Source organism: Polypterus senegalus, chromosome 8 (assembly GCF_016835505.1).
Source record: "Polypterus senegalus isolate Bchr_013 chromosome 8, ASM1683550v1, whole genome shotgun sequence".
Lineage (NCBI taxonomy): Eukaryota > Metazoa > Chordata > Cladistia > Polypteriformes > Polypteridae > Polypterus > Polypterus senegalus.
This window is the reverse complement of record NC_053161.1, coordinates 77,902,935-77,975,023: the sequence shown is the minus strand read 5'-3', so window position 1 is coordinate 77,975,023 and position 72,089 is coordinate 77,902,935.

Below are 72,089 nucleotides of genomic sequence, written 5' to 3'. Positions count from 1 at the left end.
GGGGTAATTTGCCCACATGGGCAACCTTCAAATTATCATCCTTTCAAGTGCTGTTCCTTTGCATTACAACCATTCCAATAAATATTTGCTTCAGTGCTTCCACTTGACCCCTGCCTCAGTTAGCTCTCAGCAGAGGCAGTCACTTACACTTCTGGAGTCACAGGTAAGAGTCATCTAAAAACACTGAACACTGAAGCTGGTTAGTCTGCACCCTAATTTCTACTTATGAAGATCTTTACTGTCATTTACTTTGCAGTGTGCAGTACCCTGACACAAGACGAGAGAAAGAAAGCCCCCAAATCTTTACACCAAAAATAAATAATCTGTGCCTTAACAGAGACGTAGCTAAGGTTTTCAGCGCCCCAGGACAACTGAAGATTTTGCGCCCGGTCCTGTTTGCCAAAATGCAATGAGGAAGGGAAAGAAAATTTTTTAAAATGTATTTAAAATAATAGTATTTTAAGAAAAAAAATTCATGTAAATCTCCGAAAATGATAATGCCGCCTCATGTTCTTTAAAATCTAAATCTGTCATTAGTTTTTGTAAAAAAAAATTGTTTTCCGCATTTAAAAATGATTTTAAAGAAAGTATACAGTAATCCCTCCTCGATCGCCGGGGTTGTGTTTCAGAACCCCCCGCGATAGGTGAAAATCCGCAAAGTAGAAACCATATGTTTGTATGGTTATTTTTATATATTTTAAGCCCTTATAAACTCTCCCACACTGTTAACATTATTAGAGCCCTCTAGACATGATATAACACCCTTTAGTCAAAAGTTTAAACTGTGCTCCATGACAAGACAGAGATGACAGTTCTTTCTCACAATTAAAAGAATGCAAACATATCTTCTCTTCAAAGGAGCGCCGTCAGGAGCAGAGAATGTCAGAGAGAGAGAGAGCGAGAGCGTGACAGAAAAGCAAACAATCAAAAAATCAATACGTGCTGTTGGGCTTTTAAGTATGCGCACCGCGATAAAGCAGCCGAAAAGAAGGGAGCAATGTGAAGGTAGTCTTTCAGCATTTTTTACAGGAGTGTCCATATCTTCTAGGAAAACAGCCTCTGTGCAAACAGCCCCTCTGCTCACATCCCCTCTGTCAGGCGCAGAGAATGTCAGAGAGCGTGAGAAAGACAGAGAAAAGCAAACAATCAAGTACTTCACCACAGCCCAATCAATTTTCTATCAAACACATAAACACAAATCAATTGGCACACAGAAATGGCGTTTGCAACAGCTTAGACAATGATACACTAATGTCAGTCGCGCGACCTGTTTAATAACATCAAAAATGTTTCTGGGTGGGAGTCAAGCATGTTAGAGTAGTGGAGGGGATAAATTATTGTCTGTTGGGTATGTAGAACTAATACGTGCTTCGAAATCAGAAAGAGACAAAAAACATAAGAAAAAGATATCCTCATACTGATGGAGTGATGGACTATGTTTTTATTTACTTTTTAGTGCATTTAAGAATGGAAAACATTTCATTCTAAAATTTCATAACATCAATTTGGAGCTGCCTGGATGCTGTGCTATATGCTATATGTATATATATATTTATATATATATGTATATATATATATATATATATATATATATATATATATATATATATATATATGTATGTATGTATAGCGGACGCAAGAGGCGCTGTTGCCCTGTGAAACCCCACAGGCAGACTTCCAGGACATACGTTTAAAGGCACCAAGAAGAATTCTTTAATATTTTTTTTCAATACAGTGCACAAAGCACCACACACTCCACAATTCCACAATACTTATATAAAAAACAATAATCAATCCTCCACTCTCAGCAGCTTTGTCACCCAAACTCTGACTCTCCCATAGTCCTTCTTCCTGTTCTGGGACGACCCGGCCATCCATCACAAAATATATATATATATATATATATATATATATATATATATATATATATATATATATATATATATATATATATATATATTGTCACGCATGCACTAGTAGGAGGCCGCGGACGGATCTTAAACCGCTTCAAAAGACATTCGCCAGCAGGGAGCTGACGTCAGCAGTCCCATCCTCCCTCACGATTCCTTCCCAGAGGCGTCGTGCATATGAACTGTTTTGTTTATATTTTGACCTGCTTTCTTTTTGAATTATTGTGGATTGTCTACAATATACGGGGCCGGAAAACCCCAAACCTTTACGTTGTTTGCTTCTACTCTTTTACAGTGGCATAGTCGGCAGGATTCCAGCCCGAGAGAGATGACTGAAGGGCAGGACCTTAATACAGTGCTGCAGGGAATGAATGCCCAGATCCTGGCAGAGTTGGAGGACACGAAGGCCAGGTTGGCAGAAGCCCGAAGGGTAAGACCCGATCCGCCTCATCCAACGCCTCCGCCTCTGGTACCCATGACAGAGGCAGATGACATTGAGTCATACCTGGGCATCTTCGAACGGACGGCCACACGGAACGATTGGCAGCGGTCCGAGTGGGCGTCCATTCTGGCGCCCTACTTGAAGGGACGTACGCAGCGGGCTTATTACGACCTCCCTGAGGAGGAGGCCGCGAGTTACGACCTCCTAAAGCTGGAGATCCTGGCACGCTACGGCATCACGCCGGGCCAGCAGGTGACTGAGTGGCGGAACTGGCAGTTTGACCCGGAGAAACCGGCCCGTGCACAGGCCTTCGACTTCTGGGGGAAGATGGGACGCTGGTTACGGCCTAAAGGTCCCCAAGCCCGGAAGGTCGTAGTACAGGTGGCCTGTGAGGGCCTGGTAAATGCCTTGCCAAGCTCCCTCACGCAGCAGGTCCGGCGCCATCCATATAAGGACATGCCAGGCCTCCTGGAAGTCCTGGAGCATCAGCTCGCGGTCTACCAAGCGGGGGGTCGGAAAAGCATGCTCGTGGGAACCGACAGAGACGGGCGGCCACCCCCGAGCCCTCTCGATGCGCTGCGGAAGCACCGCAGAGGCCTAAAGAAAAGCGGGCCTCCCTGCACTGTTACAAGTGCGGCGAGACCGTCCATCTACTGCCAACCTGTCCCCTCTACACCCCATCGGAGCCGATGGACTGCACCTGGGCCACCGCCGAAAGGTACTGTAATCCGTCGCACCCGCTGGCAAGTCCAAACACGGGAGTGGTGTTATTAAACGGGCACTCGGTGGTAGCTTTATTTGACTCCGGCAGCAACATTACTATTGTCGCTCGCCGTTACGTATTACTTCGACAGTGGCTTATGCAGCACTTGCAAGTCACTTGTGTGCATGGTGAGACCAAGTCTTACCGTTCCGCCCGCTGTTACATCACATGGAAGGGGCAAGTTTCCAACTTGACGGTTGCAGTGTTGCCCGATCCCTCCATCCAGTAATTTTGGGACAAGACTGGTCGCACAGGAAAAGCGGTAAGACGAACACCACTCCCGGGGCATCACTAGGTCTGGTTATGAGGGGGCGAGGCACCCTTCCCGCGGTCTCCATGCCATGCTCTGAGGCAAGCCATAATGGTGCAGGCACTTTGGGGGAAGTTTCTCAGGCGACGGACTCTGACCCGGAAGCATCCACCGGAGAAGGGACGAGCCAGGGAACACTTTCGCCAACCCGCTCACAAGACCCCCTGAGCAATTTGGACCACCAATTTCGGTCCACGCCTGCCTCGTTTAAAAGGGAGCAGTGGAATGACGATTCCCTGCAGTTTGCCCGGAATGCGATTGTTTTGTTCTTCCAGGCAGCTCACAAGCTGATGGTTCCATGCCACGCGAGCCCTTCTTTGTGCTGGAGAATAATCTGTTGTATCGGGTGGCAACCCACGAGGGTGAGGTGCGGAAATTGTTGCTAGTGCCGCACCTTCCAGCGGAGGTATGTGAACTGGCTCACGCCACCTCCTAGGCCCACCTCGGGCCGAAAACATTGGAGAGAATCAAGCTCCGCTTTTACTGGCCCGGGATAAACGAGGAGGTCCGGCACTTCTGTCAATCCTGTCCGGAATGTCAGATTCGCCAGATTCCTAGGAGGGACCGCGCTCCTCTCGTCCCAATACCCCTGATAGACATTCCGTTTGACCGAATAGGGGTGGACTTAGTGGGACCCCTGGAACCCTCAAACCGTGGCCACAAGTACATATTGGTCATGGTAGATTATGCAACCCGATACCCAGAGGCGGTTCCCCTGAGCTCTGCTAACACCAAGAATATCGCACGGGAATTAGTCAAGTGTTTTCAAGTGTGGGTATCCCCAAAGAAGTCCTCACGGACCAGGGTACTCCCTTCACCTCAGATACGTTCAGGGAGGTTCCCAAATTACTGCGAATAAAGCACCTGAAGACGTCTGTCTACCACCCCCAAACAGACGGGCTGGTAGAACGTTTTAACCAGACGCTTAAACAGATGCTCCGCAAGGTAGTCAGCGCCGATGGCAGGAATTGGGACCAGCTCCTACCTCTCGTGTTTTTTGCCTACCGGGAGGTGCCCCAAGCCTCTACGGGCTTCTCCCCTTTTGAATTATTGTACGGGCGACAACCCGGGACTTTTAGACATACTAAAAGAGGGCTGGGAGGCTGAGGCCCTTCCCTCCTCCAATATATTGGATTATGTGGCGCAACTGCGCGACAGGCTCGCTAAAATCAGGCCACTCCAAAAGGACCACGTGACTCGTGCGCAGGCCCGGTGTTACAACCGCAACTCTGTCCTCCGGGAGTTTCGCCCGGGGGATCGAGTGATGGTGCTCGTTCCTACCTCCCCCTCCAAGTTGCTAGCTCACTGGCAGGGGCCATACGAGGTTAAGGAAAGAAAGGGGTTCGTCGACTATTTAGTTAAGCAACCTAATCGTCGACCGAGCGAGAGGATCTACCATGTCAATTTGTTGAAACCTTGTAAGGACAGGGAGGAGTCTCCTGACACTCGTAGATCCCTCTCCCTATTCACTAGCATGTCTGCCCTTAACCTCGGTGACGAGCTGACACCCTTACAGCGGCGAGAGATAACCCAGGCTATCCATGCCATCCCCGAAGTAGTGAGCAAGTCACCGGGCCGGACCTCGCTGATTGCGCATGATATAGTCACGGACCCCGGAGTAATCGTCCGGGAGAGGCCCTATAGACTCCCGGAGGCAAAACGCGCCGAAGTGGAACTGGAGGTGCAACGAATGTTGGATATGGACATTATCGAGGAAAGCCAAAGCCGGACGCCTCCTGGAGGTTCTGCAATGACTTTAGACGTCTAAACCAGGCCTCCAAGTTCGACGCCTACCCGATGCCCCGCATTGACGACCTACTCGAGCGGCTGGGTGTGGCTCGATACTTGACTACGCTTGATATGACAAAAGGGTATTGGCAAATTCCCTTAACGGCATCTGCAAAAGAAAAACCAGCCTTTAGCACCCCTAGTGGACATTGGCAATACAAGGTCCTCCCATTTGGGCTGCACGGGGCCCCAGCGACCTTTCAACGTCTGGTGGATAGAGTGCTGAAGCCCCACCAGTCTTATAGTGCCGTCTACCTGGATGACGTCGTCATCTATTCCGGCACCTGGGAGGAGCATCTATTGCAGGTCTCTGCTGGCCTCGCGACACTGGCTAAGGCCGGCCTCCGCATTAACCCCCGTAAGTGTTTTTTTGGCTTAAAGGAGGCCAAGTATTTAGGCTACCTTGTGGGACGAGGACAGGTGAGACCCCAATGTTCCAAAGTCAAAGACATCCTGGAATGGCCCTGTCAGAATACCAGAGACAGGTGCAGGCTTTCTTGGGGCTGGCGGGGTACTACTGCCGTTCGTACCCCGTTTCTCCGAAAGGGCAGCACCCTTGACTAATTTAACAAAGAAGGGCGCTCCCCTGCATGTGGTATGGAACGACAAGGCAGAACACACATTCAAAGACCTAAAAAAGGCCCTAATGTCGGCACCTGTATTAAGGACCCCTGATTTTGGGCTGCCTTTTATCCTCCAGACCAACGCTTCGGACACAGGCCTGGGCGCCGTGTTGAGCCAAATCGTCGATGGTGTCGAACACCCCGTGATGTACCTAAGCCGGAAACTGCTGGACTGAGAGGCCAGGTACGCGGCAGTGGAGAGGGAAGCCCTGGCCATTAAGTGGGCCGTGACTTATCTCCGGTACTACCTGTTGGGTCACGAATTCACTCTGGTGACTGATCACGCTGCGCTTCAGTGGATGTCCCTCCACAAAGAGTCGAATCCGCGGGTCACCAGGTGGTTTCTGGACTTACAGCCCTATAAGTTCACGGTCACTTATCGCCGCGCCGGCCTTCAGGCCAATGCCAATGCCATCTCTCGCATCCACGACCTCTCGGTTAGGTCCGCCCGACCTGACGGTCTTGGCCTGAGGGGGGGGGTCGTGTCACGCATGCACGAGTAGGAGGCCGCGGACGGACCTTAAACCGCTTCGAAAGACGTTCGCTGGCAGGGAGTGGCGGGGTACTAACCTTTCTCTTTTGTCTTTCAGGAAAAGAGACGCTCCGCCATCATAGCCTTGCCGCAGTATGTCCACTTCCGCCCTTCCTCCGCCATCTTTCCTGACGTCAGCAGTCCCATCCTCGCTCACGGTTCCTTCCCAGCATTCCTCCACTTCCGGCTCCTCCCCTATAAAATGGCCGCCGACACATATGAACTGTTTTGTTTATATTTTGACCTGCTTTCTTTTTGAATTATTGTGGATTGTCTACAATATACGGGGCCGGAAAAACCCCAAACCTTTACACTGTTTGTTTCTACTCTTTTACTATATATATATATATATATATATATATATACTAATAAAAGGCAAAGCCCTCACTGACTCACTCACTCATCACTAATTCTCCAACTTCCTGTGTAGGTAGAAGGCTGAAATTTGGCAGGCTCATTCCTTACAGCTTACTTACAAAAGTTGGGCAGGTTTCATTTCGAAATTCTACACGTAATGGTCATAACTGGAACCTATTTTCCTCCATATACTGTAATGGACGTTAGCGAAGACCTATCTCTACACTATATTAAAGAAAAAGGCAAGTTTCCTTTCTTTACACCTTTTTTCCTTTTATCCCCAACCAAAGCCTTTCTCTCTTAACACTGCAGAGCACACAAAAATTATTTTCTCTTAATTGTTGATAACGCCGGTGAGGCACATTATCACACGTAGAAATTTGGACGTTCACATAGAAAATGTAATTTCTATACCACAGCCGTCGTGTAGCGCCTTTCAAAAGGGATCAACTACCAAAAGATGATCCATATACATTTTAACTGTTGTTAGTACTACTTACCGTTATGTTATACCGGCTTTAAAATGTAACTTACCCAAAACCACTCCACTGGTGCTCAGTGTATCTTTACTTCTTAAAACGTTAATGTTTTACTGTTTAATAGCTTATAGACTACATTTTTTTTTTCTCTTGCACTCAGTGAGCGAGGCCAATGGCTGATCAGTTATATATATATATATATATATATATATGAATGACCTGCAAAGAGCGCGGAGACTTTTGATCATGTGAACGTGTCTGCAAAAAGAGGCGTCTCCTGGCCTGCAAAACTGTATTCCCCATCAATAATTATTTTGGTAAAGCCATACTCCGTGTGATCCTCCTTCCATGCTCTAATTTTTTCACGACTAGCCATGATTAAATGAACGGTAAAAAAGTAAGAGCGAAGCGAGACTGACATATCCAGGCAGGCAGGCAACACCTCAATAGCTCGAATTTGGATATATGTAGGTTCTATTTATTCGACAGAAATAACTTTGGTAGGAATGTAAGTTAAATTTACTCTTTAAATTTCTATGGTGAAGAAAAATTTATGCAATGCTGACTAAATTTACCTTTCATTCCTACCAAACATATTTATGTCGGCTAAATAAAAATTACTTATATTTAAAATTTAAATAGAACTTGAACAGTTACAATACTTCATAATACCCATGCAGCACTACAGTAAGTGCACGTAAGAGCAGGAGTCATCTGTTTTGACAAGCAGCATATTTCACTGATACGAAATAGCCTGCCCATTTCATTTTTTAGGAATGGATAGATAAATTAAGATTTATAAGCACCCCAGGAACAGCTACTTGCACCCCAAAGGAGATATATATATATATATATATATATATATATATAGTGGGATGCAAAAGTTTGGGCAACCTTGTTAATAGTCACTATTTTCCTGTATAAATCGTTGGTTGTTACGATAAAAAAATGTCAGTTAAATATATCATATAGGAGACACACACAGTGATATTTGAGAAGTGGAATGAAGTTTATTGGATTTAAAGAAAGTGTGCAATAATTATTCAAACAAAATGAGGCAGGTGCATAAATTTGGGCACCACAAAAAAGAAATGAAATCAATATTTAGTAAATCCGCCTTTTGCAGAAATTACAGCCTCTAAACGCTTCCTGTAGGTTCCAATGGACTGGATTGTGGTTGAAGGTATTTTGGACCATTCCTCTTTACAAAACATCTCTAGTTCATTCAGGTTTGATGGCTTTCAAGCATGGACAGCTCTCTTTAACTCACACCACAGATTTTCAATTATATTCAGGTCTGGGGTCTGAGATGGCCATTCCAGAACGTTGTACTTGTTCCTCTGCATGAATGCCTTAGTGGATTTTGAGCAGTGTTTCGGGTCGTTGTCTTGTTGAAAGATCCAGCCCCGGCACAGCTTCAGCTTTGTCACTGATTCCTGGACATTGGTCTCCAGAATCTGCTGATACTGAGTGGAATCCATGCGTCCCACCACCATATTTTACTGTAGGTAGCAGGTGTTGTTCTTGGAATGCTGTGTTCTTTTTCCTCCATTCACAACGCCCCTTGTTATGCCCAAATAACTCAATTTTAGTTTCACCAGTCCACAGCACCTTATTCCAAAATGAAGCTGGCTTGTCCAAATGTGCTTGAGCATACCTCAAGCGGCTCTGTTTGTGCTGTGGGCGGAGAAAAGGCTTCCTCTGCATCACTCTCGCATACAGCATCTCCGTGTTTAAAGTTCGCCGAATGGTTGAACGATGCACAGTGACTCCATCTGCTGCAAGATGATGTTGTAGGTCTTTGGTGCTGGTCTGTGGGTTGACTCTGACTGTTCTCATCATTCGTCGCTTCTGTCTATCCGAAATCTTTCTTGGTCTGCCACTTCAAGCCTTAACTTGAACTGAGCCTGTGGTCTTCCATTTCCTCAATATGTTCCTAACTGTGGAAACAGACAGCTTAAATCTCTGGGACAGCTTTCTGTATCCTTCCCATAAACCATGATGGTGAACAATCTTTGTCTTTAGGTCATTTGAAAGTTGTTTTGTGACCCCCATGTTGCTACTCTTCAGAGAAAATTAAAGGAGGAGGGAAACTTACAATTGACCGCCTTAAATACTCTTTCTCATTATAGGATTCACCTGTGTAAGTAGGTCAGGGGTCACTGAGCTTACCAAGCCAATTTCAGTTCCAATAATTAGTTCTAAAAGTTTTGGAATCAATAAAATGACAATGGTGCCCAAATTTATGCACCTGCCTGATTTTGTTTGAGCAATTATTGCACACTTTCTGTAAATCCAAAAAACTTCATTTCACTTCTCAAATATCACTGTGTGTGTCTCCTATATCATATATTTAACTGACATTTTTTATCGTAACAACCAACGATTTATACAGGAAAATAATGACTATTAACAAGGTTGCCCAAACTTTTGCATCCCACTATATATATATATATATATATATATATATATATAGAGAGAGAGAGAGAGAGATATAGATACAGTATATATATATATATATTGATATATATAAATATATATATTTGCATATATAGAGATATATATAATTAACAGTGACAAAACAATTGCATTCATTAAATTGACAATCATGTTAAGTTATTTTCAAAAATGTATCCTTTTTTTTTTCATTACTTCTTTAACACACTACTTCTCCACCTCAAAACAAGGGTATTTTGCTATATATATATATATATATATATATATATATTTATATTTATATATAAAATATAATGTGTGTGAGTGTATGTATGTATGTGTATATATATATATATATACAGTATATATATATATATGTGTGTGTGTGTGTGTGTGTGTATATATGTACAGTTTATTTATCTGTATGTATGTTGTGACAGATTACAGGTTTTTCTCACACCCTTGTACCCTCGGACCACACGTCAGACACCAGATAAAAGTCCAATCATAGGATTTATTATAATAATAAAGTGCACAAAGCACGCTTCTCTCCACAATTCTCAATAAACAATCAAATACCAATAACAAATCCTCCACTCCCAGACGCTTAGCCACCCTGCCTCCCAACTCAGCTCATTGTCTGGGAGCTCCCACAGTCCTTTTATACTCCCTGACCCGGAGGTGTTCCTGCCCAACAGTCCACATGTCCTTATTCCTTCCGGGTCAGGGTAAACAATGCTTTTTCTCACCCCGGAAGCCCGTTGCTCTTCCTATGATGAACTTCCGGGTCATAGGGCACGAAGAACTCTTCGGTCCTCCCTGCAGCTCCCTCTCGTGGCCCCCATGGCATCCAGCAGGGCGGTGCATAAAAACTCCATTGTCCATGATGCCCTGCTGTTTTTCTGGGGACCTCCATGCTGCAAGGAGGGCTCCACCTGGCGGCTTGGGGGTATTGGCCGGGATAAACAGCCGGCAATCCTCCACAATGTATATATGTATATGTGTCTGTATATATATTTATATATATGTAGATGTGTATATGTATATATCTATAGATATGTGTATGTGTGGATATGTGTATATGTAGATATGTATATATGTCTTTGTATAAATGTTTATATGTGTGTGTGTCTGTGTGTGTATATATATATATGACAGCAACACTCATATCAATGACAAAACAATTACATTAACAATCATGTTACGTTATTTTTAAATTTTTCCTTTTCTTTTTCATACCTTCTTTAACACACTACTTCTCCGCTGCAAAGCTCGGGTATTCTGCTAGTATATATATATATATATATATATATATATATGTATATATATATATTGTGGAATACGACCCGGACACAGACTGGTAGACATTGTTATCACGTTTATTTACAACTATATACAGTGAAACACAGCACACAACCCACTTTCACCCCCAAAGTCCAGGCCTCACAATGCCTTTCTCTGTGTAGGTCTGCCTCCACTCCTCTCCTCCGAGGTATGTCTTTCTTCACTCCCAACTCCAGCCTTCGAATGGAGGGAGGCGGCCCCTTTTAAGCTCACCCGGACGTGCGCCAAGTGCCTCCCGATTCGCTTCCACCGGCCCTTCCTGATGTGGTGAAAGTACCGGCTGTGCACCCGGAAGCACTCTTGGTGTCCCTTCTGGGTGTGGCGGAAGTGCTGAGGGGCCAGGTTCCACAGACATTGGGGCGCCCCCTGGCGGTGACCATGGGCCCCTATAGTGTTGAGCTTCAAACCTCTGTCCCTGTGGCCCCCAAAGCCACCAGGGCGGTTGCCCCCTCATGGTCTGGAGGAGGCATAAGCCCTCCTCTGGTCCTCCTGGGTGTCCTGGCTGGGTACCACCCCCAGCTGCTTGCCACTTAATATATATATATATATATATATATATATATATATATATATATATATATATATATATATATATATAAAATAGCAATGGCCCCAGCACTGACCTCTGTGGAACACCACTTTGAACATCAGCCAGTTTTGATGAGGTTCCTCGTACCATCACCCTCTGCTTCCTGTGTATGAGCAGATTCTGTACACATCTAAAAACATCACCCTGAACTCCAACTTTTTAGTTTGATGCCCAGCCTCTCATGTGCCACCTTATCAAATGCTTTCTGAAAGTCAAGATAAATAATATCATAAGCTCCACTTTGATCGTATCCTTTTGTTGCTTCCTCATAGAATTCCAGCATGTTAGTAAAACATGATCTCCCTCTTGTAAACCCATGCTGACTGTTCAGAAAAACTCCTGTACTTGCCATGTGCTGCTCAATCCTATCCTTAATCATTCCTTCCATTAATTTTCCTGTGATGCATGTTAAGCTTACTGGCCTATAGTTGCATGGATCTGCCCGGTCACCCTTTTTATATAACGGGATAAGATTTGCCATTTTCTAGTCCTTCGGAATCTCCCCAGTGCGTAGTGATTTCCTAAAAATGTGTTCAGGGTTTATATACTGTATGTACTCTCTAGCTTCATTTAGAACTTAAGGGTAAATATTATCTGGTCCTGGTGATTTGTTTGATTTCAGCCTATTTAATCTGAACAGTACTTCTCCCTCTATAGTTTCCAAATCCTTCAGTACCTCCTCAGTAGTTCCATTTAACGCTGGGAGGTTATCCACTTGCTCACTTGTGAAAACCTCAGAAAAATGTAAGTTTAGAGAGTCTGCTATTTCACCGATGATCTTTTAATTCTGCTTTACTATTTCTGATACACTTCACCTCCTCCTTGACTGTTACTTTACTACTAAAATACTGAAAGAATCTTTCAGTGTCATCTTTCGCCTCATCTGCTAAATTACTCTCCTTCTTTTAGTCTCCCTGATATCATTCTTAATGGTTGCCCTCATGTTCTCATATGCCCTACGAATCACTTTGCAATCATTATTCTTGTATGCCTTACACAGCTGTTTTTATCCTTTGCAGCTTCTTTTTTAACTCTTTATTAACCCACTGTGGAGTTTTTTTTAAATTACCTATTAATTCCAAATTTAGCTATGTACCTGTCCTGCATTACATGTAAAGCATTTATAAACCTGTTCCACTGCTCCTCGACTGTCTCCACACTTAAAAGATTTTCCCAGTCTATCCTCCTTAGACTTTGTCGCATCTGCTCAAAATTTGCCCAAGCAAAGTTAAACTTAGCAGTTTTAGTCTTTGCATCTGCACTCTTACAAAACATTGAGAACTGTATTATAATATGGTCACTTGACCTTAGTGGTTCAATCACCTCTACCCCCTCAATTCTATCCTGATTATTACAAAATACTAAATTCAGACAGGCTTCACTCCTTGTTGGTGCTTTAACATGCTATGTTAAAAAACATTCACTGATTACTTCTAAAAACTCTTGTGCTCCTCCATTTGCAAAGTTATCCCAGTTAATATTCATATTTCATGACTATAATGTACATCAGTAAATACCTCTCAAAATTGGTTTCAGATATTTATTTAAACTATATAGATGCTTTATTCTGTAGCTTCTGAAATACAAGATGATAAAAATAAAGAAAAGCATGCTTGAAAGAAAAAAAGAAAGTAGTCTTAAATACCAGTGACATAAATCTAAATGTAACATTGCTTTTGTTATGAAATAAAAAAAAAATTGTTCAAATATGCTTGGGAAATAAGATGATATTTATTAACTAAGGAAAAGAAGAAAATTGTAATTATGGAAGTGTTATCTCAAGATATATTGTAATCTTCTAATGTAGTTTAATGTGTATGTATACTGTAAATTAGGAACGGCTGAGTTCATTTTTAAAAAGTTGAAGCTTTATCTGATAACCTCATCAAACGGTGTGTGTGACCTACTTCACACCTTATACCAAAAGTGCAGTTGGCTAACTTGTATTGGTTAGGGACAGTATGAGGCTGTAAACCCATTATTGCTAATTTTTTGTTAGATTTTATCCAGAAAAAACAAAAAGGTAAGATCTTATCTGATTCTAGTTGCTCATTTTTTCAGCTTAATACACATCTATGAAGACAAGCAAAACATAACAAATGTAGTGACTTTATTCCCTAAAACTTTTAATTTACATTCAGTTGTAAATTAGGCTGAATTTGAAATGGATTCAATTAGAATTTTTCATTAGTGATTAACATAGCTAATGTGTAAAATATAAAAATTTTAAATTAAAAGTAAAATTAAAAAAATGTTAAAAATGTACACAAATGAATAAGCAAAATAAATTGACATATTTATGCTGTTATTTTAATCTTAAATTTGCTCAGATACAATATATTACCTCAACATGCAACACAATTTTTCAATGAAATCCTGTATGAAATTAATAAATCAAATTTTTAAATGAATTTCATTAAAATAACTTAAATGCTCCAATTAGGGGGTAGCCAAAGGACCCAAAAGGGCATGACAGAACAATGGACTGGGGGTTGGAAGGGAGTACTAACGCCTCTTCTCTGTTTTCAACAAAACGGAAGAAGAAGAAACGTCTTACTCACCACGATTCCGTTACACAAAAACACTTCTCACAGCACAGAAACTGCACTCGTTAAAGTAGTAAATGATTTGTGGGTGAATGCAGACAGAGGCCATTTATCTGTTCTCATCCTCTTAGATCTGAGTGCTGCATTTGACACCATTGATCATAATATTCTTAGAAATCGCCTTAGTCAATGGGTGGGCCTCTCTGGCACGGTCTTAAATTGGTTTGAATCCTACCTGACAGGGAGAAAATTCTTTGTTAGTTGTGGGAATTACAACTCAAAGACACATGATATCCAATATGGTGTTCCACAAGGCTCTATCCTGGGTCCGCTGCTATTCTCAATCTATATGCTTCCATTATGTCAGATTATCTCAGGGCACAACGTGAGCTACCACAGCTATGCTGATGACACACAGCTGTACTTATCAATAGCACCTGATGACACCGATTCTCTTAATTTACTAGCACAATGTCTGACTTATATCTCAGAATAAATGAATAGTAACTTTCTCAAGCTAAATAAAGAGAAAACTGAAATCTTAGTGATTGACAATAATGGATACAATGAGGCAATTAGAAATAAACTGGATACATTAGGATTAAAAGTCAAGACGGAGGTAAAAAGCTTAGGGGTAATTGTTGACTGTAATCTGAATTTTAAATCGCATATTCATCAGATCACTAGGACAGCATTTTTTCACTTAAGAAACATAGCTAAAGTTAGACCTCTTATATCAGTGAAAGATGCTGAGAAATTAGTTCACGCATTTGTTTTCAGACGAATAGATTACTGTAACGCACTCCTCTTAGGACCACCCAAAAAAGACATAAATCGTTTGCAACTAGTGCAGAATGCAGCTGCTAGAATCCTAACTAGGAAAAGAAGCACTTTAAAACACTGCTGAAAACATATTACTTTAACATGGCCTTTTTATAACTTCACTTTAACTTAATCCTGATACTCTGTATGTTCAGTTCATCATAATAACTATTCATGGGTGCTCTTTTTCCAGTTTCTTTGTGGTGGCGGCCTGCGCCACCACCACCTACTCAAAGCATCATGATGCTCCAACAATGATGGATGGATTAAAAGCCAGAAGTCTATGTGACCATCATCATCAAGTCCTTCCGTGAGAACCCTAAATACAAAGAGGACTGTTTCATTTATGTGAGCTAGAATGTCCAGAAGGGACTGGGCAGTCTAATGGTCTGGAATCCCTACAGATTTTATTTTTTCTCCAGTCGTCTGGAGTTTTTTTTGGTTTTTCTGTCCACCCTGGCCATCGGACCTTACTCTTATTCTATGTTAATTAATGTTGACTCATTTTATTTTCTTACTGTGTCTTTTATTTTTCTATTCTTCATTATGTAAAGCACTTTGAGCTACTTTTTGTATGAAAATGTGCTATATAAATAAATGTTGTTCTTGTTGTTCCGGCTTCCCCGTGATGATTCCACCTCCAAGTCCTCCCCCAGAAGACGTCATTTCAGGTCCCATTCCAATGACTTCACTTCCATCCTCCACTGATGAGGTATTGCATGTCATGTCGATTCTACATAAATGTCCCGCTGTTAAGATCCCAGTTGTTCAATCTGTATGTTTATGCACTGTAGAATTTCCTAAAGAAGTTCTGTGATAATCTTTTCCAAGCTTTTTATAGATCTCACACAATTTCAATAAGTTTTTATAAAATACAAGAAAGTTTTGTTGATATTAATTACATTAATGCTATACTGTGTAGTATTTTCACAAGAATATAAACACTTGCTAGATAACTACCTTTAAAATTCATTTTCTAGATTGTCCTAAGGCCAAATGTGGATAGAACAAAAATCTTATAACCACTGTAGCCATTGAGATACTAAGATGGATATCTAAATCTTCACATACCCATTAAAATAATGTATGTAAAGAAATGATCGAATTCATAGTTACAAAATCCAAAAGATGCAACACAAATGGTGCCAGTGTCTGTTAAGCCTTCTTTGAAACAATAAATTGTCAACACACAAAAATGGATAAAGCTTAGGTGCAATACAGAGAATAATATTCATTGCTAAGACCCTAAAAAATATATTAGCTACATGCACTCTATTTATCCAGATTTGCTTGTTTTTAATTATTCAAATCAAAATACCAATACACATTCATTGAATTTGATTGTAAAATAAAAGCTTGTGGAAAATATTCAGATCATCAGAGGGAAAATTTAACATCTTTTTTGTACAGTATTTTTGGAATATATACCATATAAAGAGAAAACATTGCCATGCATTAAAAGAGATCAGTTCATTATTTCAAACATATTTCTTCCCAAGATAAACAGTGAACAAATGCATCAGACTACCTTAAAATAAATGTAAGCGTCAAAAACAGTTTGAAAAAGTAAACAGCACTGTGATGCGTGTTTTTTTTATTATTATTATTAAAGTCCACAGAAATTCATCATTCTTCTGTTACAAAAATTCATTCATCTTTTTGACTGCTGAATATGAATAAGATAACAATCAGTCATGAAGATGGGTTTTCAGGAATAAGTAGCCGCATGAAATTTATCAGGTATACTTTTTTAGAAAAAGAAAAAAGCCTGATGAATAAAAAGGGTTGGCTGTAAACCTGAAATATAGTACTTCCCAGTAATGGATATTTTGAAATGAAAATGTCATTTATTAGTCATTTTGATCAAAATGTACCGATTCAGCAAGATATTTTTGCATAGCATATTTTAAACAGGGTCATTTCAAAGAATCAAGAAGTTATTTGATATGATTAAGACTGTAGATGTATATTTTATTTTTCAATCTAATTTTAACTTAGCTATTACTATAATTCAGCTATTGGTGTTATTAAAGTAGAGCATCCACATCCAATTTGAAAATTTAATTGAAAACATAAAAGAATCTCAATTTTATTTTTTTCTTAATATGGAATTAGTCCGAGCAGGGCAATGGTTAAGCCTACTGTCTCATAAACCCAGCATCCTGGGTATGAGTCCTACACCCATTGATTGTCCATGTGGAGTTTTCATGTTGTTCCCTAGTCCGTAAAGACTTGTTCCCATATACCAAAAATACACTATATATATATATATATATATATATATATATATATATATATATATATATATATATAGTCACATACATGTGTTTAGGAGGCAACTAAAGGGTTCGAATACATGTAATTCCACGCCAGACCAGGGGGTGGCAAAGTGCACTAATTCTCCCACTCGATCTCTTACAGACCATTCTAGGGAAATCCCGCCCGGCTCTGGGGCAGCCAATGACGTCACTTCTGGTTCCGGTCCTGATGACATCACTTCCTGTAATGGTCTTTAAAGCCGACATCTTGTTAATATTGGGTTAGTTCTGTTTTGGACTGAATAGTGTGAACATGGATCTGATTATTAAGAAGTTTTGCAGCCAGGAACAATTACACGGGTGGCTGCCCCAGACCTTTGCAATGTCTTGTGATCTTAATTGATGATCCTAAACTTGACACCGTGTGTGCTTAGATGTGACTAGGGCTGTGATAGGTGCTCAGTATCTCCAGTAGTCCTCAGTTATATTAAGGATGCCTAATAGCTTAAGAATCTTCAAATTTTGGCCCAGGCATTGTCCATGTCAAGTTCTCACATCCCACAGATATATATCTTAGGTTGACTAAGGACTAAATTGGCCTGATGCACATGAATATGGGTGACTGAGGTTATATGGAAAGGTTAGATTTCATCCCAAAAGATGCACAGGAATATAGGGACTGGATGATAAAGATCTGAGGGCTAACATCAGCAAAACAGGCTTCCAAGAGGGGAAGTGCTCTTCCGTCACTCCCCACAGCAGCACAGTACAATACCGGTACACAGCACAAATGCACCAATAAACACGGTTCTTTCTTTAATTGCAAATCACATACTGGCTTGACAAACCCTGTTTTGCCTTACATTCACCTTCTTCAGAAATTTCAATCCTGTAATGCAACAGGAATTCTTAATTTAAATTTCTAGATCCAGAGGTAAACTCAGCTCCCTTCTACATCGGAGCAAGAATGCACATACCATTGCTTGCATACTAAAGTGTCAGCAGGCACTTTGCGTGGCATTACACACATTTTTGAGCATGCCCTCTGCACACTACTTGTGACTTTAGGAAGTAAGTAAATAAATAAAGGTAAATCGTGTCATAAAATGTTTTCTTTAAAACGTCACATATATTTGTCTCTTTTTTTAAAATGTGCGTTGATCACCGTCAGCATGTTGTAGCACACACTATCATTACAAAAATGTGTGTAATGCCATGAAAAGTGCCTGCTGACACTTTAGTATGCAAGCAATAGTATGTGCAATCTTGCTCCGATGTAGAAGGGAGCTGAGTTTACCTCTGTTACAGCGCGTCTATGTTAAAACAGCAGTGTCAGATGCGGGGGTGGGGTGTGTTTGGGCTCGTGAACGTGGCTGAGATAATAAAACTGACTAAAAAAAAAACCAAAGCTAACCTTTACAAGTATCATAAATTACACTGGCTGTTACAGACTGAAATCAAATGTATGTTTTTATTCTAAAATAGTAAGACTAAGAGCAGTTTACTTCTCAAAGCGGAGTGGTGCAGGATCAAACTCACGACCTTTTGATTCCCAGTCGGCAGCTGATTCTATTGCGCCACGGAGGCAGTCACAATAAACAGGTGTCAATGTTGCATGTTAAGGCGGCTTTTTGTTTCTGCAGTTATATTTTTGAATAAAAGCGCAATTGTTGTGTTAGATTTGTACCTTCCGTGAAAGTATTTCTTTGATATTTGGACTTCAGGCTTCATACATTATATAGTTTATGCCTACATTTTGTCATCTACTACTAGAATATAAAAAACATTTCTGTTTTAACAATGTGTTTACACAGATTACTGTAGAAATGGAACAGACATGAAATGCGTGTGTTCCAAACAACAATCTATTATTTCCACTCTAAAACTCCACTTCACTCCCAGAAAATCAATTAAGACATGAGCTGGGAGAAGTTTGTGCACGTTTTAAGTTGGTGGGGGGATGGAATAGCCGGCTACTTGCATCTTTTCTTTTATCAGCACATTTAGATTAACAAAAGATGCTGACGGAGAGGTGAGAACGGTTTTAAGAAGCGATTTAAGGTGTGACGGATTTACAAGTTTTTTCATAGGCACTGGTAATTCTACTGTTAAGGCGTTTTCTAATTATGCGGGATACTGAGACATTCATTCATGCATTTATTTCTAGTAGGATTGACTACTGCAATGTTCAAATTGTTCTTTATACAGCTTTCAGTTAATCCAAAATGCTGCTGCAAGAATTATTACAAGAACAAGAAAATATTAACACATAATTCCAGTTCTTAAATCCTTACACTAGCTCCCTGTTAAGTTTAGGGCAGATTTCAAAATCCTCCTTTTAACATATAAAGCCTTAAATGGCCAAAGCCCAGCTTACTTATCTTATCATTACTTACAAACCATAACACACATTAAGATCTCAAGATTCTGGTCTGCTTATGAGTCCAAAGATTTATCAAATAACAGTGTGAAGTCGAGCTTTTAGTTACAAGGTCCCAAAGCAGTGAAATGGTCTGCCTGCTACTATAAGAGCTGCCCATTCAGTCCCAGCTTCTAAATCCCAGCTGAAGACTCACTACTTCAGTTTAGCATACCCAGACTAGAGCTGCCGATTAACTATGCAGACTGCATCTCTGTTGTTAGTCATTAGCACTAAAACATAAACAATATGATATTTAAATTTGTTACTAATCCTCACCTATTCAGTTTCTTTTCTTGGTATTCAAATCTAGCACTCGGTGCCACTGCAATGCTGCCAAGTTGCTTGCCTGCCTATGGAAACGTCATCTCTGATAAAGGAGTACTGGAATCATCAGGTAGAAGGGTCCTTTCATCAGACTGGCCAGCCCAGCACTGATTCAGCTATGGAATGGACAGTAGCAGAGAGGCAGCTTGTTGGCCAAGGTTTCCAGGACTCTGAACAAATCTGAATCCTCATGTGTTATATAATCTACTACTGCATTTTGCTTTGTACTTGTACCATTACTATTGTACTATTATATTGCATTTCTGAGGTGTCAATAATAGATTGGCCATCTAGATCTGCAAAGAGGATTACTTGTGTTCTGTTCTGAGTATTGTATTGTATTTACACCGTTTTTTGACACCCATTGCACCCCCAACCTTCCTGGAAGGAAGGGGTCTATCTCTGAATTGCCTTTCCTAAAATGTCTTCCTTTTTTTTCCTACATTTTTTTTTTTTTTGTGGAGCTTTTTATTGTCTTCTTAGGGAATCAAGATTGGGGGGCTGTAATAAAACAGCGCCTGTTAAAGCCCCTTGCGACACTCTGTGTAATTTTGGGCTATACAAAACTAAATTGTTGTTGTTGATTGCAAGTGTTTCTTTTTTCAGTATTATTGTCTAGTTACCTCCAGAATAGACACAGCAATTCGCATCTGGACAATAACATTCAAAATGTCAATAACTGCACATGGCGATGGCTTTCGAAGGTGAATCAATGCCCCCATGGCTGAAAGGGTACCGAAGGGAAAGATAACATAGGAAAAGTGAGGTGCACAGCCGGTTTTTAAAATGGCACAATTTCACAACAATGGTTTGCTTTTTTATCTTTGTGATGCAATATGTTTCTCAATATTTGTTCAGTCACAAGACACAGATCAATACTTCATAACATTTTTGGTTTAAAAAACTGGACTTTCAACTTCTAGTTTTGCGAGTTTCAGGTACAGTTTTTCCTTGAAATTCCTAAGACAGCATCCCAGAACCATCTTTTCACTGTGGCACTGTTATGTGATTCAAATTAGTGTACTGTATATCCAGTAAAATAAGTTAAAAAAATATCATGAAAATAAGGAGAAAATTAGTGTATAAATCAATAGATATCACACTACCAGTCCACTAGGATTCATCTTCTGTCATTCTTATTTGTTTTTTCATGTCTGCCTTAAATTTATTTCTATTCAGAAATCTTAATATAACTAATTATTATTCTGAAAATTGTTGGTAAAACTGTTAAGACTAAAGAATCCACAGTAAATGTTGACGTGTTAAGCTTGGCTCCTGCCTTATATGCCATGATGCCAAGATAGGGTCCTCACAGTCCTAAAATTTGATTAAACAAGTGCATTAATGTGATACCAAGTGTCTAATGTGAGAATATTAAATGTAGCAATGCAACATGTCAAATTTAAAAATAATATAATTAAGTCATTCAGTAAAGCAGTAATGCTTTTTAAATTTGTCTTTTAATCAAACCTGTTTTTGCAGCTGTCATTACATAACTATGATTATCTGAGAATAAAAAAATATATATTTAAAAATGTTATATGTATTAACAAATATTTATGATAAACTGTCGGACATTTCTGTATGGCAGGAAGATGCGTCATGTTCCTTTTTAATTGTAATACTTTCAAAGGTACAATAAGAAAACATAATTCTCTGTTAACTAAAATACTTCATGCTGAATGACATTGTATATTTTTATAAAGAAAAAGATGATCTACCACATTTGATTTCACTATTAACAATGGCTCCCTTTTGAACAGGGCATTTATTAATTTCGAAACAATAACCAATTCATTGAAAGCAATTTTGGCAAAATAAAAAGAATACTGAATCCTATAATGAAACAAAACCTGAAAAGAATATAGTAGGTTGTTCCACATTTCAAACTCATGTAAACGAATGTTTTATAAATTTGATTTTCTAGATCACTAGCGATTCCACAGTACTGCAGCTCTATCATCATTTTAGGAGTATAAGAATATGTTGTCAGCTGCATTGGAATGAAATAGATTAAGAGAATTAATAGGCACAAAGACTGATTTACAAATCATTTTTTAAGGCAATGGAGTGACTGCTTAAATTCTAAATGGAATTTTTCTTTAAAACTGATTAGTTATGCAGATGACATCTGCTTTCTTTGTCCCTTTTGACAATTTTTGAGCAAACCAAAAACGTGATTAAGGTAAAAAATCTTATTTGCTAAAACTAATCGACATGACAAACTGCTTTATCTACAAAGGTCAAGAAATGGCTGCATCATGACCATAAGAAACTACATTTGCCTTTTATATGCATAATGATTAATGGCACATTTAAATTCAGGATCAGTAGGTCTTTCAGATGCATTTATACTAGCCCTTGCACTTCACATACATTATGGACAGTTTTTTCTGTTTCCATACACCCCCACACCTTAAGTAAATTAGTTAGCAGGAAAAGTTTCAGTGCTCTGTTCCTTTGTAAACTAACTCATCAACTTTCTTTGATACGGCTGTCGCCAAACAGTTGCAAGCTGTCCAGACTGATGATGCCGCAGCATATCTGGGATTGTTCTTGCCATTCTTTTTAAATAGATTGCTTTATACAAGGTGACTTACAAAAACAAACAATAATACTTGCAATTTGAGTAATCAAAAAAATGTGTTTTTCAGTGTGGCATCTGGGAGTCAATTGAGAGAAAAATCATATTACAAGAAAACATAGCAGCACTAGAGAATGTCCAAAGAAAGGCATCTAGCGTGATTTCAGGACTGTGAGGTTTTAATTAAGAAGAAATATTGAAAGAGATATTGAAAGGGATATTCATCCCTTTTTCAGTTTAAGTAAATAGAGATTACAAATTAACATGATTAAAGTTTTTGAAATTATGAAAGAAAATGGTATTGTGGACACTTGAAGCATCATTCCCTTGTAGCACAACCGGTGAAAGGAGGAAAAATTAGTAGACAGGCCAAAGCAGACAAATCTTGTAGGGACATACAGAGAAACACCAGAGACTGTGGATACCGAGGTAGACAACGGTATTGAGTCTTGCAGGGGATGATATGGTGGACACAAACTCTGTTCTCCATTAACTGGGTAACCACGCAAGATACTATATACACCAAATAGTATGGTGGAGAAGATTTTAGTAGATATGAGTAAAGGCAGAATAAAGGCAGACCCAGCTGACTGACTAATCTATAGAATCCACAAGGTAGTTTTCATGTAATACGTATTTATTATTACAATTATTAAAAATGGTAATGACACCTCTTTAAACATATAAAACATAGTTCTCACTCTGCAAATAATTAAGTGGTGTGTGGGAGAGTGTGTGTGTGTGCGCCCTGCCCAGGGTTTGTTTCCTGCCTTGCACCCTGTGTTGGCTGAGATTGGCTCCAGCAGACCCCCGTGACCCTGTAGTTAGGGTATAGCATGTTGGATAATGGATGGATGGATGAATGGAAACTGAAAGCTGAGCAAAGTAAAAAGAAATGTGAATGCAGAGAACCTGAGTATTCAAATTTCATTACAGAATGGTGTCTAGGGGACATTAACATTAGAGTATGCAGCACTTGAAAGCCATCTTTCCTTCAGATCCTTCTGGTACAGACAGTAACTTTGATTCTCTAAATTAATTCCCATATATGTGAACCATGGGAAATGTCATCTCTTACTGGTCATATTCCTAATTTGATTTTAATCTTTGCTCGCCAGCCCCGCTGAGCTGCTTGAAGGACATTAGGGCGCTCCTTCATTAGAGAAAGCAATTGTATTTAAAGAAATGGTACATAGAAGAATATGTGGGGCGTGGGAGGAAGACTGTTTGCTCCTGTTATTATAGATAAAAAATCAGTTACTTGAATGTTTCAATAAACTGTATATTTTAAATATCAATGAATAATAATACATAGTAAAAAATAAATAAAAAACGTAATTACATTAACGCCTCGTCAAAAACAATAATTTGAATTACTTTATCCTCTAACTTGCATTCTATAAAAGTTGCTTTTTTTGCATTTCTATTCTCATATTGTGAAGCATATTTTTCTCTGTTTAGTTTAATGGACAATTCTCTTTATTCTGGACTTTTATTATATGTAGCTTTTTTGTTGATTTTCTTGTTTTCAATGTTCATTATCAGCTCTTGTTGCTCTTTTTCTATCGTGATGTAAACTTCAACGTTCCTATATAGATCATTTGCTTTTCCACCTTGCCATTATAACTGACTGCATTGAAGGGTGTACTACCACTGAAAGTATCATGGGGTAGTACGGAGAGAGGATGTATGCAATGGGAGTAATGACTAGGCGAGTGGTGTGGAGGGATGTGGTCAAGGCTGAAAAAAGCAGACACACTGGAAAAACCTTTTTAATATAATACAGAGAAAAGGTTAAGGTTTATCACAATTCAACTTACAATTCCAAAACACCTAAAGTCTCTGATAACTATTGTTAACTATGAATGTGAGATTGTATACATTGTATTTGAAATAATTTGATAAAATGGCTTTCTGGTTTAAAAAAAAAATGTTAAACCACATGATGACGCTGACAAGCCACTGGCCTTTGGTTGCTTTGCATATAAACAATTGTCAGCAGAAAATGGTGCTATAGGACAAAGATAGGGCCCCGTGAGAATTTATGAAAGGGATGAAACCTGGCGATTAACCTAGTCATGACCATAAAAAAGGGAACCATAACAGTGCAGCAGATCCTTTAAGTGAGTTGAATGCCCAGGAAGGACAGTAGGCAGGAGTACCAAATCAGGAAGCACAAACACATTTGACAGGGGATCAAACCATTTCTTGGACAACAGGGGGCAGAACAGTACCCTATAGGCTCTTTAAAGAATAAGTTTGGTATATTTTAAGTCTGTAATTTCTTCACAATCATGGTATATATTCTAAATGATGTTCTAAAATGAAGTGTTTTTTGCAAATTTTACTGTTCTCTTACCTTACAATGGGGATGGAGGGTACAGTTCAATATATAGAAAAATATAATCCTTTAAAGTAAGGTAGCTCAGATGTTAGTGAAAGGGAGTGGAAGGCTGTGGAGTGCAGTGGTTATTGGGCCTGACAAAGAGAACTTTGACTTGGTGTCCCCGAGAGTTTACAAACCGACTCCTGGTGCAGATCAGCAAGAGGAAATCCTGGGAGGGGATTTATGAGAATTTCAAGCTAGTGTCCCTTTAGAGCTTAGAGCTCAAGATTTGAGGAAAAAGATCTCTAGTACAATACAGAGAAGGTAGTGGTGAATTGATGGTGCTTTGCACTAAATTTGTGTTTAAGCGATCAAGTCACCTCACCTCGAAGACAGGGATCATGGAAATGGGGTGTGGTCCCCGGCCGGGACGCCCAGGAGGACGAGAGGAGGGCTTGTGCCTCCTCCAGACCGCATGGGGTGTCCATCCTGGTTATGTTGGGGGCCTCAGGTAAAGGGCTTGGAAGCCCAGCCCTTTAGGGACCCGTGGCCGCGCCCCAGTGCCTTATTATCCCGGGAGCCTGGCACTTCTGCCACACCAGGAAGTGCCGGGGGGAAGATGACAGGGGACACCCGGACGGCTTCCGGGTGCGCAGCCGGCACTTCCGCCACACTGTGTCCGCGGGAGATTGCCGGGAAGCAGCTGGAGCCCATCCAGGTTCCTATAAAAGGGGTCACCTCCCTCCAGTCAGCAGTGGAAGTTGAGTGGAAGAGGACGGAGCTGGAGTGAGGACTGGAGGCAGCCAGGAGGAAAAGAGGCACCGGACTGTGTGGCCTGGACATTGGGGGAATCGGTGCAAGAGGCACTGGGGTTTGTGAGCACGTTAAATTTGTAAATATTGTAAATAAATGGTGTGTTTGGTGAAACTATGTTGTCCGTCTGTGTGTGTCCGGGTCAAAGTTCACAGGGGTCAAAGGTTTTTTGTTTTAGTTATTTTTTGTGTTTAATTTTCAATATGTTTTGTTTATACTTCTGGGCTCTTTGGCTCTACTTTAATTTGGCAATAAAACTGTACTCCTTTTAGAACTAAACAACTTTCAAGAATTAGGATACTTTAACAATTTTTATTTTGCAGCCTCAAACTATTCAGGTTTGCAGTACACTGAAAAGCTCTATTGAAAAATCACATTATTTAATTTATTCAACAAATTCAAGAATTTCTCACTAGTCTGACAGTATTAAATAAGTAAATACTGTCCTGCAGTGGCTCTAATGCTGTTATCTATGTCTCTGTGTCTATTTTAAGCACAATAATTACATGTGATAGAGAAGCCTTGGCAAAGTCCACCCCCAATATTGTCCTGTTTGTTATTTAAGGGCAATTTTTCAAAAAGGACTACTTTGCTTTATTTGAGTAGATGTAGGAAATATATTTAGTAAACAGATAAGATAAGAATTCTTCCTTTTTTAAAACCAAATCTTAATATCTACTGTATATTGACGGATTAAGACACGATAATAAATGCGTGCGGTTTTGTTATTGCCTTTGTCTAAACTTTTCTTTGTTCTATGAGTTGTCTAAAGAGCAACAAGGGATGCTGCTATGTGGTTAGTGCTGGTGATAGTCTCCATTTCGCAGTGTCTGACCAATTTTACACTAGGGCCCCTTAGTTTAAAAACTATAACTAGGATAAAAAGCGTGATATAGTATGTGGCCTACTTTTGTGTTACAGTATGCATTACACAGAAAAAAAATCTCTAAAATGTTTTAATGTATACAATGTTACATATGTAAGGCTATTTTGTTTAAAATTATAGATTAAAAGCCTCATTGTATGTGTGTGTTTATCTTCCCAGTAGTTCAGTAAAGTCTATTTTGGCAACTTTTTAATAAAGTAGGAGCCAGCTACGATTAGCTGCCAGTCAATACCAGGACACAACTATACACACAAACACAATCAAATTGACTACAAGTTTGTCAGACTGGGAAATGCTTGAGCCCCAAGAAAATATCTACCAAACCAAAAGAGAGATTTAATAAGTTTACCCAAAGATATTTATAATTCAGTACTAGGAATCTAATACACTGTATTGAACTTAACATATCTCATCCATGGCATTTAAAATGGAACAAAAAAGAAGAGAGTAGAGCACATACTGAACAAACAGCAGTTTCATTAAATTATTTCTTAATTAAACATGAAAGGTTGTCAATGGAAGAACACTGACATATTATTTTAAATAATGTTATATAATTTTTTACACTTAAGTCATAAAGGATAATATATGATTCAAAATCAAATGTACTGGATGCTCTTAACAGCTTGGCAAAATATGTGTTATGTTTGTAATAAAAAGTGGTTTAATGGTATTGTTGATTTTTACCTTTAGTTGGTCCTCATGCAATTTTTTATGGCTTAAAAGACTTGACTAGGTAGATTAATAATGATAAAAACAAATCTGATTGTTCTATGAGCAGTTATGTATTTTTATGTATTAATAAATATTAACAACAACAAAAATGGGTAAGCTGAGATGTCATGTCAATATTTTTGTGTCCCCTTTAAATAGGTCCTTGTAAAGTTTATGCCACAGTACACTGACACACTGACATAAAGTACATATATATTTGTATTGGCTGCTTAACATTTTAATTTCTCCTTTGGATTAATTCATTATTTATCCATCTACCCATAGGATTTATATAATTAACTATTATAACTTATTTACTCAACTTTGCAGCAAGGCCAGACACAAGCTGTGATCAGAAATTCTGGCTTTGGAGCCACGCTACCTTGATTAGATCTATACACTACTTTGTAGCTTACTTGTTGTGTCATGTTATTGTTGTAATGCCTTGACCTGGAAAATGCAGGTTTATACGTGAATCTATCGATAAATGTTTAGCAATCTGGAGTAATGCATTAATTACGCCACAGTACACTCACACATTAAGCTCTTCAGAAATACAGTATCAACACTTACAAATGAAAAGAAGGCATGTAATTTATGAATGAAGCTGAAAATAAAAAGAAATATGTCTTAACTGTCTTATCAATAACCCAGTGCGTGACTCAGTCTTGGAATTCCATGTAATTACGGTTAAGGTTGAGTAGGAAATAGGGTGATTTAATTAGCCCCCTTAGAGTGTTAATCCAGAATAAATCTTGGAACAGTACTCAGCTACCATCTCGTGGATGAAATATTATTGCTGCAAAAATCATGAATATTACTAAGCATTTTCCCACTCTAAAGTAATTTGTCAATATTCAATAGTGGGAAGCCTTCAACCAAATCACAATGGCTGTGAAGCCAGTTTTAGAACAAACTGAAACTGAACCATCAGTTGACTCAAACAATAGTGATAACAATGTGAATATGTCATCAGACATTGACATGGATAGTGAAGCTGAAGCATATGGTACTATTCCACCAAACCGTTATATGTCTGGTGAATCTGTTCACCTGAAGGTTCACTGTAGCACAAACTAGTGCATGCCAAAAAAGGCAAAATGTTTGTGATCGAGTAGAAAAACAACTAAGCCGTTAGCCCCTTGAGCACTCTTTACAATGGTGTAACTATCATTCGTCTCAGGAGAAATGTGGAAGTCACATTGTGCTGTGGTAGCACACAATGCAATTTATTTTTTTTATAGCCCAAAATCACACAAGACATGTCACAATGGGCTTGAACAGGCCCTGCCTCTTGACAGCCCCCCAGCCTTGACTCTCTAAGAAGACAAGAAAAAACTCCCAAAAAACCCTTGTAGTGAAAAAATGGAAGAAACTTTGGGAAAGGCAGTTCAAAAAGAGACCCCTTTCCAGGTAGGTGGGGCGTGCAGTGGGTGTCAAAAGGAAGGGGGTCAATACAATACAGTACAATACCAGAACAGAACAAATCCTCAGTACAGTATAAATATAAACATTTTAGGAGTCCGGAGTAGAATTTAACAGCAGATGATATCACATAATATGATTTAGATTTGTTTAGAGTCCTAGAGACCTCATCCATCAAGCTACCTCCTACATTTGGCCATTCCATAGCTGAAATAGCACTAATCCGATGAAAGGACCCCTCTTTCCTATGATTCCTGCAATCCTCCATCAGGGACAACTTTACCTTAGGCAGGCAAACAAAGTGGCAGGTGGGCCATGGCACCAAGTGCCACATTTAAGTACCGAGAAAGAAACAGAATAGGTGAGGGTTAGTATCAAATTATAACTATCATGTTACTTATGTTTTAGTGCTAATGACTAACAACAGAGATGCAGTCTGTACAGTTAATCAGCAGCTCTAGTCAGGATATGCTAAACTGAAGTAGTGAGTCTTCAGCCGGGATTTAAAGGCTGAGACCGAAGGGGCATCTCTTATAGTAGCAGGCAGACCATTCCACAGTTTAGGGGCCCTGTAACTAAAAGCTCGACCTCCCACTGTTATTTTATTAATCCTTGGAATCATAAGCAGACCGGCATCTTGAGATCTTAATGTGCTCAGGTTTGTAAGTCATGATAAGTTCAGACAAGTAAGCCGGACCTTGGCCATTTAATGCTTTATATGTTAAAAGGAGGATTTTGAAATCTGCCCTAAACTTAACTGGGAGCCAGTGTAAAGATTTAAGAACTGGAGTTATGTGTTCATATTTTCTTGTTCTTGTAATAATTCTTGCAGCAGCATTTTGGATTAACTGGAGGCTGTATAAAGAACAGTTTGAACAGCCAGTGAACACCACATTGCAGTAGTCAATCCTACTAGAGATAAATGCATGAATTAATTTCTCAGAATCCTGTTTATTTAGAAAGCTGCTTAATTTCCCAACATTTTTAAGATGGAAGAAACATGATTTAGACAACTTTGTAATATGCTTTAAATGACATGCTAGAGTCAAAGATAACTCCTAGATTGCGGGCTGATTCAGTAAAATTAATTGGGATTCCAACTGAGTTAAATGATGACAAAATATTATTGTGATCAGCGTCATTCCCTCCAACAATTAACATCTCTGTTTTATCTGTATTTAAAGACAAGTAGTTCTCATTCATCCACTCCTTTAATTCACTAACACAACTAATTAAAGACAACATCGGAGAAACTTCATTTGATTTAAATGAAAGGTATAACTGGGTGTCATCTGCATACGAGTGAAAATTAACATTATGTTTCCTAATGAGAGATCCCAGTGGAAGCATGTAAAGTGAAAACAGTAAAGGTCCCAGGACATCATATCTCACTTCTGTGTTTAATGATGGAGCTCTGTCAGCACATTTCTGTACATATTGGAATCGATTTGATAAATAAGAACTAAACCAAGCGAGCACAGGCCTGTAAGCCCAACATCATTTTCTAGCCTGTGCAGTAAAATAGAATGGTCAATGGTGTCAAATGCTGCACTTAAGTCTAACAACATAATTACAGTGGAGTTTCCTTCATCAGAGGATATCAGAATGTCATTTACAACCCATGTTAGTGCCATTTCTGTACTATGACCAGTGCAGAAACCAGACTGGAATTTCTCAAATAAATTGTAATGCGTAAGGTGTGACTGAAGCTGATTGGCGACTACTTTTTCTAGTATTTTAGAGAGAAATGGTAAATTTGAAATAGGCCTATAATTATTTAGTATGTGTGGGTCTAGGTCTGACTTTTTAAGTAAAGGTTTAATGACTGACACTTTTAGTGCATCAGGTACTGTGCCATGCAATAATGAACTATTGATAATGGTTAGAATAGGCGCTGCAAGAACATCCATTGCACTTTTTACTAGTTTTGTTGGCACTGGATCTAGGGAACAAGTAGTGGGCTTCATTTTAGAAATTAAAGTTAAGACTTCCTGCTCAGTTACAGGATTAAAATTACTAAAGTGCTGAATGCAATGTGAGACAGGGTCTGCTAAGCTAGTATTTGGTTTGTACTGTGATGCTGAGATCTGGGATCTTATATTTTTAATTTTCTCATTGAAGAAGTTCATAAAGTCTGTACTGCTAATATCTGTTGGTATTTTGCACTGTAGATCTGAATTCCATTTGTTAATTTAGCCACTGTTCTAAACAGTACCCGAGGATTTTTATTATTGCTATCTATTAATGTAGAATAGTATTCTGAGCGAGCTTTAAAGAGGGCTTTTTTATATTTATTAACACTCTCTGTCCATGCAATTTGAAAGACATGTAGCTTTGTTGTTCTCCATCTGCACTCCAGTTTTCGACACTCTAATTTAAGAGCTTGAGTGTTTTCATTAAACCAGGGAGAGTTTCTATGTGCTTTGATCACTTTTGTTTTAAGGTGAGCCACTGTGTCCAGAGCATCTCTCAAGGTCACATTATAATGTGATGTTAGCTGATCTAAATTGTTTTCCACGTTTACATTTGATGTTAACTGATCTAAATGGTTTTCCACAATTACACTTGACTTAGTATCTATAAATTTTGACTCAGAATTACAATCTAGATGTCACACTTTGTTTTAATCTGTGAGTGCGTTGGCAAGGGCAGAACTAAATCAAATGTAATTAAGTAGTGATCGGAAATAACTTAATTTAATGGAGTAATATTTAAATTTTGAATTTCAACTTTGTAAGTTATAATTAAATCTAAGGTGTGGTTATGATTATGAGTCGGACCTTTGACATTTTGACAAAATCCTACTGAATTTAACAAATAAGTAAAACATTCGTTAAAAGTGTCAGTTTCCACATCAATGTGTACGTTAAAATCCCCCATCAGTACTACGTGATCATAATTTATAGCCAAATCAGATAAAAGGTTGCTAAATTCAGTCATGAACAATGAATATGGCCCTGGTGGTCTGTAGACTAGCACTATAATTGTGTTGGAATCTGTTTTAATATTTAAAATTAATGCCTCAAAGGATGTAAAGTCACCTAAATTTTTAGGCATGATTTGCATTTTGTTACAATGAATTATTCTAAGGCCTCCTCCTCGACCAGAATCTCTAGACTATACACAATAACGTAATGGGTATGTCTGTTGTGCAGATCAGGCATTGATATTCTACCCTCTCCTGCACAAGCTACAGAAAAAAAATTATCTAACAAAAAAGTGCATAAAACGTTTTTGAGTCATTTTTCCAATGGGTAAATGTAATACTAAAAAAGGCTAAAGATACCAAGCAAAGACAAAATGGTTTTGAATTCTATTGTTGACATAAAGTAGATGTAGGGAAAACAAATTACTGAAACCACCTAATATAAATGCAGGTCTGGAGGGAGTCAGATCATCTGTGAGCATATCATGCTCAGTGAAGCAACCCATCATCGATGGGTTCATAGTGTTAAAAAATCATGTTTACATTATTATTATTATTAAATGGTTTAAGCATTCTACTAAGTAAGCATGTGGGATTGAAACTGTGATTGAACACGACTTTAAATTGTAACTTTATATACCACTCCTAAAATGGCCATAAAGTAAGACTTGATGTTCTTCACCAAAGATTAAGTCATGTTTCATACAAAATAAACTTGATTAACATTTCTACTTAAGTTAGTATATGCAATCTGCTTTTCCAAACTGTATTACAACCATTTTTTTCAAGCTTGTGCCTTCAAATTATACTTTGTGTTTTCTGTATTATAAAATGCTAAAAAAAAAAAAAAACTAAAATTGGGCTGGGTGGAAAATAAATTAATTCTCTTCAATTGTTTGCATGAAAAATGTGCATTACTTGGTGGTAAGTTTGTATGTGATGTGTTTGTTTGCTGTAAGTGTACATATTTCATTCCGCTCTTTCTCAGATAGAATGTTAAACACTGAGTTCACTTCCATATTCTGAATAAATACATATCACATTGCTCCTGATAAAACAGTTGAATTTTATTCGGTATATCTAATTTTATGTTAAAAATGTAAACCTCTACTTAATCAATTTTTGTAATCTTTCACAGCAAACATTTTCTTAAAGTTTTCTGAATGAAATAAAAATATATTAAAAGCATCAGCAACCTATGATAAGATACTTCAGCATTCTAATGTAACTGTGTGTAATTAAAAGTGAAATATGCGACAAGCTTCTCTTTTTTATTTATTCTTTGTATTTGCGTTTGTTTTAGTGATTGCCAATAATCGATATAATGAGATTATTAGAAATAAACTTGATGCATTAGGAATAAAAGTCAAGATGGAGGTAAAGAATTTAGGGGTAACTGTTGACTGTGACCTGAATTTTAAATCACATAATAATCAGATCACTAGGATAGCATTTTTTCACTTAAGAAATATTGCAAAAGTTAGACCTCTTATATCATTGAAAGATGCTGAGAAATTAGTTCACGCTTTTGTTTTCAGTCGGCTAGGTTACTGTAACGCACTCCTCTCAGGACTACCCAAAAAAGACATAAATTGTTTGCAATGAGTGCAGAATGCAGCTGCTAGAATCCTAACTAGGAAAAGAAAATCCGAGCACATTTCTCCAGTTTTGATGTCACTACACTGGTTACCTGTGTCATTCAGAATTTACTTTAAAATAGTACTTTTGGTTTACAAAGCTTTAAATAATCTCGTTCCATCTTATATTTTGGAATGTCTGAAATCCTTACATTCCAAATCGTAACCTTAGCTCTTCAAATGAGTATCTCCTTAGAATTCCAAGAGCAAAACTTAAAAGAAGTGGTGAGGCGGCCTTCTGCACCAAAAATCTGGAATAGCCTGCCAATAGGAATTCGCCAGGCTAATACAGTGGAACACTTTAAAAACCTGCTAAAAACACATTACTTTAACATGACTTTCCCATAACTTCATTTTAGTTTAATCCTGATGCTCTGTAAATTCAATTAATTATCATTACTATTCATGGTGGCTCCAAAACCCGTACTAACCCCTGCTCTCTTTTCTGTTCTTTTTTTGTTTTTTTGTGGTGGCGATCTGCACCACCAACACCTAATCAAAGCACCATGATGTCCCTACATTGATGAATTAAAAGCCAGAAGTTCATATGACCGTCATCATCAAGTCCTTCCATGAGAACCCTGAATACCATGAGGACTGATCATTTATGTTAGGTAGAATGCCTAGAGGGGGCTGGGTAATCTCATGGCCTGGAACCCCTGCAGATTTTATTTTTTCTCCAGCCATCTGGAGTTTTTTTGTTTTTTTCTGTTATCCCTTGTGATTGGACCTTACTTTTATTCAATGTTAATTAGTGTTCTCTTATTTTAATTCTTACTTTGTCTTTTTTTTCTCTTCATCATGTAAAGCAATTTGAGCTACATTATTTGTATGAAAACGTGCTATATAAATTAAGGTTGTTGTTTCTCTTTTCCTTCTTAAGTACTTTGAGCTATATGTCGTAAATGAAGATATGCTATTAAAAGACATGTTGTTGTTGTTGTTGTTAAAAAGAAAAGGAAGGGAATTTACCAAACACAATCAACTGCGTAATACATTCTTTTTTGGATGTGCTCAGCTATACTAATACAACGTCTTATGTGTCCCACACATAAACATCTTCAGAAGTTAAATTAGAAGACTTGGTGGTAATGGATTTAGATGCAATGATTGAACTCATAATTGTGGCTGAAGTTAAATTAAACAAAAACACATGTCTTTATAGACAGAAATTGTTTCCACTCACCTCAGACTGAAAGTAACCACAATGCATGTCTACAAAGTCACATAGCCCACCGGCAGAATCGCCTACCTATGAGTAATAACTGCACAGATATAGTGGTTTTTAGATATGCTTGATGAAATTATATTGGGGATGATCAAACATTTTGAGGTTGACCTACTAAGAGAAACACCAACCAAACCAAATAAGATCAAAATCCCTGGGAACATTCATACAAATGTTATAACTTTCACAAAGCTTTCTTATTATGCCTCTCAAATAACATTTCGTCTTGTTTGTGAAACCACTCTTCTGTAGCTGATTTGATGTCTTCATCATAGGCACGCTACATCTCATTAAGTTAGCCCTTTAGTTTGGGGAACAGATGGTAAACAAATGGGGCCTGGTCTGGAGAATAGGGTGGAATATGGTATCTCTAGGGGTTATGGCCAATGAAAAAGACAGCCAAAACGCAACAGATTAAATGAACCAGGAGATCATTGAACAGGCAAGGGTCGAATACCAAAAAGAAGGAAAAACTGCCAAAAACCACAAGGCATTATCCAAAAACAATACTCAAAAATACTCAGTTCCTGTTCTTTCCCTGAATCTTAAATGCAAAGTTCTCTAAAGAAAAAAAGTTATTTTTTTGTCCAAAGCAGAATGTCCAAATGTGTTCATAGCCTTCCTAAATAGGCAGAATGAAATAACACAATATGTTATGCGTTATGTTATTATCAAGCTGAGAGAATACAGTATAGCAACAGCCATGAAAAAACAAAAAAGTGGTGTGTGAGCCAATTTTTCTATTGATAATTTTACTTTTTTGTTGATTTGAAGATATGTTAAATATATTTTGTAGATCAAGATTAGTTTATATATTTAGAACAGGTCTAGTTAATAGTTTCTTTTTAATAGGGTATTTTTTTAAGAGACAGTGTGGCAGGTTGCAGGGGTTAATGGGAACAAGGAAGATTTGTTACTTTGCATAGACTGGAAGCACAGAGTTTTCATTCCATGTCTGTCTTGAACTCTTAATTTCGTAACTTTAGAAATATAATATGAATAAGAAATGTCTTTGATTTACTTAACATGGAGTCAGTTGCAGTATACTCTGAGCTGGGGATGGTCCTTTGCTGGTCTGATCTTAATACATATTTACAGTAAAAAGACCAACTTTGAGGATTAGCACCATTGCACTGTTCCTTACAGATATTGTTCATCCTACACACTCTATGAACATCACATATAAAAATATAGTGATCTGGGGTACTCTGCCTCAGAAGTGTAAGACAGCAGTCACTCATTTATTAGATCGAGTGGCAACAATATAATAAGTGACCATATACAGTGCATCCGGAAAGTATTCACAGCGCATCACTTTTTCCACATTTTGTTATGTTACAGACTTATTCCAAAATTAAATTAATTTTTTTCCTCAGAATTCTACACATAACACCCCATAATGACAACGTGAAAAAAGTTTACTTGAGATTTTTGCAAATTTATTAAAAATAAAAAAATTGAGAAAGCGCATGTACAAGTATTCACAGCCTTTGCCATGAAGCTCAAAATTGAGCTCAGATGCATTCTGTTTCCCCTGATCATCCTTGATATGTTTCTGCAGTTTCTTTTCTCATTTCCGGCGCCACATCCGAGTGGCAGGCTTTCCAGTAGCTCCGTGTATGACTTTATCTTTTTACATTTTTATCTATTTTTTTTTCTCTATTTCTCTATTTCACTGATCACTTCTACCACTTTCTTTTATGTGGAATTGCTCCCTGGAAACTTTTTACTAATTGCTGCCAAAGGTGCATCGACAAAGCATTGAGCAAAGGCTGTGTATAGAATTCTGAGGAAAAAAATTAATTTAATCCATTTTGGAATAAGGCTGTAACTTGTTGTGAATACTTTCCGGATGCACTGTACATGTATTGTGTGAAAGAGCATATTATAGTACCACTGAAACAGGAAAATGCTGCCACTGTTGAGAAAGGGTGAGACATGAGAAATTTCATGAAGGCATCTGCAACACAGCTAGCTTTATGTAGCAGTAAAACTTCTAGGACATAATCTACAGGTCAGTCAGTGACATCAGATAAAATCTGAATTAAGTCTGATCTTCCTGTCTGGAGTTAAGGTAGGGGGTTATTTTGGCAGGGCTGATCAGCATCTAGTGATCAAATAAATAATATTGCCTAACACTCAATGCAGTAACATGCAAAATATGAATACAGTAAATGTGATCTTACGATCGCTTTAGGCTGTCCTTGGAGTATGACAGAATTAATTAATGGCACTTACATAATTCCCTTAAGAATGATAAAACACCTCTTTGCTTGGGTAATGCATGTGCATGGGTGGAGGGGGGGGGTGAATTCGGTACAAAACTTGCAGTACATTTTTCTTGCATATGCCAGTGTGCGCACCCAGGTCACCCTAAAAGTAGATCATCATCCACCCGTGAGCTACAGAGAGACAGTTATGCTTCATACGATTCTACTAACATTTACAGTACCTTTTAGAGTGATTACTTTCTATATACTTTCCATAAATGGCATGGCCATTTCAGAGGCTCAACATAAATAACTTTTATAATAACGACAGCAACTCTTGATTTAATATAGCTTAATGATTGCAATTATTTGTATTAATTCTACATGAGGGTGTACTTTTTCCTTGTGCCCTGTCACATTAAATCAAGAGGAAAGTGAAGCTGCAGATTGAAATTTTAATTACCAGTGCACCACTATTAACAGTCTAGTAAACAACCATCCGAGAAAACTGAGCAGACTCACAAAACAAAAAACAAGACTAGCTCCATATTAGTTAACCTTAGTGTTGCACTGTTCACTGCATTGGCACTTAGACCAGAGGAGCGTCTTCTTTTAGCACCATACTATGTAGTCTGGTGTTAATGCTCAGCTGGTACGGTACTTTTCCAGATACACTGCAACTGTCCCATGTAGGTTAATACTCATAATACTAATAACAATTCTTATTAATCAAAGTTATTAATTTAATAAACATAATGTATGTAAACTATAACACTAAGAATTCACAAACCTTACATGAGCTAACCATTCAGTGTAAGGAAGAAGCTTTGTCATAATGCAGAAAGTTGAATACCATAGTGTAAAAATAAACCAGCACAATTTTGACTAGTTATGTGGGCCTTTTGAAGGATGCAATCAGAATGAACTACAGCCTCAGCATTATAAAAATGGGAAAAATGAAGCTACATTGGACACATGATCACTAAAACTGTATGACTGTAGACTGTCATCTGGTTTGACAAGTCTTCATTTCTGTTGCAACATGCAGATAGCATAATTAGAATTTGGCATTAACCCAAGGATCCATCCTGTGTTGTGTGAATATTATAGTACAGGCTGTTAAGAACTGGAAAATCCCTGCTTTCGCATTTGTTCTTTTTTTTTTTACCTTAGATAGTTTTTAATATTTTGAAAGCAAAACTTACATGCTTCATTTTCATGTGTGTGTTTTTATTTTACATCTTTGTTTGAAAAAAAAAAGTAATTTATGATCATATTAGTGTGTTTCCTGTTGCTACTTTAGAAATTTAGTGGGAAGTTAATGGGTTTTTAGGAAGTAGTGCATAGTTGCTAGTGTTTGCCTCCCAGGATGCATTGTGTTTCAGGTCACATAATAGTCCAGTGCAGCACCATTACTTCATTCTCTGAGATTATGGATTGGTGAACAAGGGTAGGTGTAGTCCTTTAGTTTCTGATTTTATGGCAATGACTCATACCTTTCAATGTCTCAGTTTTATTCTCTGGCTTAGCATTTGGGCTCCAGTTGAATTATTGTGCATTTGTGAAGAACTCCTGACAGTTCTGGTTTGAGTACAGTAAATAACAATTAGGACCTCTGATTTTTGATAGTAATCCACAGTAAATTTAGAAACCTGTTTGTTCTAATTTCTGCGTTGAAAAATAAACTACTCTGCAGCTAATAACATCTTATCAACATCCAAATCATAACCTTAGATCTTCAAATGAATGTCTGCTTAGAATTCCAGGAGCTAAACTTAAAAGAAGTGGTGAGGTGGCCTTCTGCTGTTATGCACCTAAAATCTGGAATAGCTTGCCAATAGGAATTTGTCAGGCTAATACAGTGGAGCACTTTAAAACACTGCTGAAAACACATTACTTTAACATGGCCTTCTCATAACTTCATCTTAGTTTAATCCTGATGCTCTGTATATTCAATTAATTATCATGATTATTCATGGTGGCTTCAAAATCCGTACTAACCCCTACTTTCTCTTCTGTTCTTTTTCTGGTTTTCTGGGGTGGTAATCTGCACCACTGGCCACCACCACCTGATCAAAGCACCGTGATGTACCTACATTGATGGATTAAAGGCCAGAAGTCCACATAACCATCATCATCAAGTTCTTCCAAGAGAACCCTGTATAACATGAGGACTGATTGAGGTCATTTATGTTAGGTAGAATGCCTAGAGGGGGGTGGGCAGTCTCGTGGTCTGGAACCCCTACAGATTTTTTTTTTTCACCAGCCATCTGGAGTTTTTTCTGTCCTCCCTGGCCATCGGACCTTACTTTTATTCTATTAATTAGTGTTCCCTTATTTTAATTCTTATTTATTTGGTCTTTTTTCTCTTTCTTCATCATGTAAAGCACTTTGAGCTACGTTATTTGTATGAAAATGTTGTTGTTATAATTTCTCCCTCTCATTTTGTTTACAGGTTATTCAGAGAGTTTGGATTGAATTTAAAAGGCAGTTAGAGAGAGTCTGTCGCTCAATCTGAGGGTCTTTAAATAGTCATATCTGGCATAATACAGGCTGGTGCAGGTAATTGGATGGAATGGGAAATGTTTTCTTGATGCATTGTGTTTCTTGAAACTAACTGAGCATCACTTGAATGCCGAATGCTAACCATGTGCAATCCTTTAATGGATACAATCATGAGGATAATGTGCCATGCCACAAAGCATGTATTAACGTAAGCTAGTTCCATCAACGTTAAAGTGACTGTTAAATGAATCAACAGACTCAAACCAAAACAGCATCTTTGAAATGAGGTGTAACCGCAGGTCCACATCATGAATGTTTGGCCAAAAATCTGCAGAAACTGCAGGTATAGATAGATCCTTATCATAAAAATGGCCACTGTGAATATATGTTCATGCTGTCATGGATTATAGTCTCTGTCTTGGATCTCTGTCCTGTAATGTATCTTTGATGTCTCCATCTATTTTACTCATACCTACTTGACTGCTTTCATTCTGCAACCTTGTCTACCTCAATATTAACTCTAGCTTTTCTCAGTCCTTTCCAGCTCTCCTACATTGTTGAATTATACAAGAAAGAAGTACAAACACTGAATTCAAAGATACCTTGCTTTATTTCATCGTACTTACTAAAGTTTTTTTTTGTCTGTGAGCCCTCCACTGTACATTAATAAAAACTCTTTCCTTGATATTATGATTACTACTCAATAGTTTTACTAGTATGGTGTATGTCATTAATATTGAAATATTTCTCAAGAGTTTCAAGTTCAGAGTCTTGTAAAAGGGTTATTGCCTTTAGTATTATAGATGTCAAATCCTGTTTTTAAGACTACAATGATGTTTGACAAAAGATTCATTTAATATATCACCTTAGTCAAGTGCAGGATTAACTTCAGTCACTGATGGTAGTTTGTGGTTTGTGCATGATTATTATTTACTCTGTAACACTAAATTACTTAAACCTTTGCTTTTATATTTTCACCCTCATTTCTATTGCTTTCCACTGAGTGGGATCATTTCAAAGTACCTATGGCTGCACTCAACCCTTTCCCATCGCTCTCATTTCCTAGTTGAGCTTTTCCTTGTATTCTGTTTTCAAAAAGCAACAAAAGACAAAATGTTTAACACTTAAGCTGAACTATATGATAAATACCTCTCACTTGATATAAGGATTGCTGACAGATTTCCTCTCAAGCATTTTTTCAGGTCTACATGAACTGCCATGTTTACTATTCGAGAAAGACACTACAGCACATCAATCATTGTAGAGCTGAAATGTTTTCATAACCAATTATTATTGTACAATCTAAAAATCTTTCATTACTTTGTGAATTCAAAAGTTGTATTCAATTACGAAAATGGTTGAATTTCCACAATTTGTGTAATTGTGAGCTTTATGCCACATTTTTGTCCTTTATTATCCTGTGTTTTGAAATACCCAGATTCTAAATCTGAAATCCATGTTATGTTTAGAAATGTATTTAAAGTAGTTAAATTAATTTTGTGTCATCCTCGACACCATTTTGTGACTTCTTTGCCATGGTATGGTTCCCTGTTGATAGAGGGCCAGGTTTCAGAGGTCATCACCAGTGACACACGGGTCCACACAATTCACTTCCTCGTATCTGAGATTTCAGATAAACTCCCTCAAAAACTTAATTTGTGATTGTTATTGGGTAGCATTTCCTGGAATTTGAACTTCAGTGGTGTCTTTTGTATTTTAAACTAGTTATTGTCTGGTTTTGTTATCAGTGTATTTTTACTTTCTGTTTTTGACCGTTGCCTGTTTTCTTTTGACATTTCATTGTTATTTGGCAGGATATTTTAATTCAAGGATTCATTTTTTGTGGCTTATTTGTTTTTTGTAATTTGTTTTGAGAAATTTTGATTATTATTTTTCTTTCACAACACTGTCAATATGCATTGTGTTACCCTAATCATCACACCACTGAAGTCAAAAACTTTACCTATAAAGATGCAACAACTTTTCAGTGCATTATGGCCCAGTGGACATTCTATGTTTTGATTCTCGTTAGTGGTAGTTTTATTACTTAAAGTGGACCCTAATGTTAGGTTTGTTTTCTAGCTTCTGACTTCTTTTTGACTTTAACTTGTGGCCGATTTTTGCTCAATTCTGTTCAACCTGAGATCAATGCAGATGATGCTTTCTTATTGCTAAAGGTTCAGGTAAGGAAAATACCAGATGGGATTTTAAGTAAGGCCCAGAACATTGATTTTTTTTCTTTAAAGCCAAGCCAAGTTTGTTAGCCAAAAATTCAGATCAATCTGTTTTCAATCAGGAAAATGATGCTGTTTGCTATAAAATGTTTTAGCAAATAATTCTTTTAACCAGAAACACTAATTGAAATGTATCTGCAAACTTTAATCGATTTATCTGCAATCTTGAATGACCAGGGGCCTCATTTATGAAGCTTGCATACACACATAAAGAAGCTTGAAATGTGCAAAGGGAACTTCCCACTCAAACATCGGGATTTATAGAAGAAAACTTGACACAAAAGCTTATTACTACTTACGACAACTAAGACCCATCCATAAGCACCATTTTATTGAAACTGGGAAATGATGACATCCTTGATTATTTAGGTAGATACAGCCAGAGCAGCTAAACCCACACTGTGAATTAAGCGCTATATAGCACCCAACCCGGCACAGAGTGACACTGAGGCACGTGTTAAAAAGACACAAGCTTTATTTTTCTTCTGCTGGAGGGCACATCTTCCCTGTAATCCCTCCAGCCTCAACACAGTCCCAAATAAAGCACTTAAGTCACAGACCACACTCTTCCTCTGGCTCCACCACTCCTTTCAAGCAACCTCGTCCTCTTCCTCCCGATTCTGGCCCTGAGTGGTGGTTGCTGGTTCCTTTTATGGCCCTCCCGAGAAGTGCTCCCGGTGCTTGCTCACCTGTTGCCAATTGCACTCCTGGGTGAGGCCGAAGATTAGACCAGCTGGGCTCAGAGACCCATGCCGTGCCCCCTGGCGGCCATCCTAGATCCCCACAGGGTTGTGGAGAACTCCATCTCACATGGAACCCTGCGGGAAACTGTGGCACCATCGTCAACCAGAGAGGCTGCCACCAAGTGTCCCGGGAAAGATACTGAGGAGCCCATGGCTGCTCCCCTGGAACATAAGCAGAAGGGGCGTCCCGGCCGGGTCCACCACAACACATATAATAATTCATATCACCAAGTCATTATTTTAATGGGTGTTGATTTGATAAACATATTAAACCTCAAATGTGATGAATGTGATGTACAGACACTTTTTCAAAGGGCCAATGTTGTTTATTAGAACCTTTTTGTTTTTCATCAGTTTATATCCACTATCTGTTGTCACTTCTCCGCTATCTGTCCAACAAGTTAGGAATATCTTAGCCAAGCTCCAATCCATCATGCTCGCTGTGCTGAAAGCCATTAGCTGGCAGAGGAGGTGTTACATCCAGGTTTAATATGGTGTGGGTGTACATACATAAAACATAACATATTTTTGCCAATGTAAAAAGGCAATTTGCATCACTGTCCAGTTCAACTAATGTAATTGGATCAATTTACTGCATTCATATTACAGTAAGGGTATCAGGCAACAATGAAGCTGGTTTTGTTAACTGCAAGTTGTAACATTCGATTAACACACAGGTCATATGTGTTGCCAAACAAACATCATGTCTCAATGGCCAGGGTAAACCCTTGATTCATTTATTTTGAAGCAAACGTCCTTTGGTAGAGATGCTGGTACTGTACTTGCTGGTTGGCTTATTGGTAAGGTAATTGGCTGAAACCTCCATTTTTCCTATGTTCTACACTATTCATGTCATTACATATGCCAAGTGATAGTGGCAATCCACTCAGACAGTAGCACCTTAAACTTTTCCCAGACCCCAGAACACAGAGCAGAGGTGCTATAATGCTGCGCCTGATTTTGCACACTCAGTTGCAATGGGTAACAACATGTTTTTGAATGCAGGTGGCAGGGACTTAATGTGTCAGGTATGTATAAAGTTGATGTATAAAGTTGATTAGTATCGAGTTGTGTTTATGAATGCACATTTACAAGTGACTGTGATTTATAAAGGTGAATTGCCTAGAAATTTGTGTACACCGGGTTTTATTAATCAGATTTTTTTAGCATCCACATTTCCCTGTTTTTTGGCATGTGCATTTTTTCATGATCAAATCCATGCAAAAGTGCACACATTGAACTTTATTCCATTGCAACAGTAAACCATGCACTTCCAATGCATTTTTTTAGCAACATAGCAGCAATATACCACAAAATAGTGGCATCCGTGACAAATTAAATGAGAACAGAGAAAGATACAAATAAATTTTAATAATATCAAAATAAAACTGGGACAAAAAAACCTAATATCAGCAATTGATTCAGCAGCCCACAAAATCATAATTAAAGAAAATATCATAGAAACATTTAATTATAACAGAAATTTTGTTAAAACAAATATAAGGATAATAAGTATAGTATTGTGACCAGGGTCACTGGTGATTTGCAAGCTCTAATGGCAGTGGTGCAAGAACAGTCCTGTAGCTACTCTGCTGCGTCTGGTAAACAGTAAACCAAGGAAAAAGAAACTGGTTGTCCTCAGCAGGAATTGGCTTACTACATAACATGCTTGTCATACAATGTTTAGAACATTTAACACAGGGCTTTGATCTGCTATTCCAAGGACTTTCTTTCCTGCTTTCTCCAAACGATTCCTGCCACAGTGGTGATTCTGTGCCACTCGTCTTCTAATCTGAAGATGGGAGATAAGGAATGACGCTTGCTAGTGTTGCAGCTCCTATTTTGAATGAAGTCTCGAGACTGTACCCGCCTTTTCTATACAGTAATAATATACATTTATTTTCCTTGAAAACCTGGACTCACCTTTCTGTCTCTGGTGACCCATACTTGACAATACCTTTATAAAAAACAGCGCCTCTTAAAATAAAAAAAATAAAAAATTATTGGAGAATGAGACATTAGATTTAACTTTCTTTTTTTTAATAGAAATTCAGGTATGAAAATACAGGATGAAAACAAAACAGATGTTTGTTTTTAATAGAAATGAAATGAATTAATAGAGAATGAACAGGTATGAATACAGAATGATAACAAGACTTCAATGTAACTTTTTTCATAGAAATACAGGTATGAATATGGAATGAAAATGTGATGTTAGATGTAGCTTTTTTATAGAAATGCTGGTATAATATATAAAATTATTTTACAGTTCCCTCCCTTTCAAAGATCCATGAGGGCAACCGGAAAAGTTTCTCTCACTCATCATATCAGAAAAGAAGTGGAAGGTAGCAATGCAGAGAATTCATTCAAGCTCCATATGTGCAAAGCATACAATTATTCAACTCAAAATTATATATCGAGTACATCTGTCTCGTTTAAAATTGTCCAAAATGTTTTCAGGGAAAGATCCAACCTGCAAATGCTGCAATCAAGTTCCAGCCTCACTTGGTCACATGTTTTGAGCCTGCACCTAATTAACATCATTCTGGACAAAAATGTTTAAGTGCCTTTCAGACAGCCTTGGTGTTACAATCCCTCCTAACCCATTAACAGCTGTGTTTGGTTTTCTTCCAGATGGGCTTAAAGTGGAGAAGGACAAACAAACTGTGATTGCCTTCACTACACTATTGGCACGCTGACTTATTTTGCTAAACTGGAAGAATCCTAACTCTCCTCTTTTAAGTCAGTGGGTAACTGATGTTTTATATTATTTGAAACTGTAAAAAATGTAATTCTCAGTTAAAAAAAAGAAAGAAATGCTGGTATGAATATACAGAGTGAAAACAAGATGTTAGATGAAGATGAAGGTGTGATTGCGAATGCTTTTGCTGTGTAATTTTTCTTCATTACGGAATAAACTTTTTCCAGGATTATTAATTTTTCTTTCAGCGTAAACTGATGCTTTTCTCACTTTATTTGTTCATCTCAAAGAAAACTTTGAGAAACGTCATGAAACTCCAACAGAATAGTTTCTGCACAAGACACAACTACCCATGTGGAAACTCGGTGGAGCACTAACTCAGAATTCAGCTATGTGTATGATGTCAGTGACTCTCTCCAAGCCTCATCAAGACTACCTGAGACTGAAATTTTCATAACAGACTATCACTTCTTTTGGTCTAACAAGAAAGGGACAGCTGTTGCAGGGTTGCCGAGACTCAGTGAAAGTTTAAGCGTGGCATTTTTTGCATTGCATTATTATTTTTGGTGGCCATTCTTGGTTTAAATAACATTTGTTATACTGAAACGTACATTTTGTTAAAACGATATTTGTTTAACATGATGTTCTGTGAACATTTGGCCCAAAAAAGTTTTTGATATTCTGAATTTTGTATTTTGTTACTTTAGAATTCGCTATAACAGGATCTGACCTGTATATAAATTGCCACTTAAGACTGTTTAAAAAATGAGCAAAACATTTCTAATCTATTATCCTTTTATGAACACATCTAATAAGCCGTATTAAGTGGTCCTTACTGAAACTAAATGTAAAGAACGAGAAACATTGAATTTAATATTTAAATCATCTGCCTTTTAAAATACTTGTGTGTGTGCATATATATATATATATATATATATATATATATATATATATATATATATATATACAGTATGTATACTAGCAAAATACCCACGCTTCGTAGCGGAGAAGTAGTGTGTTAAAGAAGTTATGAAAAGGAAAAGGAAACATTTTAAAAATAATGTAACATGATTGTCAATGTAATTGTTTTGTGACTGTTATGAGTGTTGCTGTCATCATGGATTTGATTATTATGATTTCTTTCAATCAGGTTCATATTTGGAGGATGTGTTGTGTTCAAGTTATGTTCGGTGTTTGTCAACCGTTGTATAGATAACAGGTTTCATTCATCGAAGTGTTCACTACCCAAATCGGTACTTGTGAATCTAAGATGTTTAACAGGCATTCCCGGTATTAAGTTGTGGATTTGCCTGCAAATATTTAGCAGTAGCGTGTCTATGAACTTAATTTAAACTTAAGCTTTACACCTTGCTTTCCTATTAATATGTCTACAAAGGCTTGTTCAGATTCAGAGGGTTGTTCCTTTCTTACTGCATCAGTAAACAGCTCGTCTTCCTCTTTCTCTGAGACATCACATACTGCATGCACGGGTTTACCTTTCCCAGTCCTGCAAAGTCAGTACACGTGAGCTGCTCAGAGTACATGCATCGAAGCTTCTCAACTGTGCTTGTGCAATCTCATGCAATCTCGCGATGTCCACAGCTTTATTTAAAGTTTCTCTTGCACTTTTGCTGCATTTGTGCCAAACACTATTCTATCCCTGACCATCTCATCTTCGTTTGCATAAGCACAGTCCTTCACCAGCAATTTTAACTCCATTACAAAGTGATGAAAAGTCTCGTTTATACTCTGCGTCCTCTCATTAAACTTGTATCTCGCGAATATCGTATTCGTCTTAGGTATGACAAACGGCAGCGTGTCTATGAACCTAATTTAAAGTTAACCTTTACACCCTGCTTTCCTATTCGTTTGCATAAGCACAGTCCTTCACCAGCAATTTTAACTCTGTTACAAAGTGATCAAAAGTCTTGTTTATACCCTGCGTCTTCTCATTAAACATATCTCGCGAATATCGTATTCGTCGTAGGCATTACAAACGCCAGCGGCAGCCTGTCTATGAACTTAATTTAAACTTAAGGTTTACACCATGCTTTGTTTCCGCAGTAGCTGCACTTATGAATATGCTTGTATGCGTCACTCTCTTCATATTCTTTTGCTGCCTGCTTCTGTGTAATGCGTTTTTTGAACAAGTTTCATTCATTGAAGTGATCACTACCCAAATCGGTACTCATGAATCTAAGATGTTTAACAGGCATTCCCGGTATTAAGTTGTGGATTTGCCTGTGAATATTTAGCAGCAGTGTATCTATGAAATAATTTAAACTTAAGCTTTACACCTTGCTTTCCTATTGATATGTGTACAAAGGCTTGTTCAGATTCAGACAGTTGTTCGTTTCCTACTGCATCAATAAGCAGCTTATCTTCTTCTTTATCTGAGACATCACACACTGCATGCATGGGTTTACCTTTCCCAGTCCTGCAAAGTCAGTTCACGTGAGCCACTCGGAGTACAGGCATCGAAGGTTCTTAGCTGTGCTTGTGCGAGACAAACTGTTATCACTATACAATGTTTGTATCATTTTGTTCAATTTTGTGAGAAATTTGATGTTGATTCGCTATTTGATTTTTTTACCTGACATTATAGCGGCAACACGTGTAGCAATTGTTGTGCAAATACTGACTGGGCTATTCACAGAATATACCTAGCCAGTCGGCGGTTTGAAAGGGTGTATAGGAAGGGATATAGGTATATGATTCATGTTCCACCAACGGTTTTCCAAGAAAGCCCCAAGCCCAGTCTGGTTATTTTTGTGTCTCACTTCATATATATATATATATATATATATATATATATATATATATATATATATATATATATATATATATATATATATATATATATATATATATATATATATATATATATATATACACACAGAGAGAGTCCATACATCTTTCTGTTTTTTAACCTTCCTATGAAGTTAGGTGTTACTAATACCTATGTCTGCAAATTTTGGGTACAATTAGGGAATAAAATTTATGTTGGTTAGCAGACCACACTCAGTCATACTGGGTCAGTTTACAGTTAACTGTACATTAACTGTTACATACATCTTTGGAATGACAAAGGAAAACCTATACAGGTAAAAAGAGGAAATCCAAATTCCACATAAGCAGTGCCCAAGTCAAGAAATGAACTGTGCAGACAGCAGCACTAACCATTGCACTTCCTTACCACACTTAACTGAAGCAATGCCTTGCTGTCCTTCTGCTTGCCACTTCATGTCTAATCTAATGATATTGAAATTAACCCTCCACAGGGTATTAGGGAGGCTAAAAGACAGTTACAGTGGAATATAGCAGATAAGGCGAAAGAAGACCCAAAGAGATTCATTCAGTATTTTAGTAGTAAAAGAGCAACCAAGGAGGAGTTGTAGTACATCAAGAATAGTAAAGGGAGATGTTAAAATACAAACCTTGAAATAGCAGGTGCTCTAAACTATAATCTAGACTTCATAGCCTTTGTTTACTAACTTGAAAATCTATCGCTATGCATTTATTATGTGATTTTTAAAGTTCTACCTCATTGGTCAGACCATCTAAGGGTGCTTTGGAGATCTGTTAAAATTAAATAATATTTCAAAATTATACAATTGAGAGTAAGGCCTGTTTTAATTTACTCTTTTAAAATTTGAAAACTTTTGGTTATAACATGCTGTCCATATTGACTAACCTTTTATTTTACACAATAGTCTTATGGAAGAGTGAAATCCCGTGTCAACCTTTTGGCCAAGTAACCTGAGATACATGCAATCAGCTGTCTGGAATAACTTGATCTTTTATTCCATATAATCAACTGCAATTCATTATGAAATTTAATTGCAATTTAGACTCCTTTCTAAGGTACCTGCAAGTACTATACTGACTTACTTGCAATGATCATGATACCTACTATACTGCGTTTTAAATTACTCTACAAATCCATGTGTCCCACAATGACTGAGAGTTCTACCCCAAGACTCGTATTTCAGTGTATTTCAAAAACACATTTCACAACTTTACCCTGCCGATTCAAAAGCCAAAATTATCAAAACACTATGTGAAATATATGGCTTGAGACATCACTTATGCCTCAAAATATGTGCTGTGTCAAAATCTGTTTTTCACTTCTGACCACAAATGATACAAGCCACTTTCTTACAAATAATCAAGTTCTGTTCTTGATGCCTTCATTTTGGCAGAGAGTACGTTTTCAGCATTTCTTATTCCTGATCTCTCTCTATCTCTCTCCACCAAATTCATTAATAATGAGATGTCTCCTCTCTTTATTATTAGGGAGGAAATATCTGGAGTCTATTACAGCCATGAATATAATGCTACTAGATGGAAGGCACCTGAGAAATTCATTTTGCATTTCTTTCACTACCTGTGTGAAATTTAGACATTTTCCTATTATCTACATATGTAGGTTTTCCTCACTCATTCCAAAGATATCTGTGATAGATGATTTGGCAAATCTTAACTGACCCAGTGTGACTGAGTGTCAGGTCCATGCCCTGGACTGTTAGCCCACCTAAAATATCTTGCCATCTTGCACCTTAAATTTGCTGACATAGGCGCTAGTATACTCAATAACTAAATTTCCTACCCTGAGCAGAATCTTGTGCATCAACTGAAATTTAAGAAAATAAAATAAACAGAAAAATATTTTATGCTGATATGTATTATTATATCTGTGCGAACCTGATTTAATTATAATTTAAAAAGCTGCTGTCAGGAAAAAATATATGCTTAAAATAGGCTACCTACTGCAAATATTGAGCACAAGCCTAGTTTAGCCAACCTATTCACTGATATTTGAACTGATTGATACCTTGATTTTCAAGCTGAATTGTAAACTATCATTCTAAGCTACCCAACTGTTTCCAAGTTGGCTGTTGATGAAATTTATGCTTTCAAACACTCGCTCAGAGAGATGAGCTAACCCAAGATGCACAGTATATGAAATATTAATTTGTTTGTGGTGCCATAACTATCCAGAAAACAATACATGAAAAACAAACAGGTCCTATTTTTTGAAGTGTTTCCATTTGCTGTTCTGTCCTAAAGTACCCATCTGTCTTTCCAAAGGTTCAAGGTTCTCCACTATACTGTATGTCCTTGTACTTCAGGTGGAGCAGTTCTATTACAATGTCCAAGTGGCAAATTTCTGAAAGAGCATAAAAGTTGTCTGCTTCAAGTGATTTCAACGTGAAGGATAATATGACTTTTGCTCATTTGAACTTTTGAAATTATGAGGCAAATGATTGTTTCATTATTACAATTGTTTGTTTCAGTCTTAGTGGCTGACTGTTCTTTGAACTGCTTCAGCAAGAGATAATGATTCAGTAACCCAAAGTCCAGATTATTTTAGTATGAAATTATTTTGACCAATTTCTTCCAGTCACATGGCGTCATCAAATGCTACACAGACACTGCCTTTTTTCCCAATAGAAAAGTCTTCATATGCCCTTTGTTTGTTGTGCATGAGAAGGTCAAAATATATACTGTTCACATCACTGAGTAATTCACAGAACTATCTGAGGTTGAATCCATTTGCCATTACTTTGTTTATGAACTCTACGGTTACCATCATGACCTCATTAAACTGTGGTGGAAATACTTGTGCACAAATCATATTAAGCAGTGGTCTAGAGACTTGTTCCCTAGCGTCAGGAACAAATACCTGGCACTGCATCAGCCACAACAAGGTTAAGGTTGATATTGATATTTTTGGATTTCAAACAGTCAACCACAGACATTAAGCAACAATAACTTCTTCTTGGGAACCTTTCGAGTTCATATACTGAAACAGAAGAGCAACCGGTGCTATGTCATTAACATCACATGGCTCATTACACACAATCAAGTAGTATGGGGATGAATGTACTGTAAGTCTTTGATTAGCTTACAGAATAGATTGGTGGCAATTCCCATGGTACTGTCTCTTGCTGTCTTTGTTGAAATCATCACAGAAGTGTGGTGCTACTTTGATAGAACATTCACTAACTTGGTTTGTGAATGGCTTTCCATGTTTAAAAGTCAATAGACATGCCACAAAACTGGCAGTAACGGTGCTCTCAAAATATTTAATCTGTTCCAGTTTCAGAAATAGTTAAGACGTAGTTGTGACAGTGCTTACTAATGGATGTTTAAACCAAGTTTTAGTTATTAGTTATTCAATTATTAGTCATTTCTCAGAGTTGAAAGAGAAGTGACAAAGAAACACATAGGTTCCCTATCCTTGCGCTAATTAGCATTTTCTTCAAAAAACATCTGAAGAAAAAATGAAAAATTGATTTCACACATGGAAGCAAAGTATTATTTGAACCAATTATAACTAAAAGGATGCAATAAAGTGTGCTTTTTATTGTACAGTAGATGTGAATGCAACTAGATTTGGGAGAAAACAAAATACAAATTGCATATTTCTTCCTATTCTGCCCAAAATTTAATAGTTTCTGGGATAAGAAAATTTGAGTGTAATGAATTTACAATGACCCATCAATTGTCCAAATCCACTTTATCCAAAATAGTTTAATGGAGGGATAAAAGTCAAGTCAGAAAAAATCAGACACAAGACACAAGTGCTCACAACCACACACCTTGTGAATTTAGAGTTGCCAGTCAGGCTAATCAGCAGCTCTTTAGAATGATGTAGGAAAACTAGAGTACTTGAAGAAAGGTCCATATGCAGACACAGGGAGGGATATTATGTCCATTCCACAGAGGAAGTGATCAGGCTAAGATTCAGTGCTGTGTAGTAGCACTAGCACTAAAATTAATAATAATCAACACCCATCTTGTAAGATTATATGAAGTCTATAATGTGTGTGTTTATTTTTATGCAAATTCTATTATACTTTGGAATTTAGTGTAGGATTTTCTCAGTAATAAAATGTGTTTTAAATTCTTGGCAGTTATTTTGTAATTGTTTTTTTGTAATCCTCTTGATTCACATGCTGCTTGTAATCTCATATGTTGATAGGAAATAGCAGTTTGATAGTAAACTGTGTGGAAGTAGAAGTAGACCTTAGGGGAGCTCTATCATTTGATATTTTAGAATGTTCTATTTTTACCTGATTGATGATTTTTGCTTTTTCCTAGTCTATTTAACTTCATCGTTCTTGCCTTATAGTGTTTTTGAACTTTTTTCAATTGCTTGTTTGTATAAACCTTTTTTATTTTACTGGAATTGTGTAACAAATTAAAAAGATAGCACATGATGATAGGAGCCCTTAACAGACCCTGATCACTAGCCGGGGGAACAAGCTAAAAAACAATTCTTTATAGTGGAATTCTCTTGGAATAGCTTCACTCATTTGGCTCTGACTTTAGCAGAAGTGAGTGCCTGTCTCAATCTTTTAGCTTCTAAAGGCATAACTTAAATACCAAAGAAAGAAGGAATGCCACAAGGGGCAAAAAGTACACAATTAGCTTAAAATAACAGATGCGAACAGGTTTGAAAATGTATTTAAATATCTGCTTACCGAGGGAGTCTCAAAAAGAGAAAAGTACAATGCACATTTTATCTGGTTCCTGACCTATATTTTTATCAAGGCACAAAGGCCTCCTTAGAGCTGCTCTCTGAAGACAACTTACTCCACGTGAAAGGCAGCTATATAGATTCTGAGCATAGTGCATGTGCTTGGGGCACCACATTATGGTTAAATAAGAACAGTGCAGTGGGCAGTAACACTTCACTTACAGTATGAAAGCTGTCCAGCAAATAGTATTGTTTCTTCATTTCTTAAATGGCCTCTGTTGAGTGTGTCATTTATGTCATATGCTTTTACAATATTGCTTCTAAAACTGGTATCCCCTGTCAGCTATACTGCTTTTTAAACTGTAATGTATACCTTTGCCTCTGTCAACGCACATGTGTTAGAAATAGTAAGGTACAATCTGGGTTAGATTACAAATGTAAAATAGATTTAATGATGAAATACATTTGTATCAATTGTTTTTAACAGTTATTTGATCTTTTTCTGTCCTAGTTTGTTTCTAGGTCATTTGATCAAAATAAATGTTCTTTCTCTGATGGTCATGAGCTGATGCTTGCAAGTGTAGGTAACTCTGCTTGCAGTATTTTAAATAAAATTTCTCTCACTGTCCTATTTGACCTAAAGCTTTCTTTACTTTTTTGCTGAAATGATCACACAAGACAAATGAGGAGAAACTATAAAACAGTTTAGAATTTCCCACTCTTATCCATATTCTACAATGTATCTGTACATTGCTATCTTGAAATATTTAGAAAACTTATATGTTATCTTATTTTTATTTAATGGGTTTTATTACAAATGCAGAAAATTGTTATGTAACTATAACTTTCTATATTTTACTCTTCAACTTCAAAATAAACAGGGACAACCTTTTTGTTGCAATCATAATGCAGAATGATTTGCTGATGTCTGACTGAGCATTGTAAATTTTGCTTAAAACTGGGTGGGAACAATTGGATCCCTCACCCAGTGTCACATTTCTAACCCAATCCAACACCTCATGAAGGCGACACTCAAGGTAGGGTTGGTGATTATGAACTGCAAATTGTTCTCTTGTTAACCTAGTCTAACAGAGAGCAAACTTAAAATAAACTGTCTACAGCTGAAAAGTCACCTGAAAAGGTGCTTATTAAACATACAATTGTGTGTCACGTGAACAGCAGTACACTCAATATGTTAAAAATAAGCATAGCCTGTTGCAAGGTAAATACCTCTCTGTAACATCAAATTATACATTGGTATTTAAAGACATCAATGGAGTAATGGTAAAAGTGAATGATATTTTGATGCAGATGCTGTGTCTGCTCCCTGTTGTTCAGTTATGACAATAGTGTAGGGCTTGATGTAAGGCTGAAAGTATTGGCAACTATGTTCTTGAAGAATGTGAAAGGCAAGATATGCATTCAAAATAAACAATGTTTCACATCCTGTCAAAAAGAGGTTAAATTAACTGGTATTAGTAAAGTTGATGATGAAGAGCCAAAGGAGATGCAGATTTCAGTACTCAAAATGCTTGAACCAGTAAATGTGCCTAACGACATCGATAGAACCATGGACTAGTCTGCACAGTATCAAATAACTAACAGAAGCTAACTTTATTGTCTAATTCAAAATGCAAAAACACTAGAGTATAACCGGAACGCTTTAACGTGTAGTATATACAAAGATCACAATGCTTATTGAGACTCTATTTGCTGTTGCTAAACCATATAGTAATGCGATAGTAAAAATGACAGAAAAATATCCTAGAAGATAAACGCTTGGAGCCGAGTACCTACATAGGCCTCCGTGTGTGTGTGTTAATATCTTCTGTCACTGTGATTAAAATGAACAAAATAATTATTAAACTTCAATTTCCTTGTGCTACTGAGCTACTGAATGGAAAGCATTAGTTTTAGCTTTTTATTTTGTCTTACTTTTAAGTCTTTTGCTTAGTTTCTTTTGCTCTCTACTTGCAACCCTGGCAGGTTAAAGTGCACAGACTGGAGGAACTGGGGGGGATGGGTTTAAGGAAGAAACCTTGTGGGTGTATCATTTGCAGCAATGGATTTCACTGTCATTCACTACAAGCATTTTAACAAACTGTATCCAGACATGCAGTCAGATATTAAGAATCGTATCTGTCCTTGCGAGACTATTGAAGCATCAACATCCCCAGAAAGTATTATCATTTGAGTTATGTTTTGTGGTTGCTGTTTCAAGTGTCAGTCCGTGCATCTAATATCTCAGAAAAAATAACCACAATTGCATGTAACAAATCCTAGTTCTGTCCTAAAAGGTTTACAATTCATCCAGGAATTATATAGAAAAAAATTATTTTTCGGGGACTTGTTTCAAACCTTGTAGGGTACCTTGGGAGAATTTCTGAATCAATTAGGATGAATGATGATTTAAAAGGTCTTTTGTGCAGACCTGTGAAATATATAATTGTGCTTAGGTTAGCACTTAGCACCCCTCCCAGGCTTAAATGGAGGAAAATTTCAATAGATATTATTATGGGTCTTCCCTTTTCTGTTTGGAATATTGTAATTTTGGTAATCATCAATTTTTTTTTATTTGTTTTATTCTATTAAAGAAACTTCCATCTGATATAAAATATGTGAAAATAGTTTTAAGTGAGATTTATCATCCTCATTTTTTCCTAAATTATGTTATTTTTGATTGTGAATCTCAATTTGCATACTGTTTTTGGAAGTGCTTCTCTGAGGGGATGCTGATAGCAGTTTGCCTTACCTCTTAGTACCATTCCTAAAGCAACAACCATATGGGGAGAATTAACAAGCATTTGGAAAAAGGTCTTCCCTCAATGATTTGGTAAAGGCTGCTTCTTTTAACTAAGTTTACTGAAATATATTATTGTTTCCTTTTGAATCACTTCATTATTTTAAAATTCTCTTATACCCATGACTGCAATTGGTTCCTCTATGACCAGAATAATGGAATTATTAACCTTGATGACACATAATTAGAGGGAATCTGTTGACTGTGAGAACTGCTAAACTGGACATTTGACTGAGAATTCTGTCTTAGACCTTGGCCCTGAGGTTTTTTGGATCTTATATTCTACCAGACCATTATGTTTAAAAATTGCAATACTTCCTACACACTTTAAGGTTCATCCCATTTTCCATATTTCCTGACTGAAACTGGTGTATTTCAGTTATTATAGTTGTATGGTAACACCTCCCCCTTCTGTTTTAATCAATGGGGAAGGGTATGGGAATTTTGGATTCCAGACAGTGGACTCTGCTGTGTGTTATTTAGTCCTTTAGATGGAAGGGTTATGGTAATGAAGACCACTCATGGATTTCTGTTAAGAATATACAGGTTACTCACTTTAATTTTTCTTTATCCACTTTGTGTGGAGAGCTCTATCATGAGTTTACGTTTTCTGATCCAAGTACTAATTTAGTTACATTATTTTTGTTTTATTTATTATTTAATAATGTTGCTGTGTTTTATTCTATTGTTCATGACATAATCGCAACACCATTTTACTTTATGCTTTCCTGACTGTTTATTTTGTTGTTGGCAACGATGTCCATTGCCAGTCATGCAATTATATGCTTGTATTATGACTACACCTTTGTTTTGTCTATTAGGTGCTTCATTTTCAGATCCTAAAATCTTTTTCAGTCCTTTGGTATGAGCATTTCCTGTGCTCACAATATGCACACGCTGTCAATTATAAACACAACATAATTTATTTGATAGTTTGACATTTAGTGCATTTAACAATGTGTGTAACTGCAAGGACACATGGAGTGCCTTCCCTTTGAAACCTATATGTTAAGAACATCATAAAGGAAAAAGTGCTCTAAGGTAAGAAATTAGTATTAATAGTAGTAGTAGAGGTAGTATTTTAAATACGACAGGGAGATAAAGATCAAACACAATCCTAGTCATGGCATACAAATGAGAACCAATATGAAAAAAACACAAAATCACGTTGAAAAAACTGAGCAGAAAAGTATTAATGCTATATTTATCTTGGGAACACATTTTATTCTGATACTAAAGTAAGTCATAGATAGAAAGTTGAGACTGCAATTTGATCCAAGGACATAATGGCTGGGTATGTAGGCCATCATCTTAAATAACTGTTACCAGAAAGCACAACATGCAGTTTGCCAATGAACCACATTGTAGTAATGGACTCTGCAGCTAAAAAGCAATACACCTATGGCCATAAAACAATGACTCAGAATGGCAGCACTGATCAAGTAACAAATACCCCTAAAATAATTCTACTCCTACGCATTATATGAAGTTGCCTGATACAGAAGTGGTCAGTTCACATCAGAGTTATTAGAATGTAAAATGTTGAGAAAATAGACGTTTAAATTTGAGATCAGTTCAAAGTTTCTATACATTCTATACATTTGTAAATGGGAATGAATTTAATAACACTTTAAGAAGAAATTAAGATGCTGATTAATTAATGATTGATGATTATTATTCTGTGGTGAACAAGTAATTATTTTTTTCACTTTGATCTTTTTCTGTTAACATTTTTCATTGCATTTGAACACTTAGAAGCCCTCTAGTGGTGAAACAGTGCACATTAAAAGTGAAAAACTAGTCAGTGTATCACAGTGCTCTCAGTGCACTGTGACTAGTCAAAGGTTTTCAAGCAAGCTCTACTGTAGATAGAAGGTATATTAATATTACTAGACAAAAGTGTATTCAAACCAAATCTGAACTACTGAATATAATTAAACATTTAACATTCTTCAAATATATAAAACAGTTAACATCCAATTACTGTTTTACAGACATGTTTTCCAAGACTTTGCCTTTTTTAATGTAACAATTCCAGTTCTCTTATATACCTGCATAGACAGTTAATTTCATTCATGCTTTCTCAGAAATGCTTAATCCAATTCGATATCACGAGGGTTGGAAGTCAATCAGCATTAAGCACAAGGTAGGAGTCAACACTGGATGTGCCAGTCCATCGCAGGCCCTAGTATTAAGTTCACACTTTACTCAGACATGGTCAGCTTTGAAATTTATATTATTCTTAACACACACAAGTCATCTGCAGAGTGGGGAAAAAACAGAAATACCCAGAGGACATCCTAGGCACATATGGGAAGATGTGGAAACTCCATTGAATTGGCACAAGATTCAAACCAAGTATGCTGTATGATCAGTGAGGGATTTAGCTGATTATAAAATGAATTTTTACATGACAACGGAACAGCAGCAGTGTCACATACGTTGAAGTAAAATTGCTTAACTAGGGTGCAGTCATTATAAAGAAAGGTTTTGTCACACTCACGCTCTAAAGAATACTGTGAAAGATTCCACCCTGCTCTGTGTTTATCGTTAAAGCTTAAAATGTTAACATAATTAATTTCACACTTTAGTGCAATACACAAAGGAACAGGCTTGCAACATTAAATTCTTTGATTAAAGAAGTTTATTTATTTTGAATTCTTTTATAGTATATTATATAATCAACTTGCTTTTATATTTATGACAAGGTTCTACCTATGTGGTTTTCTTTTTTCATCTAAACACATAGCTTGCTGTAGGATTTGTAAGGGGGGCATAGTTTACACTAAAATGCATAACTGTATAATGAGTACATCTAAAGTCCTTGCATTTTACCCACCACTTCCTTTAGAGAACTATAATTAGATCACACACTTCCCAAACAAGAAGCAGTCACTTGATTTTCTTAGAACTTCTGTTGCTATTTTTCCCCTCCCAGCTGCAGCCACCCACCCTCATTGTACTTACACACAAGCAGGTGTGTATGCCAGCCTCTAACTGAGTATACAAAATGCAAATGCTGGGGACCCGTAAATGTAAGATCTTCAGGTTTCCTAAAAAAACGGTATAACCTAGCAGTGAGAATTGCAATCCTGGAGTGTCTCAGCAGCAGGTTTTTGTTTCAACCAAACCTTTACTCAAATTGATGTCTACATAAGAGCTTCTTTACTAATGAACTTTCCTGTTCAGCCGTTTCTGCATTCACAGTTCACATATTTTAGTGTATACCAACACTGAACTCTACAGTTAGTACCATAAATCACGTGTGTAGGGTAAAGTATGTTCAGTCTGTTCCGTTTTGGTCTATAATTAAATTGATATATAAAAAGAAAAAGTCTGAAATGCAAATACGGTATACTTTTTTCAGGGGTGCTAAATAAATATTCAGTGGTGACTTATCATTAAAAATGACCATACCATTTTACCAAAACAGATAGAAAGTAGCAGCCAGCCACAAAATAAAGACAGACTAAATCTTACCAGTTTTAAATGTGCAAACGTTTTCAAATTTATATAGATATTTTCTGCAAAACCATTTCTGAGATTGTCTGGATCTTATAAAAGCAAAGAAGAGTATATTATGAGCCTAAATATGAAACTTACTAATTTAAAGATTAATAGCCACTCAAAAAACAGTAAAAAACCTGCATTTCTGTTTAGCAGTTTAAGCTTTTATTGCCAATTATTGTATTTACAACAAGTATACCTTTCACAGGTTTCTTCCACAAATTGCCATAAAGGATTCCAACACCTGACAAAACAGCACAGCAAACTGTGAGTTAAGTGGAAGGCTCTCTTTTAGCTTTGGACCTGGGAGTGCTTAATCTGTCGCCTCTGGGAAGGACTCAAACAATCCTTGTGCTTTCAACATCCAACAGCTCTCCCTGATGGCCCCAACAGAACTCAACAGGCAGACCCATAAGACCACAACTTCCATACTAGGGCCTCACCAGATTGGAACTGCCAGCCAGTGTACGGGGGTACACTCTGTGCATAGCAAGCATTCACCCACTACCCTGTCTTTACAGGTGCTCTAGTCCAACCAGTGTGTCCCTGTATGGCTGCAGGAACGCCAGCCACAGTATAGCTGGTACTGCAGCATATGCCAATGTCACACCCTGGTATGGAAGGGGAATGTCAACGATCACCCACTGACTTTTCTATCCTATGGCCTCCTGGCCAGCCAAGGAAGCAGGATCCACCCTAGTGGGGATGCTGTTAGGCCCTCACTCTTTCTCTCTCTTTATATATAGTGGCAAGCAAAATGTCTTTGCTTAAAATGTCCATTACTGTGAATAGTTACGTAATCACTTAAAAGCATTAAGTTAAAAATGACACATTTCTTTATATTTAATACACTACCATGGCTGTCCATGTGTCTGTCCAGGATTTTAAATCACCTGTAGCTTGCAATCCTTTTGACCTATTGACCTGAAATTTAGTACACATATACTACATGACGTCTGCTATCTGCTTTCAGGGTGATGATTGACTTCCAAGGTTATTCCTCTTTTTATTTTATTTTATTGTAGAATCAGCTCTTGGCAGCGGCCAGCATGGCAGTGGTGTGTTTCGGATCATTATCTTGTCGCAGGACCTATATCCTCTTTTTACCTTCAAGTTGTTTTTTTTTTGCAGATGATGTATTATTTGCTTCCAGAATTTGCTGGCATTTATTTGAATCCATTCTTCCCTATACCAATGACATATTCCCCATGCCACTACCTACAACACAAGCCCAAAGCATGATCAATGCTTAATAGTTGGAGAGGTGTTCTTTTCCTGGAATTTGGATTCTTTTTTCACCAAAAATACTTTTGCATATTTTGGGCAAAAAGTTCTATTTTGACTTCATCAGTCCACAGCATTTGTTTTCAAAATGTATCAGGCTTGTTTAGGTGTTCATTTGCAAACTTCAGGCGCTGAATTTTTGTCTACGATGCAGGGAAGGTTTTCTTCTGCTGACTCCATATTTGTTCAGGTGTCACTGCACAGTAGAAAAATGCAAACCACTCCACAATGGGCTAAATCTTCCTGAAGGTCTTTTGCAGGAAAATGTTTTTTTTTTATATTCCTTTCTAGCATTCCAAAGAGCAATTCTTTCAGAAAGTTTGTTGGATCTTCCGGACCTCAGCTTGACCTCTAACGTTTGCATTAACTGCGATTTCTTAATAACATTATGAAATGAGGATACAGCTACCTGAAAATGCTTTGCTATCTTCTTGTAGCTTTCTCCTGCTTTGTGAACATTGATTATTTTATTTTTCTGAGTACTAGGCAGCTGCTTAGAGGAGCCCATCGCTGCTGATTGTTAGGAGACGGTTTGAAGAGTCAGAGAATTTGTACAGCGTTGCAATTTGAATCACCTGTGGTTTCCTAATAATGACTGTGAACAAGCCTATAAAAGTCTAAGTCCTATATAAATATTATCTGAGACCTCAGATATCTTGGGGTGCCCAAACCTTTGCATGGTGCGCCTTCCCTTTTTTCATAGTACATTTGTACAAAACAAAAACAATACACTAATCTTGCATAAAATGCTGAAAGAAAATTTTAACCTTAGCTTCCTCCAATAACCCTAACCTAACTCTAACCCTAATTTTATGTCTTTTTAATCAGTTCATCTTCTGCTCACTTAACTCTTCACAGTAACAAACATTTTAAGCAAGGGTGCCCAGAATTTTGCATGTCACTGTACATATATAAATCATATTGTATTAATCTATTTTTATGACATTTTACAACATTTTTCAATTTTGATTTATTCTACATGTGAAGTAATGTAACAACGTAGAGGTACAGTAGTTATTGTGGTTACCTTAACTTACTGGGAAAACTGGGGACTGGTTTTTGAATCTGGTTCTAGACACTGTCTGTTTAGGGGTATGATTCATTGCTCTCTGTATCTGCATTTATTTTCACAAGGTACTCTGATTTCCTGAAACATTTTAAAGGTGTTCATACTTTGTTTTTGGTCAACTTTAAATAGGACCCATGGGCTTGTGTATGAAGGTGATAGACTGGCATCCTATATAGGGTCCATTTATTTACTATAGTGCTGAGGCATACTCTGGCTCTCTGTAACTATGTAATAGAGAGAGTGGGTTCAGAAATTGGATGAATAGATTGATGACAACTAATATAATGAATATTGAGAGGGACCATTTAGAGGCCTGCATACAAAATATGCCTGTAGTTTGAGTAAATTTGGTAATGACGAAAATGTCTCAGTAATTTTACTTGTTAACTTACTGTTTCCCTGTCATATCCATATGGATCAGAAATCATTCTGCTGTACTTTTTCAGATGAATTAGCAATCACTTTAGACCTGCCTCATGTTCTGTTGGCTCAATAACAACTGTGTTTATCTGGGACTCTTCACTGAGGCAAACGGGGATAAAAGCTCATGGAGTGAAAGTATTTACTGTAGCTATTTCGATTTAAGAGTTGTGAGGGACTGTAGCATATCCTGGTAGAAATAATTGGTAAAAAGTAGAACGAACTCTGAATCAGACTCACTCACTCTGACATGTACATTTACAACAAGATAATCTAACACCGCTAGTTAACACAGAATTAAAATCTTTCGGATATTGAATATCTTTGCCTAATCTGACTGTGACAATCAGCTCATAATTGAATGATTAGCTGCCGTTGTGTGAAGAATGAGATTGCGAGTATAAGCGGCAGGTTTCTCCTAGGCTTATACCCCATGATTGGTTGAGACGCTTGGATTTCAGGATTGCCTCAGATCAGAGTCGCTGCTCCTTTAGATTGAGAATAGCCAGTTGAGGTGGTTTGGGCATGTCACAAGAATGCCACTCCAGAGGGCTCCTTCTGGAGCTGCTCCAGGAACATCCCACTGGGTGGAGATTCTGTGGCACACTCAGGACACATTGCAGGGATTATATACCTTGGCTGGCTTGGGAACACCTGGGAGTTTGTCAGAAAGAGCTGGAATCTATTTCAAGGACTCAGACACCATCTCTACAATTTATAAAATTATTTAACAGTCCCTCCCTTTCAAAGATCTAAGAGGACAATGGGGAAAAAGATCTTTAAAATAATATATCAGAAAAGAAGTGGAAAATAGCAATGCAGAGAATTCACTTGAGCTCCATATGCGCAAAGCATACAAGTATTCAACTCAGAATTATATATCGAGCACATCTGTCTCACCTAAAACTCTCCAAAATGTTTTCAGGGCAAGATCCAACCTGCGAACGCTGCAGTCAAGTCCCAGCCTCACTGGGTCACATGTTTTGGGCCTGCACCAAATTAACATCATTCTGGACCAAAATTTTTAATTACCTTTCAGAAAGCATTGGTGTCACAATCCCTCCTAACCCATTAACAGCTGTGTTTGGGGTTCTTCCAGATGGGTTTAAAGTGGAGAAGGACAAACAAACTGTGATTGCATTCACTACACTTTTGGCACGCAGACTTATTTTGCTAAACTGGAATAATCCTAACTCTCCTCTTTTAAGTCAGTGGGAAACCGATGTGTTATACTATTTGAAATTGGAAAAAATCAAATACTCAGTTAGAGGATCTGTACAAATTTTTTTCAAAACATGGCAGGATCTAATCAGTAATATTTTAGAATAAGCTCTTAAAGCACAGATGAAGCAATTATTTTTGTATTTCTTTTTCTTCTCCATTCATCTCTATTGGCTTATCAAATTAGGTATGTTTACAAGCCTTAAGTTTTACTCCGTTGGACTTGCTCTCTCTCTTAGGGTTGGGAGTCAATTTGTTCTCAATACTACTTTTTGTAAAAATTGATTGATTTGTATGGAATGATTGCAATAAAAGTAATAAAATTTCAAAGAAAAAAGAAAGAGATGGAATCTGAAGCTTGGTCCAAGGGAGCCTGAGCTGACCTGCTGTGCCTGCTGCCAATGCAACCCTCAGTCCGGAGAAGCGCACGGTAAGATGAGTTGAGCTGTTTAAATGGGATATGGAAAAAACAGAATATCTTATAAAAATCCATGAAGGTACAAAATAAAATATCACAGGCAGGAACTGAACACAGGTCCATAAATCTACCAGTTGCAGATTTAACATTGCCATTATGCTTCCTAAGGCTTCGGCCATTTAATTTTCCTTTGAAGAAATCATAGCACTCTTGAGGAAATTCTGAATAAAGCTATATTAAGATAGAAAAATTTATGGAGTATTTGGCAGATAAAACATATAGTGGCACACCTTCATGATACAGTGCATTTCACATTGAATATTTGTATTATGCTACATTATACAATCCCACATCAAATTACCTCAAAGTCATTTTGATTTGTGTCCATTAGGTGTTTTCAGGGGTAGATGCTCTGTTTACATTGAGAATTTATTATGTTTAAGAGCTGTGAAAAAGAATCCTCCTATACTCCAGTTATTGATTTGTTTTCTTGCTACAGGACAGAGAGGAAAATTAAAGCATTACATAATATGGCTTAAGTTATATAAGATTTCTTTTGAACAGTATTATTATAGAATAGGTAAAGTAAGAGAAAGATATTTGATATGTCACTGCTATTATTTAAGTCTGTTTATCTGAAACTCAATTGTATCGGAGATTTAGGTAAGAAATACATATATTTCATAATGTAAATTTTTGTATCCTAAAATATATTTGTGAGTCTACACATTTGCATTTACACAAAACCACCTCCTGACAAGAAACAGCCTTTCTACTTTCTTTTCATGCCCTTTCTTCTACTTGATATAAAAATGGAGAGAAGAGATCCTCTTTGATGTTATTCAGAAGACAGAAAGCTTGAAAGGGAGTTACCTTGCTTTATATTTGAGGAAAGCTACATGGTACTGCTTGACATTGTGTTATAATGTAAGCCATGCCAGAAGGTAAAGGGTTTCCTAAAATAATGAACCATTTATCACTCCTCCACCATACAAAATATCCTACAGGTTGCTTGAAATAATGGTCAGATTTCCAGAAATAATTAACGCTTTCATCATAGCACCTTCTAAAAAGCAATAATGAGGTAAATTAATTTTATATCAGCCTACACCTGACATATACTGCTTAATCTAGCTGCATAACTGCATCAACTACATGTTAAAATGATTACTTTTTAATAAGAGAATTCAACAGTCAGTGCACTAACGATGTTCTAACAAACAAAAACTAGTCTAAAAAAAACAGTCTTTGCTGGCTGAGCTGGCAAGAGAGTAAAAGCAATAAAAAGTTTGCTCTAACATCAGAAGGAGGATGTCATTGCCACACCTTAAATAGAGTGGGTTGTAACAGAGTTAGAGTAAGAAATTTGCTCCAAATAATTTTCTGATGGTTTATCTAAATATAATTTAGATAGGCCATATAATTCTGCAGCTTTTCTGGAAAATGTAAAATAAAATGCTTTCAAAGATGTCCCCATCTGTTGTGCACAAATTGTACTAACATGGTAGAACAATGAAACAAGTAGTGTAAGCTGGCAGACAGGAGACATTTGATATGTTGTCTTTGTTCTGTTTTCAATTAAATGTGGATTTAAATAATTTGCAAATCATCATATTCTATTTCTATTTACATTTTAAATATTATCTTTTTGGAAATATGGTTGTATGGATGACTGAATGTGTGCGGTTCATGATATCACAGAGACAACTGCTTGGTCATCCAAGATTGTAAATACCAGAAACATATTTGCATGCATTTGCTGTTTCAATAACATCTGATTCATGAGTCTTTGCTTTTGATCATTGACTTTGAAGCTAGTCCAGTGTTTTACCTTAGTCAACCCAACACTTTGTCTTCTCAGTAACATGAGATGTTTCATCACCTGGTTCCTTAAACTATTCTTTGCAATGTATCTCTATCTGGTAAAACACCGGTTCAGGAGCAGCACAAAAATAACAATACAGCACAATACATCAGAAGTGCTAACAGAGTTCATCCTGGTCAGTTGGTACAATGAACATGCAGCTGAACATTGCCCAGTTTCTTTCATAAAAGTCTTTACTGAAAGGTAAGAATACATATTCCTTAGAAAGTAAATACTTTATGCCATGAAAACAACAGTTAAGTAGAATTTTATTTGGTGAAACCTATACAAAAACATCAGTACAGCTATAAATTATATTGCAGCTACAACAATAATTATCATTCCCCAAACTTCCCCCAAACAATCAATTTAAAAAAAGAATACTAAGACATATTCTTCACATTACTGTTGTTAAAAATTTCATTGTAGTAACACCCAGGTTAACAAGCAGGCACCAGCACCAGTGGGGTCTGGGGTCAAACAAGACCAAAGTATTAAAGAAAGTTTTATTAGTAAAATTATTATTCCCCTGATCACAAGTTGGCAGTGTGTGTGTGTGTGTGTGTGTGTGTGTGTGTGTGACTACTCAGGAGGTATTGGTAGGTTGGTACCTCATGACATAACTGTATGGTATAATGATCAAGCAGAAATATCTGGGGCCACTAGTGGAAGCTTCACTTAGGCTCCATTAGGACTCTGAATAGCCATCGAGTAACCTAGAAGTAGTTCACACAGGTTACATGAAACTATTACTGCCTCTGGACTTAAATGCCCCTTCCAGTAAGTGGCTTGAAGTTAGGAGGTAGTTGATGACAAAGGCTATTCTCATGGGTGGAAGGAAGGCCAGAGATGAAACAACATGAGCTGTTTGTATTCCTGGTAAAGAGACATGTGTAATGGTCTTTCATTGTTTAGTTAGGCCCTTAAGTTAACAGTATACTGTATATTGTTTCTATCTTTTGGTGTCCTGTTTTCTATTCCATGATGTAATTATTCCTACTTTTATTAATAAATACCTTATTTGTTGTCACTTTGCTCACCTAGGTTGTCATTTGGGTTCAACATTAGCTCTCAAGCATTCTTTAAAGCCGAAACTTGACGTGATTCTTTATCTCAAGATGTCAAGCTATACAGAGTACAGTTACATTCTTACCTGAATGTACTGAGCTGATGACTCCATACAGGAAAGAGAATGCAGATCTAGCTCACTGTGGACTTTAGGAGACACACAGAGAAAGAACCACATCCCTATCAGAATCATGAAACTAGCAGTGAAAACTGTTTGCTACTGCAGATTCCCTGCTTTACAGATGTCTGATCACCTCTGTTGAATGCACAATACAAAAGTCCTGTTGAAAAAAAGAACATGGGCATTTCCATCCTCTAAAGCTTATAAGAAAATGCAGGATAATTAATAGGATGCTCTTGAATATTTATCATTGTACCTCAGGAAGGAAAGGATTATCATATGGTATGTAATAGAACCACACATCTTTTCAAAAAGACATAGATCTAAGATATTAACAGAAAGGATGAAGAAGCGTACACAAAACATAAATATAAGGCCCTGTGCCATGAAAGAAGGTTCCATCCATCTCAGGTGCAAACATTTTATATTTTAAATGTCAGGTGGATAGTTGGTAGCAGAGAATGAGAACTAAAAATCACTTTTTACCCTCCATCTTAAGCATGTAAATCATACTGATCATCTAATCCAGCGTTTCTCAACCTTTAAGTATTTGTGACCCGAGATTTCATAACAGTTTTAATCATCCCCCCCTAACATTTTTTTGAAATATAGATCTATATTTTATTATACCTACTTAACTTTTATCGAAATTTATCTAACTCTATTTTTATTGTTCTAGTATCAGAATGTAGTTTAAGTTAATTTGTTTTGGTTTCAACAGATGTTTTTTTTTTCATATTTTTGATTCTTGTTTTCTTTTTTTCACATCTTTGTGCCCCCCTATGGGGGCTCGCCCCACAGGTTGAGAACCACTGATCTAATTGATATCAATTAATACCAATGGCAACCTACGGTATAGTGTAAAATATTTTTAATGTTAATAATGTTTGGGGAACAATATATGATTGCATTTTTTGATTTTTACTTATTATGAGGAGTTCAATGAATCCAACTATGAATTCAAATGAGCTGATAACCTATAAAGATCCATTCATCCATCTATTCCTGCACCTCATAGCTGTCTTTACTTCCTCCTTGCTAATCCGTTGCACTTCCTGATTCACTATCTCCACATCATCCAACCTCTTCATTCATCAGTCTCTCAAAGTACTCTTTCCATCTGCTCAACACACTCTTCTCGCTTGTGAATATGTTTCCCTCTTTATCCTTTATCACCCTAACCTGCTGCACATCTTTTCCAGCTCGGTCCTTCTGTCTTGCCAATCGGTACAGGTCCTTTTCTCCCTCCTTGGTATCCAACCTCTCATACAACTCATCATATGCCTTTTCTTTAGCCTTCGCCACCTCTCTCTTCACCTTGCGCCTTATCTCCTTGTACTCTTGTCTACTTTCTGCATCTCTCTGACTATCCCACTTCTTCTTTGCTATCCTCTTCCTCTGTATACTCTCCTGTATTTCCTCATTTCACCAGCAGGTTTCCTTTTCCTCCTTCCTCTATCCAGATGTCACACCAAGCGCCCTTCTTGCTGTCACCCTTACTACATCTACTGTAGTTCCCAGCTGTCTGGTAACTCTTCACTGCCACCCAGTGCCTGTCTCACTTCCTTCCTAAACCTTGCAGTCTTCCTTTTTCAACTTCCACCATTTGATCCTTGGCTCTGCCCTCACTCTTTTCCTCTTCTTGATCTCCAACGTCATCCTACAGACCACCATCCTATGCTGCTTAACTACACTTTCCCCTGCCACCACTTTACAGTCTTCAATCTCCTTCAGATCAACTCTTCTGCATAGGATGTAATCTACCTGTGTGCATCTTCCTCCACTCTTGTACGTAACCCTATGCTCCTCCCTTTTCTTAAAATATGTATTCACCACAGACATGTCCATCCTTTTGGCAAAATCCAATTTCCTCTGACCTTCTTCATTCCTCTCCTTGACACCATACATACCTATCAGCTCCTTTCTCCACTGTTCCCTTCACCAACATGCCCATTTAAATACGCTCCAAACACCACTTTCTGTCCCTTGGGTACACTGTTCATCACTTCAATCAACTCACTCCAAAAATCTTCTTTCTCACCGATTGCACACCCAGCTATCTATCTATCTATCTATCTATCTATCTATCTATCTATCTATCTATCTATCTATCTATCTATCTATCTATCTATCTATCTATCTAATAAAAACTAAGGTCTGTGTGTCTGGCCCAACAATCTGATTGGTCACAATGGCTTTGGTATGATTGGTCACTTTGGCGAAAGAGGGCACTGGTAAAGAGAGTTTCAGAAACATGTGAATACAGAGGAAAGGCAGTAAAAGTAAAAATAGGGCATGAGATAGCAAATATTTTTAAATTATTCTGTTAGACATCTTAGACAGGTACCATGACTAGTGGAAAACAAAACTGGAATTTTAACGATCATTTGCAAAACTGTGCTTATTTCAGCAAAGTGTTGCAGGGTAGAAAGAAAGGAAACATAAAAGAATAGTAAAGGGAAGAAAGGTTAAGCCATGTAAAGCCATTGCATTTAAGTAGATTTATTTTGTTCTTTTTTTGGCCTGTGATTTTTTAGTTGAATTATGTAATATATTAATTTTCTTATGGTTACACTGTTTTTCCTAATAAAGAGTCATTCATTTCTTTATTGTAACATTATTTTCAGTATTTCAGCATTTGTGGGAAGTTATCAGTGGGTTGATTCCTTTATTTATTTTTTATTACTTTTTTTTTGTAATCAGTACATGTACAGATTACTGTTTCTACCACAGTGTTAAAACCACAGTCAGGGGGCTATGCTTTCATTTTATGATGATTGTACTAGATATAACAATTAGTGGTAATTTGAGTGAAAAACCTTTATGTTTTGTTGGCTGATTCTGCATCTAGCTAGCAAGTGTTAAATTAGAAAGTGTTGACTTCTTTAAATGAAAATTTGGAAAGAAGTGCAAGTTTCATTATTTTCTTTTGTATTTCTGTGTATGAACCACAAAAGGTAGATATTCAGTAGTACAGAAAAAAATTCAGTTATCTGAGACTGAGCAAATACTCATAAAAATGTGTTAATTTAATCCCAAATTTATATAATGGTTAGTAATAATTAGTGATTATGCATAACATACAATTCCCAAACCCACTAACACTGTGACAAAGATAGGAAACAACCTTGGACTGGGTGCTAACCACCCCACACACACACTACTGGAATAGCCAGTAGATCCATACTGCATATCTTTGAGGAGAACCCAGAAGAAAACCCTCTCAAGCACAGGGAGAACTTGCAAACTACACACAGACATTGACCAAGTATGGGGTTCAAACCAAGAGTACTTGGAGAAAGCAGAGCTACTGTTATAGAAACATGCTAACTGTTAGAAATAGAAATGGCTCGTAGCTAATCAAATGTTCATTTTTTATGAGTTTGACTTATAATATTTTAAGATTAAACACCTGTGAAAAATGTTCAACAAAAGACAGTCTACTATCCAATAAGTTCTATGAGATTTCCCTTGTATTTTTTAATCCATATGCCACAAATGCATGGCACCACAATGTAGTTGCTAAACTTGAAATACAGAATAAAAATGTATACAGGTTTTTTTTTTCTTTGACGTTATCTAAGATGTCTTTGACAAAAATGTTTATTAAAAAAATAAACTAATTTTTCATTTTTGGAATTGGAGATTCCACTGCAAAACAACAAAAAGACAAGCTAAGGTATGGCAATCAGTATGATAAGCCAAACAGTGAAGCTTCATTTGACTTACTGCTTTTCAGAAATTATGCTAAAATTTATTTTGTATGCAATTTTACAATTGCAAAATGCCAAATTCACTAAAAGAAGTTTTTTTTAAAGTATTTTAAAGTTTTTTTTAGGTGGAAAGTAAGAAATATTGCCCCCTAAGGTATAATGAATTTAAAAAAACGTAGATTTTTCACTCAAGGACACACCAGGACCCATCACTGTGCACATTACGTTGTTAACTCAAAAAATTGCACTGCATGACAAAGTACAAAGTATCACATCTTTATGATTGCAATCATCAAATTTGTCATTAAAACAGGAACTGTAATGCCAGAACAGCCCCAACACAAAGTTCAATAAAATGTCTACAGGTTAAAGAAAATGAGTGATGATTTTTTTTTTCCGAAGAATTTATATGTATCACAGGAAATTACATGCAGAATGTGTGCAGGAAAATACCCCAAAACAGAATGGCACAGATCTTGGTGTTATTATTTTTTGTGAAGCCAAACACCAAGATTAGTTGCAAATTTAATCATATAGAAATAGGATGTACTTCAACCAATGCACATCCTGAAAATTACAGAATGAAGGCTTTTTTATATTGGGACATGCAAAACCAGGGCATCTTAAGTATATCTACTTGGTTACTTAATTTCATGACATAACATCATGGTCTATTCATAAAGATGCCTATTAGAATCTAAACCTTCTGTAAGTAATAACCTGATTGGTCCACAAGACTGACTAAACTCCATACAAAATTAAACTATGTACTAATGGCAAAAAAAAAATCAATTTTAGTGAATATGGCATGTTGCTAGTGTGTGAATATGCATAAAATGGGAGATTATTTTACACTACTAGAACAACCACTCTGCATCATTTCCTCTTTTAAGTTATTGCAGTATGTGGTTTTTGTTTTACTTGCAGATTGCCAAAAGAAAGCTAAATACCACTAGAAAAATATCTTTCATTTAACACTTGCTTAATCAGCGCATGCTCCAAACCTGTATACCAGGTTACCTATGCAAGTCAAACAAATAAAGACAGTCACAACATAAACGGAACAACAACTACAATAAATTGCTTGGATTTTTGTATCACAATATCTAAGATGTATCACTGCTGTAACTACTCATTGGTCAGATATACCATATTACTTTTAGCTAAAGAATGAAGAAATTTGGCTTGGGTTTAAAGCTATAATGCCTTGCAAAAGATTAGTTCATCATTTAAAATCTGTTAGGTGCCAGCAAATGTTGACAAAACTGAAGAAGTAGGACCATATTGCCCCTTTAAGTAGAGCCCTGGGTTCAGGTGTAATTGTCTCAGAAGCTTCAAAAGGGCTGCACAGCTCCAAATCTTTGCAAATCCAGCCTTGACCCTGGAAATGGTTCTGAATTTAGCCATAGGTAACCCAAGATATTAGCTAAAAAGCACTTTGGGTCAGTAGGCCTGTATTGTAAGCAGAGGTGGAGAGAACGCAGGAGAAAAAGAGACCATGTCTAAGAGAGACAGATTTGAGGTGAGAGATTTAAGTGTTTTCTCTGCACTTTTGGGATAGGGAAGCAAATTCACTTGTTATATAATGGGTTCAACACTTAGGAAAGCTCACCTAGGCTTGTTTGTATTATGCTTTATTTTCCAGTTTGTATTGACCCTTATGTTCCCTTCCTTCTCTGTTCACTTGTAAATAAATACACCCCTTGCAACACATTTGGCATCCTTGGCATTATTATGGGTACAGAAGATTGCCACAAGAGGACCCTCTTTCTTACATGGTCTTCCGTCTTTTGCAGGCAGGACAGACTTTGGCATGCCACGGTTCGTTCTACAGTCATATGAAAAAGTTTGGGAACCCCTCTCAGCCTCCATAATAATTTATTGTACTTTCAACAAAAAACATAACAGTGGAATGTCTTTTATTTCCTAGGAACATCTGAGTACTGGGGTGTTTTCCCAACAAAGATTTTTAGTGAAGCAGTATTTAGTTGTATGAAATTAAATCAAATGTGAAAAACTGGCTGTTCAAAAATTTGGGTCCCCTTGTAATTTTTCTGATTTGAATGCATGTAACTGCTCAATACTGATTACTTGCAACACCACATTGGTTGGATTAGCTCGTTAAGCCTTGAACTTCATAGACAGGTGTGTCCAATCATGAGAAAATGTATTTAAGGTGGTCAATTGCAAGTTGTACTTCCCTTTGACTCTCTGCTAAAGAGTGACAGCATGGGATCCTCA